At 37.2% G+C, this 72089-nt stretch overlaps 1 protein-coding gene across 1 annotated transcript; it reads left to right on the forward strand.

Annotated features, from left to right (window-relative positions):
- The first annotated feature begins 1162 nt into the window (after positions 1–1162).
- On the forward strand, positions 1163–33914 carry SPESP1 (sperm equatorial segment protein 1). Its single transcript, XM_049613810.1, has 2 exons — positions 1163–1411; positions 32710–33914. The coding sequence occupies exons 1-2, from the start codon at positions 1351–1353 to the stop codon at positions 33726–33728; spliced, it is 1080 nt and encodes a 359-aa protein (XP_049469767.1). The 5' UTR covers positions 1163–1350; the 3' UTR covers positions 33729–33914.
- The last annotated feature ends 38175 nt before the right edge of the window (positions 33915–72089 follow it).

Raw genomic sequence — 72089 nt, forward strand, 5'->3', positions numbered from 1 at the left:
GATTTCTGGAACAGCCTTCTCACTTGGCTCCCTGCCTCTCAGTCTTGCTTCCTTCCTGCCAACCCATTCCTGACATTGCAAGGAGAGCTTTCTGAAATGCAAATCTAATTATACCTTTCCCAGCTCTGAACCTTGCAGTATTTCCCCATTGCCTCAGAATAAAACCCAGGCCCTTTGTTTCCTGAAGCAGAGATATGGGTGCCTATGGATTTTTTAAATTACCATATGGTAAACTTATTCTTGGTGGTGTACAGTTCTAAGAATTTTAAGTTTTGTTTATTTATTCTTGAGAGAGAGACAGAGAGTGTGAGTGGGGGGTGAGCACAGAGAGAGGGAGAGAGAATCCCAAGCAGGCTCTGCGCTGTCAGCACCAAGCCCTATGCGGGGCTCGAACTCACACATGTGAGATCATGACCTGAGCCGAAACCAAGAGTCGGACTCTTAACGGACTGAGCCACCCAGGCGCCCCAACAGTTCTAAGAATTTTAACACACGTATAGAATCTGAGGCCACCACAACTCTCCATCACTCCTATTCTCTCATACATACTTTTATAGTCACGCTCTCCCCATTCCTAACCCCAGACAACCCACCCATCTATTCGCCATAGCTTGTTTCCATAGTTTGTCTTTTAAAAAAAAAACGGGGGGGGGCCGTCTTTTGAACAAAACAAACCCAAGCCCCTTAAAGTGGCTTTAATGACTACCTAGCTCTCCTCTCTCACTTGCAACATGTGCTCCCTCCCAATCGCTGCAATTAGACGGAACGATTTCCGGTTCTCTGAGAGTGGGAGCGCCCAGCTTTCTTCACGTGGGGGGGCCTCCTCCCCGCCCTTTTGGGTTGGGGAGGGGGGGCTCCTCTGTGCCCACGGTGCCTAGTGCTTCCCCCACTACAGCACTTCCACGCGGCTGCGACTGCCACGCTACTTGTCCATGTCTTCCATCACATAGCTCCCTCCAGGCACCGCCACACGCCCAGCTTCCACCGGCCGGCCGAGCTCTGCCACATCCCAGCCCTCGTAGCTCCAGAAGTCGCCCGGGCGTCAAGACATTCGGAGCCGGCGCCTGCCACGGAGCTTGGAAGCCAAAGCGAGCATGCGCACCGGGGCGGGGCAGAACGTTGTGGCCCAGTCTCCTGCGCGCTGCTCCAGGAAGGGGCGGGCCTCGGCCACTCGCGCTCCCCTCCCCCAAGCCCTCGCTGCGCCTGCGCGCTGGGGACAACCGTTGCAGGGCGCCCACGGCCCTGAGGAGGGACTGTCGCGGCTGACACCCTCTCTTTTCGGCCCTGAGGTACCCGGCCTGGTGGCCCAGGACGTTCCCGTCGCATGGCGGAGTGCTGCGGACGGTGCCCATGAAGTCCTTAGTCCTAGTTGTGCTGTTGCTATGGCTTTCATCCGTGCCTGCCTTTCCGAGTGAGTGACCGACCTGCGGCGGCAGCGACCCAGGGGACAGTCCTGGGGGAAGCTCCCTGCTCCGGGGTCCGCCGGAGACCCGGTCCTGCACTCTTCCCACACCTCACTGCCCGGGGTCCTGGCCTCCGTTGTGGAGGTGTATCCCTCTCCTACTCGCGCCTTCCTCCGCCGCGACCTCCGCGCCGCCGGTAGCGATGCAGCGGGTCCCAGGCGTCACCCGGGATGCGCTGGGCTGGCGGGTGTGACCTCCTCGCCCTTGGCGGACACATTCCTTGACATTAACCTCGTTCCCCTTGGCCAGAGTCGCTGCGTGTGAGAGAAAGCAGGGGTCTGCAAACTGCTGCCCGTGGGGCCAAGGGGGCCTGTTTTTGTAAGGTTGGCTGGCCAAGAATGGCTTTTACGTTTTTAAAGGTGAATATGAGATATACTCTCTCCTGACTTGTGGAAAACTATGAAATTCCAGTGGCATTGTTGATAAATAAAGTTTTATTGGAACACAGCCATGCGCATTCCTTTATTAATTGGCCATGGCTGCTTTACCGCATTAACAGCAGAGTTAAGTAGTTGCCACAGAGACGGGATGGCGTGCAAAGCCTAAAATGTTTACTTCGGGCCCTTTACAGAAAAAGTTTGACCCCTGTGGTGAAACACGGAGAGCAGGTGGATTGTGGTGGCTGTCTAGGACACTCTGTGTCCCCCTATGCCCCCCAACAGTGGATCCTCCAGTGCACAGGATTCAAAACCTCCGTTGAGCGGAATTCTAACTTACGACTTGTTCCTGCCCCTCCCCAATAGCTGAAAACTAGTAAGATCAAGATCAGACGTGCTAAGACTACTATGTTGACGAGGACACCTTGAAATATTTAAGTGCATGTCTGATATTCCAGATGTAACTGTGAGGCTCATCCATCTAGTTTAACTGTAGTTCATTGTAACTTTTATTAATGTTGGGGTTGACCTACCCAAGTAAATAAGTAAAGTTTAACAGGTAGGTGTGAAAAAAGTACTAAGGAGCATGCCAGTTATGAAGAACTCTATTTCAGAATTGTTAAAAGGTCTTAGTAAAAAATTAGATTTAAGAAGTGAAAATACAACACAACCTAAATCGTGAATACTGGTGAGAAAAGTTCTGGATAAAGTGCCGTATACCAAAGTCATCCCTTTAAGTACTAGCATTTATGATTGTTAGCTATTTTGAACAAAGATCTTTTGTAAAAATTTTCTTCTTTGCCATAAAGGAACAATATACTGAAGATGATATCTTTTCGTGATGTCTGATGGTCATTATTACTAACATCAGTTATTGTATTTTGGTAGCCATAGATCAGTAAGTCGCAACTGACTGACATGTATGGAGACTTTAATTGAAGTGACGTTAATATTGTCACACACCACACTCTGCAATTGCTGGATCCTTAACTCAGTGCAGTCTCCTGCTTAACTGCATCATTTCATGGCTTGTTCTTTTTTGTATGTGTGCCCTCTTCCCTAAGCTTTCGTAAAGCTCGCAGGAAATGAAAAGAAAAAAGAGTGGTATTGTGTTGAAGATACAGATGACACAAGACATAAGGAAAATATATACAGATCACACAGGATATCTTGGAAAATGTAATTGACTTCCACAGGATTGGATTAAGGGATATGTAGAGCAACGTTTACATGGCTACTTTCTCTGTCTCTCTCATTCTCTTTCTCCTGGTAATTTTAATTCTGCTTATTTATTTTTTGGAGTAAGTACACCAAAAGAAACCAGGCTTATCCTTGTGTTTGGTTTAAATCCAATTTGTATTTTTTATTTTATATGGCCGCTATTCCAACATTTGTGGGTGAGAGTCATATAAAAAATGCTGTCATGCCAAAGAAAAGGCACATAGATTTTATAATGAAAAGTACAGTTTTGCCTTTTTTTTCAAGAATACTAAGACAGTTTTGAGGTCATCTTACACAAATATCATAGGTATTTTATTAAGTAATTACATTTTTTTGAAAACCTCAGTACTTCTTTTAACTGTCCATACCTTTCTAATGTGCCCAACCCAAGTTTAGCTAGTACTACTTTAATCCAAGTTCAGTTTGACACGAGTGAGGCTTGGATTCTTCCACATGCATACACCTCCTGATGGTGCATGCATCACCTTTGTACCATATACTTAAATTTGTGTACACTCAATTAATTTTCTTGTATCTGATTTTTCCATAGTTTTAGTTTTAAATATTACCACATTTAAAAATCATACCCCTTTAATGTGTTGGTGGTGTATAACTTGCTTTACTTCTTAATGAGAGTTCTGGTTGCTTTAAAAGAAAATTGTAACTTCGAAAGTATCTATAGTTATATATTTAAATATTATTAAAATAAATTATACGATTTGCCTTTTATAATTTTAAGTCACCAAATATTCATAAGCCTGAAGCTACAAACACAAGAATGTGAAATATTAGCTTTTGGGCTCTTTTTCTTTCTTTTTTTTTTTTTAAGTTTATTTATTTTGAGAGAGAGGGTGGTCATGTGTGCTCACACATGTGAGCAGGGGAGGGGGAGAGAGAAAAGAAGAAGGAATCCCAAGCAGTCTCCCAGCTATCAGCGGAGAGCCCCACGCGAGCCTTGATCACATGACCTGAGCCAAAATCAAGAGTCAGACTCCTAACCAATTGAGCCATGCAGGCTCTTTTTTATATCTTATAATTAAATTGTTTTTTTTTCCCCTGGTTATCTCTTTGGATCAATCAGCGAAAGTAGAGTTATTGACATAGGATTGTTTCAAGCTAGGATCAGAAAACCTCTTAACTTGCTTCTCTAGATTGGTGTTTAAAGAAGGCTAAATATATAAGTTTTTTGGCATCTATCTTTGTCCCTAGGAAGGCCTTTGTCCTAATAGACCACAGAAGGCAAAGGAAGTAGTAAAGCAGCAAACAGCAATAATAATTGTTGAAATGTATTGGCAAATAAATTCAAAAGAAAAGCAGATTCCTTTTATTTATTTCAAGTACAATCAAAAGATCAAATTCACTTGGTTCTGGTGCTGCAAGTTCACTTTACACTGTTTCAAGGCCCAAGGCTATGGCTCTGGGAGGGTCTCTCAAACCTATACATGCAATGTTGTAACATACCTCATTAATGTTTATGAGGAGCATGTTATCTAATATGGAATGTCCAGAGGGGAGGCGTAACAGTAGTTGCATTAGGCTGTCCTTCGATGTTTTATCAGAAAAAAAGTCCTGTCTGTCTGTTCTTTTGAGCTGTTTTTTGTGTTGTTTTGGTAGGATCTCATGTGTTTTTAAAGACTTCTTGTTTTCTCTTATTAGCTGGTTGTCCCAAGACCACTTTTTATCTTCCCTTCTTTCAGTGGGATCGACCATCCTTCTGAGGAGACATAGGACATAGTATTAGAGACTAAAGTACCTGGGATACATATCAGACTTACATGATGGGGTGATATTGTTATTTACATCATTTTATTGAACAGAACTAGAAGAGATATATTTCAAAGTCATCAGTTTGTTTTGGTTCCAATTAAAATTTAACATTACTCCTGGGATAACTTTCTGATTTTTAACCTTTTACCTGAATTAAATTTGTATCCCTTTTAAAAAATGTAATTTGGGGTGCCTGGCTGGCTCAGTTGGTAGAATATGTGACTCTTCAAAAAAAAATTTTTTTTAACGTTTATTTATTTTAACAGAGAAAGAGCATGAGTGGGGGAGGGGCAGAGAGAGAGGGAGACAGAATCTGAAGCAGGCTCCAGGCTCTGAGCTGTCAGCACAGAGCCCAATGTGGGGCTCAAACTCACAGACTGCGAGATCATGACCTGAGCCGAGTCAGACACTCAACTGACTGAGCCACCCAGGTGCCCCAAGAATATGTGACTCTTGATGTCAGGGTTGTGAGTTCAAGCCCCATGTTGGGTGTAGGGATTACTTAAAAATGTGTGTGTGTACATAAATATATGACACTTTTTTGGTTATGTGTTGCAGAATAAAGTAACACCCCCCAAATTTATTATTTCTCATGAGTCTATGGGTTGACTGGGCTCAGCAGGACAGTTCTGCCTCATAAGGTGGAGTTGAGGTCAGTCATTCAGCTGTATTCAGCTGGAAGCTCAAGTGGGATGAGAACATCCAACATGGCTTCTTATCTTCCAAGGTCTTTCTCTACATGATTTCTTATCTTCAGTAGCCTAGCCCAAATGTCTTTCTACCACAGCAGCTTGCTTCTAAAAGGGAGTTTTACAGGACCCCAGTATGTAAGTTCTTATCAAGCTTAAGCTGTGTCAGACTCACTAATGTCGCTATAGGCCAAGATAGTCACATTGGGCAAGCCCATATTCATTATGGGAAGACACTAACCAAGAACATAAATACCAAGAAGTGCAAAGCCCAAAGTTACAGTTCTTTTTTCTCCCCCAGCCTTATTGAGGTGTAACCGAGAAAACTAATATATTTAAAGTATACCATGTGATGATTTGATATATGTCTGTACTGTGAAAGGATTCCCACTATTGAGTTAATTAGTGCATCACCTTACATAATTACCTTTTTGTGTATATATCAACCATAGTCCCCATGTTATATATGTTATACATTATCACTTCTTGGCCTTTTGGCTAAGATCAAGTGTATATATGTTATACATTAGATCCTCAGGCCTTACTCATTTTATAACTGCAAGTTTGTACCCTTTTACCAGACTCTCTCTCTATTTCCTCCACCCCCAACCCTAAAGTTATATTTCTTTAACTGAAACACTTAATTCATGGGAACATAATTGTTCATTTTACCTGTCAGCAAAAATTTAAATGTGAATTAACAAATTATGGGAAAACTGCTGGATGAATAACAAGATAGAATGTTTCTCTTTGTGACCATTCTTTGAGTGTACCCCCCTAATGAAGCACAGTTATTAGAACTTTGATTTGAGTTGGAAGTACTTCATCTTTGTGATTTAAGTTCATTTTAATTTGAAGGTGTTGGTGTGTTAGCTGGCAGTTCTTATGTGATGAAATATTTCAGATATTAATTCTTATTTGCAGCACTTCTGTAGAATAAGGGAAGTCTATTTGTGAGCCCACTTAATGACATGGGTGGAAAATAGAAAGAAATTGTTCTCCAAAGTTAAGGACATTACCAGAGTCTGGTCCACCTATACATGATTCCTTGCTTGGGTCTATATTAAGCTTTATATACATGAGTTCCTTATCAATAAAACCATTCTGTTTTTCATTCTTGTGGTAATAAAAATCCTAGTTATATTTGAACCTTTAAAAAAATGGGCATCCATGATTCTTAGTTAAATTTTGAGTGTGATCACCAGTTTCCCTATGGAGGTTACAGGCCATTGGCAAAGTAAAAACATGTGAGTCCTTAAAGCACAAGGACCAGAGGTATTCCATTGAACTTTAACTTCTTTGTCTTTGTATGAAAGTTAAAAAGTTTACTGAGTTTCCCCCAATTATAAGGAACATTTTACTACTACCTTACCAGGTATGTATTCTTATACCAAACCACACATTTAAAAATTAACAGTATTTTTGGGCTTTAAAGCCTTCGTTTTTTAGGGGGACCTCGGTGGCTCAGTCAGTTGAGCTTCCAACTCTTGAGTTTGATTCAGGTCATGATCCCCGGGTCGTAGGATAGAGCCCTGCAGCGGGCTCTGTCCCGAGCATGCCACCTGCTCAAGATTCTCTCTTCCTTTCTCTATCCCCCCACCACTTTTCCTCTCCAACACTACTCCTCTCCCCTTCTGCTCCTCTCTCCCATTCGTATGCTCGCTCTCTCTCTCTCTCTCTCTCTCTCTCCCTAAAATTAAAAAAAAAAAAAAGCCTTTGTTTTTTAAAACATAAGTTGTATATTACATGGTCAGATAGCACCCATCTTATATTGAGAGATACAGATTTTTTTTTTAGAATTCCATGTGACTTAAGGTGTTTTTGAGTGTATTTCTTTGTATAACCTACGTATTACATTATGCATATATAACTTATCACGGTCTATTGGTATCAACATTTTACCAGTTTGAATGAAATGTCAAAACCTTACCTCCCTGGGCACCTGGGTGGCTCAGTTAAGCATGCGACTTCAGCTCAGGTCTGATCTCACGGTTTGTGGGTTTGAGCTCACATTGGGCTCTGTGCTGACAACTCAGAGCCTGGAGCCTGCTTCAGATTCTGTGTCTCATTCTCTCTTTGCCCCTCCCCCATTTGTGCTCTGTCTCTCAAAAGTAAATAAATGTTAAAAAAAATTTTTTTAAACAAAACCTTACCTCCCTTTATGTCCTTTACCTCTCCCATTTGCAGTATAATTGCCTAATTGCGTTAAATATTTCCTCTACATACACTGAGAACCAGAGTATTGCAAATTTTGCTTCAGCTGTCAAATGTAATTTGGAAAACTCAAGAGAAAGAAACTGTTGCATTTACTCAGGCTTTTACTCATGCTTTTGCTCTTCCTTTTGTTCTTTCTCCCTTCTCAGTGTTCCAATATTCCTTCTTCTATCAGTTTCTTTCTATTGAACAAACCTCATTTAGCCATTCTTTTAGGGTAGGTCTTTGGACAGCAACTTCTTTCAGTTGTCCTTCATCTGAGAGGTATTGATCATTCTTTCATTCCTGAGGGATATTTTCCCTTGATAGAGAATTCCAAGTTGACAGTTTGGGGTTTGTTTTTTTTTGAACTCTTGACAAATATTGCTGATCTCCATGGTTTCTCATAAGAATTCCAGTTGTCATTCAGATTGTTTTTCCACTATAGATAAGGTGTTATTTCTTTTTTTTTTCTTTGTCTTTAGTTTTCAGAAGTTTGACCATATGTCTTAGCATGGATTTCTTTTGGTTAATTTTGTTTGAAGTTCACTTAGCTTTTTGAATCTATAAGTTCATGTCTTTTGCCAAACTTGGAGTTTTTTCCAGTTATTATTAATATGTCTTTGATTACTTTTTCAGACTCAACCTCTTTCTTCTTGGATGACTTGAATGTTCCAAGACTTAGATGACATGAATGTGAGGCCTTTTCATTACAGTCTCACAAGTCTCTGAGGCTCTGTTCATTTTTTTGTTTCCAGTCCATTTTCTATTTTTCACATTAGGTATTTCCCATTGTTCTGTCTTCCAGTTCACTGATTCTTTCCTCTGTCCCCTCCATTCTGTTGTGAGCCTATCCATGAAGGTTTTTTTCATTTTAGTCTTTGTGTTTTTCAGTTCGAAACTTTCAGTTTGGTTCTTCTTTATATATTCTGTTTCTTTGCTGAGATTTTCTTGTTCTTTGCTGAGACTTTCTATTATTCATTTGTGTCAAGCATGTGCATGATGGCTTGTTGTAGCATTTTTATGATAGCTGCTTTTAAATCCCTGTCAGATGATTCTAACATCTGTGTCATCTTCGTGCTGGCTTCTTTTGCTGCCTTTGCTCATTCAAATGGAGATTTTCTTGGTTCTTGTTGTGACCAGTGTCTTTTGATTAAAACCTGGATATTTTTGGTATTATGTTGTAAGACTCTAGATCTTATTTATATCTTCTGTTACAGATTGACTGAATTAGAGATTTAACTGATTTATAGATTTAAATGAATGTTGCCTTGTTACCACATGGTGAAGATGAAAGTCCCAGCTGCTCCTCAGCCTTCTCTACCAGAAGAAAAGGTATTAATTCATACCTGGTAGCAGCACTTCTATGAGATAAAGGCAGAGAGGTTGGAGCACCTTACTGAAGCCTGCCTGATGAGGGTAAAAGTCTGGGTTCTCCACTCAGCCTTTGCTACTGGCCATAGGGCTATAAAGTTTTCTATGGTGTTTGGCTGGAATAGGATGGTTATTGCCTAAAAGCTTTCTGTCTTGCTAGGCTACCGTTCTACTTGTCCTTTGGCTATAGAGAGCAGTCTTCTCTCGGAAAATTTTTTGTCTGCATCCATTGGTGTTTCTCAGTTGCCTGCTTCTCCAGTCTCTAGTCTGAGGTGTGTGTGGCAAAAAGAAAACCCAGGGAACTCACTGCTGTGTCATTCCTTAGGTCTTGAAGTTCCTAGTTAGTCTGTCTTCTCTCTGCCTTTCAGATTACTTGTTTTGTGTATGGTATCCAGGGTTTTTAACTCTACTTAGTGGGAAGAATAGAGGAAAAGTGCATGCTATCTTTTTGGAAGTGAAAGTCCAGATACATTGTTTTAAAACATTTTATTTGGGACTTAGTGGAAGAGACCATGTGTTTTACAAATAAGCAAGAATACCTAAGTAGAGCATACATGGGAATTATGTGATAACCTGATTTTATTTTTAATTTTGGTCAAAATATGTTGGAAGTATGTTTGCAATGCTTTTCTTTATATTATTTCCTAGTTTGTGTATAAAGAAAGTACTAGATATTAGAAAGGAGAGAGGAGTCTTAATAGACCATCAGACATCTAAATTTAGATCGAATTTTATCTGACTAGTGATTCATAATACTCTACCTAAATAATTGAGATAGAATGTAAATAAATTCAATATTTTGAGAGTTTGTCTAAAATTCTCCTTTAAGTTTTTATTTTTATAGGCAGTTGACCAGTGCACATTACTTTATTAGCAACATTCCTTTTAACTTACAGGCAGTTTGATGCCAAACCTCAATGTTTTTCTTCTAAGTCTTTAGAGAAATACATATTATTAATTTAAATGTTAGCTTATATATCCATAATTAAGAATGTCAGGAAATATAATCAAGTTAATGTCAAAATAAAATACAATTCATGTTAAACATTATCAGTGAATTATAACACTTAAAATCTATACATAAAACATTTTAATGGAAAAATTCTGTTGGTCATTATGATTTTATAATATTATAACTAATTTTTGAGACACCAGATATTTTGTTTGTAGCACATTTTAAGTGAAATTGCATATTCACATTATATTTATGTTTTTCAGTACATTTCTCAAAAAGTTTAGGTACATTAGCTTAAATGCAGAAATCCAAATTGTGCATAGGTTTGGATATGCCTTATTTACTTTTGAGTTTTGTATTCTGTGATAGCAATACAATCACCACACAAATGAAGCACATAAAAAAAATACTTTTTTAAAAAGTAAAGTTTTTTAAAAGACCTACATTTTACCAATATTCTTCCAGAATTTTAAATTGTAGCATTAAGTAAGAAACTCCCCAAAGAAATATTAAAATTACTTACTTTTATTAGAGCCCGGTATTTTTTTTTATCCTTTAAAGTATAAGTTCTCAAATTTGAATTACATGTATATTTTTATTTATTTTGAGAGAGAGAGAGAGAGAACACAGGAGGGGCAGAGAGAGAGGGAGAAGGAGAGAATCCCAAGCAGACTACACACTGTCAGCACAGAGCCTGACATGAGGCTTGAACCCACAAGGTGAGATCATGACCTGAGCTGAAATCAAGAATCAGATTCCCAACCGACTAAGCCACCCAGGTGCCCGTGAATTACATGTATATTTTTTAAAAATTATATTCCCCCTCCTTTTTTTTTTTTTTAACCAAAGGAGGTGGGAGTGGTTTAGTTTTCCTTAAAAAATTTTTTTTAATGTTTATTTATTTTTGAGAGAGAGAGAGCATGAGCAGGGGAGGGGCAGAGAGAGAGGGAGACACACATCTGAAGCAGGCTTCAGGCTCTGAGCTGTCAGCACAGAGCCCAATGTAGGTCTCGAACCCATGAACTGTGAGATCGTGACCTGAGCCGAAGTCAGACACTTATCTGACTGAGCCACCTAGGCGCCCCTAGTTTTCCTTTTTTTTTTTTTTAATTTTTTTAATGTTTATTTACTTTTGAGAGACACAGAGACAGAGCTTGAGTGAGGGAGGGGCAGAGAGAGAGGGAGACACAGAGCCTCTAAGGAGGCTCCAGGCTCTGAGCTGTCAGCACAGAGCCAGATGCAGGGCTCGAACCCATGAACCATGAGATCACGACCTGAGCCAGAGTCGGACGCCCAACCGACTGAGCCACCCAGGCACCCCTAGTTTTCCTTTTTAATTCAGCTTAGAAACTATTGACTCTTTGCCCAAGATTCAGAGTGACATGTTTTTCCTTATTTTTAAAAAAAAAATTTATTTTATTTTATGTTATGTTATGTTATGTTATGTTATGTTATGTTATGTTATGTTATTGTTCTGAAATTAGTTAACATACAGTATAGTCTTGGCTTCAGGAGTAGAACCCTGTGATTCGTCTCTTACATATGCCATGCAGTGCTCATCCCGAAAAGTGCCCTCCTTAATGCCCATTCCCCATTTAATCCACCCCCATTCCCCTATCAACCCTCAGTTCATTCTCTGTATTGAAAAGTCTCTTATGGTTTGCCTCCCTCTCTGTTTTTATCTTATTTTTCCTTCCCTTCCCCTATGTTCATCTGTTAACTTTCTCAAATTCCACATATAAGTGAAATCATATGATACCTGTCTTTCTCTGAGTGACTTATTTCACTTAGCATAATACCTTCCAGTTCCATCCATGTTGTTGCAAATGGCAAGATTTCATTCTTTTTCATAACCAAGTAGTATTCCATTGTATATATACATATACCACATTTTCTTACTGCATTCATCAGTTGATGGACATTTGGGCTCGTTCCATAATTTGGCTATTGTTGATAGGGCTACTATAAATGTTGGGGTGTATGTGCCCCTTCAAATCAGCATTTTTGTATCCTTTGGCTAAATATCTAGTAGTGCAATTGCTGGGTCATAGGGTAGTTCTAGTTTTAATTTTTTGAGGAACCTCTATACTGTTTTCCAGAGTGGCTGTACCAGTTTGCATTCCTACCAACAGTGCAAGAGCATTCCCATTTCTCCACATCCTCACCAACATGTGTTTCCTGTGTTGTTAATTTTAGGCATTCTGAGGTAGTGTCTCATTGTGGTTTTGATGTGTATCTCCCTGATGATGAGTGATGTCGAGCATCTTTTCATGTGTCTGTTTGCCATCTGGATGTCTTCTTTGGAAAAGTGTCTATCATATCCTCCGCCTGTTTCTTCACTGGATTATGTTTTTTGGGTGTTGAGTTTGGTAAGTTCTTTATAGATTTTAGATACTAACTCTTTATCTGATATGTCATTTGCAAATACCTTCTCCCATTCTGTTGGTTGCCTTCAGTTTTGTTGATTCTTTCCTTCACTGTGCAGAAGCTTTTTGTCTTGATGAGGTCCCAATAGTTCAGTTTTGCTTTTATTTCCCTTGCCTCTGGGGACATGTCAAGTAAGTAGTTGCTGTGACCGAGGTCAAGGAGATTGCTGCCTGTTTTCTCCTGTAGGATTTTGATGGTTTCCTGTCTCACATTTAGGTCTCTCATCCATTTTGAATTTATTTTTATGTATGGTGTAAGAAAGTGGTTCAGTTTCATTCTTTTGCATGTTGCTGTCCAGTTTTCACAGCACCATTTGCTAAAGAGACTGTCTTCTCCATTGGATACTTTTTCCTGCTTTGTCAAAGATTAGTTGGCCATATATTTGTGGGTCCATTTCTGAGTTCTCTGTTCTATACTGTTGAGCTATGTGCCTGTTTTTTGTGCCAATACCATACTGTCTTGGTGATTATACCTTTGTAATATAGGTTAAAGTGTGGGATTGTGATGCCTCCAGCTTTGGTTTTCTTTTTCAACATTACTTTGGCTATTCAGGGTCTTTTGTGGTTGCATACAAATGTTAGGATTGTTTTCTTGAGCTCTGTAAAGAATGCTGGTGCTATTTTGATAGGGATTGCATTGGGTAGATTGCTTTGGGTAATATTGACATTATTAACAATGTTCTTCCAATCCATGAGCTTGGAATGTTTCTCAATTTCTTTGTGTCTTCTTCAGTTTCTTTCATAAGCTTTCTAAGTTTCAGCATACAGATCTTTTACCTCTTTGGTTAGGTTTATTCCTAGGTGTTTTATGCTAGGTTTTTGGTGCAATCGTAAATGGGATCAATTCCTTGATATCTCTTTCTGTTGCTTCATTATTGGTGTATAAAAATGCAACTGATTTCTGTACATTGATTTTATATCCTGTGACTTTGCTGAATTTGCGTATTAGCTCTAGCAGTTTTTTTGTCGAGTCTTTTGGTTTTCCATGTAGAGTATCATGTCTTCTGCAAAAGGTGGAAGTTTGATTTATTTGCCAATTTGGGTGCTTTTATTTCATTTTGTTGTCTGATTGCTGAGGCTAGGACTTCTAATACTATATTAAACAACCGTGGTGAGAGTGGACATCCCTGTCATGTTCCTGATCTCAGGGGTAAAGCTCTCAGTTTTTCCCCATTGATGGTGATATTAGCTGTGAGTCTTTCATAAATGGCTTTTATGATGTTAAAGTATTTTCCTTCTATTCCAACTTTCTTGAGGGCTTTTTTTTTTTTTTAAGAAAGGATGCTGTATTTTGTCAAACGCATTTTCTGTATCTGTTGACAGGATCATATGGTTCTTATCCTTTCTTCTATTAATGTGATGTATCATGATTGATTTGTGAATATTGAACCAGCCCTGCAGCCCAGTAATGAATCCCACTTGATCATGGTGAATAACTCTTTTAAAGTACTGTTGGATTAGATTTGCTAGTATCTTGTTGAGAAGTTTTTACATCCATGTTCATCAGGGATATTAGCCAGTAATTCTTCTTTTTAGAGAGGTCTTTGCCTGGTTTTGGAATCAAGGTAATGCTGGCTTCATAGAATGAGTCTGGAAGCTTCCCTTGCATTTCAATGTTTGGGAATAGTTTGAGCAGAATAGGTATTAACTCTGCTTTAAATGTCTGATAGAATTCCCCTGGGAAGCCATCTGGCCCAGGACTCTTATTTGTTAGATTTTTGATAACTGATTCAATTTCTTTGCTGGTTATGTGTCCATTCAAATTTTCTATTTCTTCCCGTTTGAGTTTTGGTAATGTGTGAGTATCTAGGAATTTGTCCATTTCTTCCAGATTGTCCAGTTGGCATATAATTTGTCATAGTATTCTCTAATAATTGTTTGTATTTCTGTGGTGTTGGTTGTGATCTCTCCTCTTTCATTCATGGTTTTATCTATTTGGTTTCTCTTTTCTTTTTGAGAAGTCTGGCTAGGGGGTTATCAGTTTTGTTTATTCTTTCAGAAAATGAGCTCTTAGATTCATTGATCTCTTTTTTTTTTTTTTTCTTTTTTTTTTTTTTTTTTTGCTTTATTTTTTTTTTTTTTCCTTCTTCTGCTGGCTTTGGGCTTTATTTGCTGCTGCTTTTCTAGCTCCTTTAGGCGTACAGTTGGGTTGTGTATTTGGGACCTTTCTTGCTTCTTGAGATAGTCCTGAATTACAATGTATTTCCTCTTAGGATGCCTTTGTTGCATCCTAAAGGGTTTGGACTGTCATGTTTTAATTTTCATTTGCTTCCATGTATTTTTAAATTTCTTCTTTAATTTCCTGATTAACCCATTCATTCTTTAATAAGATGTTCTTAACCTTCAAGTATTTGGGGGCTTTCAATTTTTTTTTCCTGTTGCTGATTTCAAGTTTCCTAGTGTTGTGATCTGAAAATATGCATAGTTATGATCTCAATCTTTTTGTACTTGTTGAGGGCTGTTTTGTGACCCAGTATGTGATTTGTTTTGGAGAATGTTCCATGTGCACTTGAGAATGTGTATTCTGCTGCTTTAGGATGAAAAGTTCTGAATATATCTTTTAAGTCCATCTGGTCCAATGTGTCATTCAGAGCCGTTGTTTTCCTTATTGATTTTCTGCCTAGGTGATCTGTCCATTGACGTAAGTGGAGTGTTAAAGTCACCTACAATTATAGTATTATTATCACTAAGTTTGCTTATGTTTGTGATCAATTGATTTATATATTTGGGTGTTTTAAGTTGGGGGCATAAATATTTATAATTGTTAGCTCTTCTTGATGGATAGACCCCTTAATTATGATATAATGCCCTTCTTCATCTCTTGTTACAGTCTTTGTTTTGAAATCTAGTTTGTCTGATGTAAGTATGGCTGCTCTGGCTTTCTTTGACATCCATTAGCATGAGATGGTTCCCCATCCCCTCACTTTCAGTCTGCAGTTGTTCTCAGGTCTAAAATTAATCTCTTGTAGGCAGCATATTGACATATCTTGTTTTTTTATCCATTCTGATACCCTGTGTCTTTTGATTGGGGCATTTAGTCCATTTACATTCAGAATGATTATTGAAAGATATGGATTTAGTGCCATTGTGTTACCTGTAGGTTTTGTGTTTGTGGTGATGTCTCTGGTCCTTTGTAGTCTTTGCTGCTTTCCACTCACAGAGTCCCCCTTTGGATCTCTTGCATGGCTGGCTTAGTGGTCATGAACTCCTTTAGTTTTTGTTTGGGAAAGCCTTTATCTATCCTTCTATTCGGAATGACAGCCTTGCTGGATAAATGATTCTTGGATGCATGTTTTTCCTATTCAGCACATTGATTATTTCCTACCATTTCCTTGTGGCCTGCCAAGTTTCAGTGGACAGGTCTCCTACTACCCTTATGTGTCTACCCTTGTAGGTTAAGGACTGTTTGTCCCTAGCTGCTTTCAGAATTCTCTTTATCTTTGTATTTTGCCAGTTTCACTATGATATGTTGTGGGGTTTTTGTTTTTGTTTCATTTTTATTTTGAAGGGAGTTCTCTGTACCTCTTGGACTTGAATGCCTATTTCCATCCACATATTAGGAAAGTTCTCAGCTATAATTTGTTCAAATAAACCCTCTTCCCCTTCCTCTAGCTCTTCTTCTGGAACTCCTCTGATACGGATATTGTTTCGTTTCATGGATTCACTTAGTTCTCCAATTCTCCTCTCATGATCTAGTAATTTCCTTTCCCTCTTGTTTTCAGCTTCATCATTTTCCATGATTTTATCTTCTATTTCACCTATTCTTTCCCCTTCTTCTTCCACCCTTGCTGTCACTGTGTCTAGTTTATTTTGTATCTCAGTTACAACATTTCTTAATTCATCAGGACTAGTTCTTAGGTCTTTGATGTCTATAGCAAGGATTCTCTGGTGCCTTCTATGCTTTTTCAAGAGCTGTTAGTCTTATGACTGTTACTCTAAATTCTTTTTCAAATATATTGTTTATGTGTTTTGAGCAATTCTCTGGCTGTGATTTCTTCTTGAATTTTCTTTTGGGGAGAATTCCTCCATTTTGTCATTTTGGCTAAGTTTCTGTCTTTTGTGTTTTTTAAAAGCTTGTTATGTGACCTGCACCTGAGAGTATTACTATATTAAAAAGTGCTCATACCCTGTCCAGGTCCTGGGACTTCAGGAAGTGTTTTTTGTGTATGTTTCATGCATTCTGTTGTTGAGTTTCGGCTGCTCTATCCCACCTCTGCAGAGCTCTTTACTTGCTTATAGTGGTGGAATGTTTGGAACCTTCAACCCGGTGTGCTTTGATTTGTTTGTTGAAGTAACCCTGGAAAAAGAAAAGGAAAAAAAGTGGAGTGGGGGTGGGGGGAAGCCTGATCCCATAAAAAAAGAAAAATTAAAGGGTAAAAAAAGAAGACCAAACAGAATCAAAAAACTGTAAGGCTAAATCCAGAGAAAGAGAAAGGAAAATAAAGAAGAAGAAGATAGAGAAAAGGTGGAAAAAGAATAGAATAAAAATTCCTGATCAAAAAAATTATATTTATATATTTATATTTTATTTATAATGTATATAAAATAAGAATTGACCAAAAATTAAAAAAAAAAAAAAAACGGAAACTAGGGGTTTGATCCAAAAAAAAAAAAAAAAGAATCTAGAATAATAAGATAAACTAAAATTAAAAAACAAAAACAATTGTCTGTTGGCTGTGCTGGTCTGGAGGAGAGGCTGACTTTGTGTTGGGTCAGTCTTGCTCCAGTAGATAAGCAGTTGCCAGGCACCAAGGGGCAGGGTTTGGTGTAAATTGGTACCACTTCCATTGGGAGCCCACTGTCCTGCTCCCTGAAGTCCCTTCATGTTGGTGTCGAGGAGGAAAATGGCGACACCCAATCTCTCCTCCTCTGACCAGGTGTTGCAAATCATGCCGTTCAGGCAGCCCTCACAGAGTATGGAGGGCCGTCAGCTTGCCCTGTGCCACAGTTCTCCTGTGCCTCTAGGAGCTCAACTGGGATTCAAAATCTGATGTCTTAAATGACCCTGCACTGTGCAGACCCTGTTCTGGAGTAGCACCACTCCGCCCTGCTGATAAAAGGCCTTTGGCTGGCACCTGCAGGGTGTTTTGTCCTTGGGGAGGCAGTAAACCCTCTTCTTACAGTACTCTGGGAAGAGGACTGTTCTCTCCCAGTGTGTCCCTGAGATGGCTACACTCCACTATGCATTCCAGGGCTGGCTCCCTCTTCCCCAGGAGCATGGCAATGGCTTCCAGCTCCGTTTGGAGAAAGTCGCTCACTTTTGTACCTCCAAGTTTTAGCTCCAGAGGCTCCATCCTGCCAAGCTGTCTCCCTCCAACTGTGGAGATCTTGATGTCACTCCACATCCATTTCCTAGGTGCTCCGAGTGATCTGACCTCAATACAGCTGTGTTTGAGGGACAAGGAAAATCCCGGTCCCCTTACTTCTCTGCCATCTTAACCCGTCCTGAAATCAAGCTGTTTCCATGGTTTTCCTCTCTTAAAACTTTAGTCTCAAGGAACTGGGTGTATTACTGTATAAGATTTTTAATATTAGCATTTTTATTATTATCATTACATTTTATTGTAATTTTTGTCATACTGTCACTTCTTAGAAGCATAGAATCTTTTTTTCTTTTTTTTTCATTTTTGAGTGTAAGTTTTTTGTGGAAAAAAAATTGTTAGTTAAAACAGTTAATGCATAATACCATTTTAGCTTTACCAATTAGGAAATCTCTCCAGAAACAAATAAAGGTGTAGCCTTTTGGATTTTTATGAACATAGTCATATATATTCGTTCTCTTAAATAGACATTGTAGAAGAAATTATTTGGTTTTTTACACCTCTTAACAATTGGAAGTTTTATGTATACAATTAGATATTTTAATTGATGCTTGATAGTGCATTTGTAAGAACTTGAGACTTCCAAATATTTTAAAAACTCAATTAATTTACAATATATTTGCATAGATAATAGGGCACTAGGTTTTCTTGGGTTTGTTATTCAGTTTCTTTAAAAAAAGAAAAGAAGCCACTTAATTTACATGTTAAAACCATGATTTGCGGTTTAAAATGACTGACTAGAGGTAAAAAAAAAATCACATTTTTTAATTTCTAAAAATTTGTAATATCTCTGGCCACAAAAACCATAGTTTCTCAGGTGAGACAAGGGAACCAGACCACTCCTAACTCTTTGGTAGAAGAAAAAAATCTTATGAATTATACTGTCATATCCATAATCTTAAATTTAAGAAATTTTATGTTAATTTTGTCTCAGTTTAAAGTAATAAAATTTATGGCATGATGAAACTAGGAAATATAGCTTGGTTTATAGAATGTGTTCAATTAGTTACATTACAATGAAAATAGCATTTATTGATAAGATTAAATTTTATAAACTATTCTTTAAAAATGATATTTTTGTTTTATCTTTGTGTTAATGTCCAGTAACTATAATGCAAAACAGAGTTATAAGCATGACATTTTAAATTCATAATATACATACAATGAGGTACACAAATCACAGGCCTGAACTAAGTGATAAAATATTACTAGCCTAGACTAGTTTACAAGTATTATATTTTAATACTTGCAATTATTTAAAATCTTGCATAGGAATTTAAGTGACTGGAATTTTCTAAATTACTTACACTTACAAAACTGGGTTTCTCCAGAAAGAACTTATGTAGAGAGAAAGATTATTCATGTAACTACATGAATCATTAGGTTAACCAAATAAGATTCTTGAATATGACAGCTCAAACTGTTTACATTTTTCATCCATCTCATAAAGTGTACTAAAAAAGAACAAGCTTTTTTTAAACTCTAGTACTGTAATGCTGTACTAAGAAGAAATTGTCAGTTAAAACATTAAAATTAAGCAATTAGAACAGAGAATATATCAGACAGTGGTGTATTTAACAACAAAACAGTTTTTAAAATTATACAAAACCCCAAACAAGATAATTTGACCATTCATTAGTTGGAGTGGAATGTAGTCCGATTATACAAAAGCAATTGTAATGTTTAACCTTGTTATTCATTAGTATTTTTATGGTAAGTTTTAATATTAATAAATTGTTATTGACAGAACCAATAATTATGTCAGTTTTAATCAAGATTTCCAGCTAAAAGTAATAGTTGTATGGCTTATTATATTATAAAAAGGAATGCAATTATAATTTAGATAGGGGGTTTAAAATTCAGGTTGGTGTGCCTTAATGTTAAAACTCAGCTGGAAAAGATCAGTAAAAATGAATGTCTGTTCATATATATTTTTTAGTTCTGTTGACTAAAATGGCTTGATAACAATATCACTTCTTAATGTTAGTCTTGATATGTACCTCTAACCCTCAGATTTTTATCTCTAATATTGTTTTCCATGAAAAGAAACTAGGATTCCTTGAAAGGATAGCTGATTTTCATCTTTAGGAAAATAAAGTCTAGACTTGAGGGGTAAGGATGAGAGTGGGGTAGAAGATGGGAGGGAGGCAGGCAGCAGTAACTACCAGAGAACAAACAAGGATACTTTAAAAATTCAGAGGTTCCCTCAAAAGGATACAAGAGACAGCTTACAGTGGCTCCAGCTGACTAAGTTGTGACTATTTGAGCATAAAAAAAACAAAATGATAGTTTAAAACTGTTAAAAAAAATCTAAGAGTCATAATGAAACTCAAAAGTGTGAGAACTACTTTTTACTACCTAATATTTTACTCAGGTGAAGTTTATTCAAATATTTAAAAATACTGTTTACATTTCATTTTATTTATGTGCCCAAGACAGGCAGAAGTGTTTCCCTACACAAAACTAATACAAATCAATGCTTTACAAGATCTTACTTTCTTCCTGTAAAATATTTGTGGACAGACTCATGATTCTTTTGCTACTACCCACCCCCATAGGCTACCCACCAACAGGATTCACATATTAGAAGATATACTGCCATATTGTTTCGGAAGTTAATGAAATGTATTAAGATGGTCCATGCACATGAAGGTGCTCTCTCAACTGATCCTGATAGCTATACCACAACAGGATAAAGAAAACTTGATGCCAAAGTCAAGTGACCTTTTAAATGTGCTTAAAATACATAGAATTATGGGGCACCTGGGTGGCTCAGTCAGTTAGGCATTCAACTCTGGATTTCAGCTCAGGTCTTGATCTCACAGTTTGTGAGTTCAAGCCCCACATTGGTCTCTGTGCTGACGGCGTGAAGCCTCCATGGAATTCTCTATCTCCCTCTCTCTTTACCCCTTCCTAGCTCACATGCACACTCTCTCTTTCAAAAATAAATCAACATTTAAAAAGTAATAAAAAATAGAGAATTGTGCTTTTTCTTTACATTTGTTTGCTTTTTGATGGGTTTAGTAGTTGTTGCTGGTGGCTACTTTAACTTCTCTCCTTGCCCTTCATGGTTCTTAAAAAGAATGGAGTGGATGAAAACATCCCCAAAGACAACGTTAGAAGCCAAGAACTGACACACTAGGCCTAATAATCTTGCTCTGAAAATTTCATTTGTACCATTTAGTCATAGAAGATGAAATGAACAATAAATTGTGTTGCTTACACTTCAGATGAAAAATACTCAATTTTTTAGATTCTTGGCTTTGTGTCTTCATTAAATAAGGACTTAACAATGTATAAAAGGCATTTCAATAAAAATTTAAATGTTGATCAAATATAATAATATATTACGATCCTATTTATATAAATATGTATAATCTTGAATTCTGTTAAAAAATCTATCAGATGGAGGGGTGCCTGGGTGGCTCAGTTGTTAAGCATCCGACTTTGGCTCAGGTCATAATCTCACTGTTCCCGAGTTCGAGCCCCATATCAGGCTCTGTGCTGACAACTCAGAGCCTGGAGGTGTTTCAGATTCTGTGTTTCCATCTCTCTCTGCCCTTCCCCTGTTCATGCTCTGTCTCTCTCTTTCTCTCTCTCAAAAATAAATAAACATTAAAAAATTAAAAAAAAAATCTATTAGATGGCAGTACTCCCCAAATTGATCTACAGATTTGACACAATCCATTTCACAATCTGGCTTGCTTTTTTTGCAGAAATGAACAAGCTGATACTAAAATTCATATGGAATTGGAAGGGACCCAGAGTAGCCATAACAATCCCGAAAAAGAACAAAGTTCAAGGATTCACACTTCCTGATTTCAAAATTTACTATTACAACTGCAGTAATAAAGACAGTGTAGTACTGGCATAAGAATAGACATATAGGTGACAAATTTAATTCAGAGTCCAGAAAGGACCTTTTACATTAATAATGGTCAGTTGCTTTTCAACAAGGATACCAAGACAATTCAGTGGGGAAAAGAATAGCCTTTTCAGCAAATGGTGCTGGGATAACAGCCAAAGGAATGAAGTTGGACTCTTGCCTCAGGCTATATACAAAAGTTAATTCAAGCTAGATCATAGATCTAAATGTAAAAACTAAAACTATAGAACTCTTAGATGAAAATGTAGGTGTAGGTCTTTGTGCCCTTGGATTTGGCAATGGTTTTTTAAGATGTGATATCAAAAGCACAAGTAGCCACAACAAAATAAATAAATTGAACTACATCAAAATTAAAAACTTTTGTGCTGCAAACGATAACCTTAAGAAAATGAAAATACAACTAACAGAGTAGGAGAAAATACTTTCAACTCATATATATGCTAAAGGACTTGTCTCCAGAATATATAACGAATTCTTGCAACTCAATAATAAAAAGACAACCCAATTAAAAAATGGGTAAAATATCATCAGAATACAGATTTATCCAAAGAAGATATATAGGTGGCCAACAGGCATGTGAAAAGATGTCCAATATCATTAGCCGTTAGAAAAATATAAGTCAAAACTCAATGGGATATGACTTAACACTCACAAGGATGGCTGTAATCAAAAGAACAGAGGATGATCTGGAGAAATTGAACCCCTTATATATTGTTGGTGGGAATGCAGCTGCTTTGGCAGTTCTTCGAAGCTTAAACATAGTATCACTATATGACCTAGTAATTCCATTCCTAGACATATGTACAAGAGAAATGAAAACATACATCCACACAAAAGCTTGTATGTGAACATAGCAGCATTACCCATTGTCACTAAAAAGTAGAAAGAAGCCAAATGAGCAGCAACTGATGAATTCATAAATTGTGGTATATGCATACAATGGAATATTATTTGGCCATAAAAAGGAATGAAATACTGATGTGTGCTCCCAAATGGATGAGTCTAGAAAACATTATGCTAAGTGAAAGAAGCCAGTCATAAAAGAATGCATATTATATAATTTCACTTATATTAAACACCAAGAATAGGCAAATCCATAGAGATAGAAAGTAAATTTGTGGTTGCCTAGGGCTGAGGGAAATGGGGAATGGGCATATTTGGGGGATGATGAAAATGTTTTAATGGTTATGGTTGCACAACTGTGACTATACTAAACACCACTGAATTGTATACTTCAAAATATGTAAAAGATAAGTTATGAAGGAATTTTATTCCTAGTAACCCTTAGGGATTTTTAATCCCTAAGATTGTAATTTACTTAAAATTATGTTAATTCAATGTTACCTTAGAGATTGATAAAATGAATTAAAAGGGGATTAATAGAACTTGAACAAATCTAGTTAAATTTATGTGATCTAAATTTATTCTAGGCCATTTAGTAAGGGCCAGTTTAAGGAAGTGCAGGGAGTTTCTGAAAATTGTAGCTATTTAACTACAATATTTATGATACTGTTGATAAACTTCAGACTTAGAAATTTAGAAAAATATAATTAAAGCTGTATCTTTTATTGTTGTAAAAAAGTGCCTCCTTTGCCTAAAATAAGAGGACTTTTTTTAATGTCCAGATTTTCTCCCTAATAATAATTGGACTGTTAGCTAAAAACCAAAACCAAACTAACAAAAACAAACCAAAAGACAGTCTTTAGACCAGCAGATTTATTTTAAACATAACATGATGTTTAGTTTTCCTCTATAGCATTCTTCTATAGAACTGTTTTAACCTGTTATTATTTCTTTAAGATAAATCACTGGAGGTACAATTAATTTATATACTTACCAGCATTTGGTTCATTTATTCAAGCATTCATTTGACAAATGCTTTTTGACTGTCTGCTATGGCTGTAGGCTCTGGGTATAACAGGATATAGAGAACAAAGTAGACATGGTCACAGCTTTCAAAGAGTTTTCAATATGTAGTAGTTAACAGACATTAAATTTAGATAGTTAAGATGATCTTAAATTCTATAAAGAAAAGATCAGTGTGCTAGAGAGAGACTGATGAAGGATCTGGGATTCATAAAGGAGGTATTGAAGTTACTTTTGTTACTAAGGAAGTAACTATACATACACATGCCAATCCTAGGTTTTATTGTTTTTAAAAAATTTTATCTCCCTGACTGGCAAAATAAAGATTGTTTTCAACGTGCATTTCTTTTATGAACAGTGAACTATAGCAACTTTTCATGCTAATGGGCTTTTTATTCGTTATACTCTCTTCTTCCTTAAGTGGCCATTCTAGGAGAAGGAATATGTGTTTTGAATATATTATTTGTTGATTGAAGTTTTATATTTCATTGCTTATTTTAAATCATGATTTTATTATTTTCCTCAAAATAAACTCAAAAGTAACTTATTTTTGCTTCTGTGTGAAGTGAATGGATCCTTTTTGCATCATTGACTGTCAGTTCCTATGTATACTTTGTAGTACCAAAACCTATCTAATTTGGATCAGTTTTAGACATTTTTCCAAAGAAGACATACAGATGGGCAACAGACACATGAAAAGATGCTCATCATCACTTATCACAGGGAAATGCAAATCAAAACTACAATGAGATATCACCTCACACCTGTCAGAATGGATAAAATCAACACAAGAAACACAGGTGTTGGTGAGGATGTGGAGAAAGGAAAACCCTCTTGCACGATTGTGGGAATGCAAACTGATGCAGCCGCTGTGGAAAACTGTGGAGGTTCTTCAAAAAGTTAAAAATATAATCCAGCAATTGCACTATTAGGTATTTACCCAAAGAATACAAAAATATGAATTCAAAGGGATACATGCACCTCAATGCTTATAGCAGCATTATCTACAATAGCCAAACTATGGAAATAGTCCAACTGTCCATCAATTGATGAATGTATAAAGAAGATGTATAAAGAAGAAGATGTATAAAGAAGAATGTATATACATATATATGTATATATATACACACAATGGAATATTGTTCAGCCATAAAAAGGAATGAAATCTTGCCATTTGCAATGATGTGGATGGAGCTAAACAGTATCACGCTAAGAGAAATAAGTCAGAGAAAGACAGATACTGTATGATTTTGTTCATATGTGGAATTTAGGAAACAAAACAAACAAGCAAGTGGAAAAAAGAGAGAATGGGAAACCAAGAAACAGAGTCTTAACCATATAGAAACAAAATGATGGTTACCAGAGGGGAGGTGGATGGGGGAGAGGGGATGGGTGAAATAGGTGATGGGGATTAAAGAGTACACTCGTTATGATGAGCGCCAGGTATTGATTCTATGGAAGTGTTGAATCACTATATTGTACACCTGAAACGAATATTATACTGTATGTAACTAACTGGAATTAATTTATTTATTTATTGAAAGAGGGAGAGGACATATTCAAGGAGGGGAGGGGCAGAGGTAGGGGAGAGAGAGAGAGAGAGAGAGAGAGACCCAAGCACCAAGCAGGCTCCATGCCCAGCTCAGGGGCCTGATGCTGAGCTTGATCCCATGACCATGAGATCGTGACCTGAGTTGAAATCAAGAGTCTGACTCCCAACCAACTGAGCCATCCAGGCACCCTGTTAACTAGCTGAAATTTAAATAAAAATAGAACAAAATAAAAATTCAAAAAAAGTAAAAAATTTTGGGATCAGTTCAAATGTTTCCAAGTACATCTTAATATATGAATGGGGTGTATTTTTGTCCAGTTGACAGTAGAGCAAAATTCTGTATATTTTACTTATGTATTGACTGTATTTTCATATTTACATGTATTTTAAAAGAAAGTTGTATTCCTCCAGGATAATTTTATTATCATACTTCTACTTTGCCAGCATCCTTGTGTCATGTTTTTATGACAACATTGTGTAGTTATTATGTGTACCTGCTTTGAAAGAAGGCAGCCTGTTTGAATGCCATTCTTCCCACCTACAAATTGAATATAATCTTAGGCAAATTACTTGTCCTTTCTCAGTATCCTCCTTTTCCTCTTTATAAAAACATTGCTCACATTCAGAGCCCTCAGTGTAGTGCCAGGCACGTAGTAATCCCTCAGTCAGTCAGAGCTATGATGGTCTTTTCAATCACTGTCTTGAAATTTTGCTCTTCAGATTTGGTGCCACTTTTGTTCCCTGCAGTTGTTTTACCATTTTGTTTAGTTTCCTATTATTCCTGTCATGTGACTCATTCTCCCTTGTACTATTTCAAGAAAAGAAGTACAGATAGTCTCAAGCACAGCTGTGACATCCATATCTATGATTCATGTTAAACTGTAAACCTGCTTTGCAGGGAGCCATCCTGCTTACTAGAGGCACTGGAAAGCAGCATTATGATTTCTCAAGGTGGAAGAGGTTCTTACTTGTCCTCATTTGGAGACATTGCCCTGTTTAGCTGGAACATTACCTGGAGACATTGCTCTGTTTGGCTGGAACATTGACTGGTAAAGAGAGAGGGGGATATTATAAAGCGTGCCAGGGTAAACTACAAGTATCCAAAGTACAAAAACTCAACTTCTAGCAGAGTAGTCTGGTCTTTGTAAGAATGTGAATTTTGTTCCTCTTTCTCATAACTTCTGAAGAAAGAGGAAAAGCAGGTTTTCATAGTGGCCAGGACCATTTGTAGGGATATTGGAGTCTTGACTATCTTTTACTACCTTGCTTGCAAATATCTGTATAAAGATCAAATTGATTTGCAAGAGCAGTCCTGATTAGTAGAACTATGAAGTCACTATGAAGTATGTAGATTTTTTAGTGGGACAAAAGTAGGAGGTGGGAAGTGTGTGGGAGTGGATGGATTTAACAACAGAACAATATGGAGACAAAAGGTACATGAAGAAGCGAAGAAAAGCAAGGTAGAAAGTAGGGTGCTGTATCGTTCAGCAGCCATGAACAGGCTTTTTAATGTTGCCTAAGTAATAGTGTAAAGGGATAATGAGTACTTCAGTTTTTTTTAGGAATCCACTAGCAGTAAGGATGTCCTTTTCCAGTCCTTTGACAATCTCCTTCACCTAATAGTGACTTGGGTGTCCTGTTTACTACTTTGAGAAGGGACAAGCTAAATGATTAAAAATGGAGTGTTTAGCAGCCTACCATCTAATGGCAATGTCTTTTTAAAAGCACTTAGGCCTTTGTTGGCTGCAGATTTTAGATTTGTATGTGAATAGTGGCCCAGAATTGAAAATTTTCCAAAACATATATAAAAAAAATTCATTATGGAGAAATTTAAATATATACACAAGTAGAAATAATGGTATAATAAATCTCCATATATCTATAACCAGACTCAACTACTAACCCATAATTAATCTTGTTTTATTGATATTCCTTTCCCTCTCATCTTCCTGGTCCCTCTCTCTAACTTCTCAGATTTGAATTTTTTAGAAGCAAATTCCAAACATCATGTAATTTCATTAGTAAATATTTCAATATGAAGACTAAATATAAGTACTTAAACACAATAACAATGTTAGTTTCACACCTAAAAAGATAATAATTCCTGAGTATTATCAGATATCTGGCCAATGTTCAAACTTTCCTGATTTTCTCTCTTCAATTTTGTTTGGATGAATTGGGATTCAAATAAGATTCATACATGTAATTCATTGATATGTCTTTTAATTCCATTTTAATGTATATTCTTCTTTCATCTCTGTTTTTCTCCTTGCGATGTAATTGTTAGGAAATTGGATCATATGTCCTATAGTTTCCCACAGTCTAGATTTTCCTGATTATATCCCTATGGCATAGTTTATATCTTCCTTTGTTTGTTGTCCCATGGATTTTCAGTATATTGTTAGTTAGACCTAGAAAAATCGTTAGATTCAGGTTTTGACTGTTTTTGCAAGACTGCTTCATCGGTGGTATTGTATTCTTTCATCAGGAAATAGATAATATCTGATTTTGTATCTTTTGGGGGGTATAAACAATCACTGATATTAATAATCATTGCAAAATGTCATATTCTAAGTGGCTTCTTCATTTATTAGCTAGAATAAGTTTATAAATTGAAAGCTCCCCTCACTTTGAGCTATTTTTCCATATACAGTTGGGTCTGTTTCTATCTTTTCTGTTCTGTTCCATTTATCTGAATATTCATGTGCAGTGCTATACTAGATTTATAACAGAGGCTTTATAATATAATTTCATGTCTATTGGGTCTATCTAGCCCCCATTTTTTGGGCTATTCTCACTCAGTTTTCCTTCCTGATGAACTTTAAAATCCATTTTTATAACTCCAGGAAATAGTGATATTTTGTTAGAATCATATTAAATGTATACCTTAACAGAGAGAACATGACATCTGAGCATCTTTATGATGTTGAATCTTTTTGTCTAAGAACATGGTATATCTTTCCACTTGCTAAAGCTTGCATTATGTCTTTCAGAAGATTTTATTATATTCCTATATCAGTTTTCTGTGGCTGCTATATTACAAATTACCATGAACTTGGTGTCTCAAAATAGCAGAAATTTATTCTCTCACAGTTTTAGAGGCCATAAGTCTAAAATCAGTTTCACTGAGCCAAAATCAAGGTGTAAGGCAGAGCTGTGTTCCCTCTGCAAGCTCTAAGAGATTTTTTAAATGTTTATTTATCTTTTTGAGAGAGAGAGAGAGAGAGTGAGTGTTAGCAGGGGAGGGGCAGAGAGAGAGGGAGACACAGAATCCAAAGCAGGCTCCAGGCTCCAAGCTGACAGCAGAGAGCCTGATGCGGGGCTTGAACCCACGAACCATGAGATCATGACCTGAGCTGAAGTCAGATGCTTAACTGACTGAGCCACTCAGGTGCCCCAAGAGATAATATTTTAATTGGCTCTTCTAGCTTCTGGTAGCTGCCAGCGTTCTGTGTTTTATGGCCATTTCACTCTATTCTCTGCTTCCTCCTCTATATTACCCTCTTCTTCTTCTGGGTATCAGATCTCTGTCTCTCTCTTATAAAAACATTTGTGATTGGATGTAGAGTTCACCCAGATAATCTAGGATAATCCCCTGTCAAGATCCCTAACTTAATCATATCTGCAAAGACCTTTTTTTCTTATAAGGTAACATTTACAGGTTCCAGAGATGAGGACCTGACCTCTGCATGCCTATATTCAGCCTAATAGAATTACTCCTATAGTTTTGGGCATGTTTTTTTAAATTTATGATTAGATATTTTCTTTCATTATTTGTTATCAAAATAGCATCTTCTTTCTCATCTTTTAACTGGTTTATATTTGTATATCGATTTTCATAGATTGATTTTATAACTTGCTACTTTACTAAATTCTCTTAGTCCTTGTAGGAGCTTTTCAATGAATTCTTTTGTGTTGTCTGGAAGTATTATTATATCGTTTACACATAAAGATAGTTTAACCTTTTTCTTCCCAATTCTCATGCTTCCAATTATTTTTGTTGTCTAATTACTAATAACCTCCAACACGATGTTAAGTGGTAATGGAAATCTTAGTATCCTGATCTTGTTTCTGTCTTTAGTGGGAAAGGGTCTAAGGTTTTTTATAGATAGGATCCAAGACATATTTTTAATGTTTTTTTTTTAAGGATTTAAATTTATATTTTAAGCTGAGAAATGTCAGGAGTTTTCTTTATAGAACTTTTAAAGTGTTTTCAAGTATCTGTTTGGTTCCAGGTAGATACAGTATCTTAATTTTATAGTTAAGTAAATGTTCAGAGAAATTAAGTAATTATCTAAGGTCATGATGTTAGAAAGTGGTACCCACAGGACAAAAATCAAAAAAAAAATTTTCACTGCAGTAGGCTACCTATTACTTTAATATTTTCCTCCAGGAAAACTATAGATTCAGGACAATGATTTACATACCCATGAGAATACATAAATAAGTTATTTTCCCTTTTAAAATGTGAGTTTTACTGGTTTACTATATTAAGTGATTGGGTGTGTGTGCTTGTGTGTTTCTAGAGAGTAAGATACTATATACGGAGAAGGCTAGTCCTCTTTAATGACCAACTCTGGTCCCATTTCCTCTCCTCAGAATCAATGTAGTATAAACCCTGACAGTTGTAGTATTTTTCTTTTTTGTAATGCAAAGGCAAGACTTAAGCTTTGATTGTAGAGGCATCTATTTCAAAGAGCCATCCATTTCAAAGACTGCTATCTTGAATAAACACATTGCCAGCAGGCCACCCTGGTTCATTTATTTTAGAGATCTTAATTGACTTTGATAACTGACCTTTTGGGCTACTTGTTTTTTCCTTTCCTGTGCTTCAAATTCATGGTCTTAATGTTTTAAATTCGATAAAGAGTGAACCCTAGGGTCCCCACATTTGACCCCAACAAAAAAAGAACCCCTGTCCCATTTGCACTCTCCACCCCTACCACCCTCTCTCCGGTGCTTTCTAGGGTGCTCTCTCCCTCCCTCTCTTTCTTTCTCTTTCTCCACCCCGTCCACCCCGTCCTCCTCCCCCAGTGTGGCCCCAGGTGTGCTATGCAATTTCAAGATCTTGTAAGTAATAAACTTTTTTCCCCCCAAATTTCCTGATGGTTGTTGCTGAAGGGTGTTTTGCAATTATAGTAAGAACCACAAGGGTCAGTCCAGTGGTCACATTGGTTTGGAAAGGGGACTCTTCTGTGGAAACAGCTGCCCCCACCCCACAATGGCCAAGCCCAGGTGAGTACCACCAGGCATTTCTAGCTGGTAGTCTTACTATAGGTAGGCTGAGACTGACACAAAATAGGCAATAGCTCACAAGAGTTAGGTATGTTAACCTTCTAGTTCCTTTTTAAAAATCCACAATTCACGGACAAAAATGTTTGATACTGTGTCAGTGATTTTAAGAAAATTATTACAAGGTTTGGGGCACCTGGATGGCTCAGTTGGCTAAGGGACAGACTCCTGATCTCAGCTCAGGTCTTGATCTCAGGGTTGTGAGTTCAAGCCCTGCATTGGGCTCCACACTGGGTGTGGACCTACTTAAAATATATATATAAATATTACAAGGTCATTATCAAAATCTACCTCCTCTTTTTTCCTCACCCATCATCATCATATGGATCTTGAAGTATGCAAGGCTTTTCTAAGCATAACATGAAACACAGAATCTACTTTTAGAGTCAGATCTCCAGACAAGTCTGGTATCTTTCCACTGTCTCTGCCTCACTAAAATGTTCTTATTAAGAAATTTTTAAAATTGAGAAATAAGCTTTCAATTTTGGTTAAATATCCATCTGGTCTCTCTAAGTTGCAACAGAAGAGTTAAGGAAGAGAGGAAAAACATGTAAATATAAAGCTTTTTTTTTTTTTTTTTTTTTTTTTTTTTTTCTTTTTTGTGCTTCCCGAAGTGCTGAATAGAAGTGCCTTCTGAACAGAAAGTTTGTTATTTCATTTTGCCTGAAGAGGGAGGGTTTAGGTATGAGTTATGCATGACAGTTTGGTAAAAAGTGACTTACTTTCTTCAATTAAGCCATTTATATATATGATAGTGGCAAAATGATTTCAAAATGACATGTATAAAATCCCAGCACTTAAAATTAAAAGCTGTTTTAAGAAAAGGGGAGTTGAGCAGAATTTCAGAATATCTTATTCAATTATCTTTTTTGTTTTCCATGTTGGAAATGAGAAGCTTCATCAACCACTCAGATGCTGCAAAATACCAGTATAAATAGAACTGCCATTTTTGAACTAGAGTGTATTATACTAAGTGAAATAAGTCAGTCAGAGAAAGACAAATACCGTAATTTCACTCATGTGTGGAATTTAAGAAACAAAACAGATGATCATAGGGGAAGGGAAGGAAAAATAAGATAAAAACAGAGAGGGAGGCAAACCATAAGACTCTTAAATACAGAGAGCAAACTGAGGGTTGCTGGAGGAGAGGTGGGTGGGGGGATGGGCTAAATGGGTGATGGGCATTAAGGAGGGCACTTGTTGGGATGAGCACTGGGCGTTATATGTAAGTGATGAATCACTGGGTTCTACTCCTGAAACTAATACTACACTGTATATTAATTACCTTGAATTAAAAAAAAAACCAAAAACTGCCATTTTGTGTTAAGAGTGAAATGTTGATGGTTTAGAGCAGGAATTGGCAAACGTTTTCTGTGAAGGGCCAGATAGTAAGTATTTTCAGTATTTGTATACCATATGGTCTCTATGGCAACTACTCAATTCTATTGTTGCAACCCAAAGCAGCCATAGATAATACATAAACAAATGGACGAGACTGGCTGGATTACAAGAAAACTTTATTTACGAAAACAGTTAGGTGGATATGACCCACAGGCTGTAGTTAGAGCTTTGCTGGGTTGAGGGCAGTTGGATACTGGTAAATGTTCAACAAATGATTTTTTGGAGAGACTAGTAAACCTAGATTTATAGCATTTGCCCATTTATATGATGTAAATACTCCCACCATCGTTGGTTTCAAGCTATGTATTTGACATTACTGAACAGGGACATAGAAAGAGATATAGAGTAGTACACTATTGCAAGCATTTCTGCCATACAGCTATGCAAGATGTAAATAACCTCAAGACCATAGATAATAGTAAAATGACATAAAAATAAGAAGTGATGAATTTTGAATATTTATTGCCTTTATTTCTGATACAATATATCTAATTGCAAATTAAAATAATTTTTAAGAGTGTCTATGTTTAACATTTGGCTTACAAAATTCCTAAAAATTTAATAATTGGCTCTAGTGAGCCAGTATGAGGCAATTCCAACACACCACTTCTAGAGATTATAATCAGGAATTTTGTTTTAATAAACTGCCTACAGAATCATAAGTTATATGGGAGGTAGGAGCGAAAAAATATAGAGAATTGTGTTAATACGCAACTTTTACACTAACCTTGTTCATCTGTTTAACAATCTGAAAAAATAATTTTGTTTATATAAGTGAGAGTTGACTGAGTCAAAAGTGCTTTATTTCTTGGTTCTTTATCTCAACTTTTAAGTGATAATATATGAAGTAAATTTAGGTCAGTAGATTCTGTCAATATGTCAATATGTAATACTAAGTGTTACCATTTGATTTTTTTCCCCTTAAGGTATAACTGTGACGCCTGATGAAGAACAAAACTTAAATCATTATGTAGAAGTTTTACAGAACCTAATACTAAGTGTTCCTACTAGGGAGCCAGGTCGTGAGGAAAAATCAAAGTCTCCAAATAATGCTCATTCTATAGGACCAAAGTTATCAAGATTTAAGGAGATAATTACACATGGAGACACTTCAACTGAAAATGATGTTTTAATGAATCCTGTCAGTGAAGAAACCACAACTTCTCCTACTGGAGGCTTCACAATGCCAGGAAGGAAGGAAAAATCTACTGAAAGTACAGCATTCTGGTCAATTAAACCAAATAATGTTTCGGTTGTTTTACATGCCGATGAACCTTATATTATTAAAGAGCCAGAGCCAGAGCCAGATTCAGAAGTAAGATCCACTGAGGCGCCAAAGCCATTGCCAAATGTTACTAAATCATCCACAAGTCCAGATGTCACCCCTTTAAGTAGGAGCACTGACATGGATACTGTCACAGAACCAGAAGATGTTCCTCAGCTCTCAGGCGAATATACAGTGGGAACACTTGAAACAATAACATTTGGAAGACACCCACAGATTTTGAATAATGAAGACATTTTGAAAAAAATTTCAGATATTAGTTCACAGGTGCGGCAGGCACCTCTTGTTGAAAGCCTCAAGCCAGAATACAGAGAGGACATTCGAGCCTCTAGAGAGCACCTAAAACGAAGCCTTGCTTTAGCAGAAGCAGCAGAACATAAATTACAAAAAATGTATAGATCCCAGTTCTTACCACTTGGCCGAAGCAGTAGTGAAATTGATGACATTGAAACTGTAATTAACATGCTGTACAATTCTAGGTCTAAATTATCTGAATATTTGGATATTAAATATGTTCCACCAGAGATGAGAGAAAAGGCTACTACAGTCTTCAATACATTGAAAAAAATATTATGTGTAAGTCAACTAGAAACTCAAAACCTTATTAGGAAGTTATTAAACAATAATATAAAAATGTTGCACCTACTTGATATTCCATGACAAAAATTGATTGAAACAAACTATGCATTCACTTCACAGAAGAAATAAGCACATTAGTGATTCACAAGTTGTATAACAAAATATTTTCTACTGTTCAATGTGCCAACATCTCTACATGTCATATGTTCTAAAATATTCTCATGTGCACTAAAGCCTAATAATTTAAAATAAAATTTTGGTTCAGGAGTTCGTAGTTTTTTTTCCTCATTAATTAACTTAAAAAATTATGAAGATCTAATCTTTAAAATGTTTAAGCTTTGATTTTACTTGAATAGATTAAATTCACTTGTTTTATTGAAAGTCAAGAGACTGTGTGCAATCTGTATGTAGCCTGTTTTAAATAATTGAATATAAATGTAAGATTTTAGTACATATGGTCTTTATTACTCTTTCAGAGAAACTGAGAGTTTTCAGTCTGAATAGCAAAGTTGGAACTTGAATCAGAACTTTTATTTGCATATATGTCTGCCTCCTTTCAAAGGTGGATGGTATATGAAGATACAACCCTTTTTCTTTGTTATTAAGTACTTCTGGAATATCAGTGAGTGACTGTAATTTGGGTTTATAACGTAGTCATTCTCACTTCCTCCTTTTGTTTGTTTCTATACATTTATATTGAAGCTTTGCAAATCTTTTGTTCGGAGTATGACTAATGAAATTAAGGTTAATTGTGTAGTATCATGATCATGGGGCAAGTAATTCTCTTTCATGATTTGATCGGTATTATATTTAAATTCATTTATTCATTCACCGAGCCAGTAGTTTTAGCTTACTGGAGGCTTATTGACCTCCTACACATAGGTGCAGGACAAAATGCTAGGCTTTGGGGATATAGTAAGACCTAGTTCCTTCTCTCTTTGAGAAAGACAGATGTTAAATAAATGACTTCAATAATTTTTAAATTTCAGTTGTGACCAATCAGTAAGAATCTGTGAGGAATTTGACCTCACCTAGACCAAAATAATGGGAAAGCTACCCTGAGAAAGTAGCATTTAAGGTGAGATCTGAAGGATTAAGGTGTGTGTAGGGAGAAGGAGGCATTCCAAGCAGAGGCAACAACAGGTGTGATGCTCTGAGTTGGGAATGAGTATGGCAAGTTCAAGAAGTAACGAGTGTAGAAAGGTAGGCAGAACATCTCAAGATGGAGCTGGTCAGGTACACAGGGTTGGAGTAGATCCTGTGAGGCTTTAAAGCGTGTACTGACGATGTCAGCTCTTATCCTATGATCAGTGAGGAGCATTTGTGGACTTTAAGCAAAGGATGAGGTATGATCAAATTTGTGTTAAAAAAAAAAACAAAACACTCTGGCTGTAGTTTTGAAGGTAGACAGAAGTAGAGGTGCACCATGCAAAGGCCAAGTTTAGCTTGGACTAGTTCGAAAGAAGTGTTAGTTTAGAGGTAGGAATCAACAGTATTTGGTGATTGCATGGATATGGAGACTGAGAGAGTAGCAGGGATCAAAAAGAATTCCTACCCAAAAGACCACACGGGTTTTGTTTCACAACAACACTCTTCACTGGATTTTTTTGTTTATTTATTTTGTGCGTGTGTGTGTGTTGCTTATTTTAAAAAATAATTTTACTTTAGAAGATTTCAAACATGTGAAAAGTCAGCAGATTAACGTAATAAACCTATGTGACTGTCATCCGGTTTCAACAATGATCTGCTAACGACCAGTCCTGTTTCACCCAAACCCCCACCGTTTCTCCTCTTTCCTACTTAATGTTGAATTAAATCCCAGATACTTTTCATTTCATTTGTAAATATGACAGTATGAAGCTCTTTAAGTTTAAAAAAAAAAAACTACCACAATTTCATCACACATACAAATTTAATGATTCTTTAGCATCATCAAATACCCAGTCAATGTTCAAATTTTCAACTAATAATTTTTAAATTTAGAATTTGTATGAATCAAGATCAAATAAAGTTCACACACTGAGATTGGTTGATATGACTCGTAAGTCTTTTAATCTTTCCCCCTTGAAACTTATTTGTCAAAGCAATTGGTCATTTGACCTATAGTTTTACACCTGTGGATTTTGCTGATTGTATCCCCATGATGCCATTTATATGTTTTCCTGTCTTCTCTATCTTCTGTAAATTGATAGTTGAGTCTGTCAGACTTTATCAGACCCAGGTTTGTCTCTTTTTTTGTCAAGATAGTGTAGTATCCTTCCATCTGGTTGTGTTTGCTTTTGTATTTATAGAGCAGCCTTTGATAATCATTATCTAGATAGATTATTGATCAGTGTTGCAAAATGGACGTATCATCCCTTCCTTATTAGCTGGAATATGTCTGTAATGAGAAACTTCCTCTCTATTATTTGATTCCCTAGGGGTCTGGGATATATTGGAAAGACATAAAATCTTTCTTTAACAGTTTTCAAAATAATTTAGTTCATAGAATCCTCTAATGGTGACCTGTTTTTTAAAATTAGAACTTTATTGGGGCTCCTGCGTGGCTCAGTCGTTTGAAAGCGTCCCACTTTGGCTCAGGTCATGGTCTCACGGGTTCGTGGGTTTGAGCCCCATGTCTGGCTCTGTGCTGACAGCTCAGAGCCTGGAGCCTGCTTCCGATTCCGTGTTTCCCTCTCTCTCTGTCCCCTCCCCCACTTGCACTCTGTCTCTCTCTCTCTCTCAAAAATAAATAGACATTAAAAATTTTTTTAATTAGATCTTTATTCTTTTGGAACAATTGTAGTCTTACAGAGAAATTGATGGGAAAATACAGAGTTCCTAAATACCTCCCTCTAGTCTACCATAGTTTCCTGTATTATTTACATCTTAGTGTGGTACATTTTTTACAAGTGATGAACAAATATTGATACATTATTATTAACTGAAGGTCCATAGTTTACATTAAGGTTCACTCTTTGTGTTGTACATTCTATGGGTTTTGACAAATGTATAGTAACATGTATCCACCATTACAGTATCATACACAGTAGTTTGCCCTAAAAATTCCCTGTGCATCACCTATTCATCCCTCTCTCTTCCTCCCCCATCCCTCCAAACTCTGGTAAAACTGATATTTTTACTCTCTCTACAGGTTTGTCTTTTCTGGAATGTCATGTAGTTAGAATCTTATAGAATATAGCCTTTTAAGATTGGCTTCACTTAACGATATGCATTTAAAATCCCTCCATGTCTTTATGTGGCTTAACAGCTTTCTTTTAGTGCTAATATTCCATTGTATGGATGTACCACAGTTTATACATTCACCTATTGAAAGACATCTTGGTTACTGTCAAGTTTTGGCAATTATGAATACTGCTATAAACATCTGTGTGCAGGTTTTTAAGTAGACATGAATTTCAATTATGCCAGTTTTTTTTTTTCATATCTTTGAACATGCAAAGTTAGCAAACTTTTATATTTTGGCCAATCTGATAGATGAAAAGTGTTACCTAGTTGTTGCTTTAATGTATATTTCTTTAATTATGAGTGAGGTTGGGCATTTTTTAAAAATTTTTATTTCTGCAAATGGCTTGCTTATGTTTATTTCTCTACTGGTTTGCTTTTCCTTAGTGATACATACAATCTTTTTGTGTAACAAGGGAATTGGAATTTTGTGTCATATTTTTACAGCTATTTTGTCTAGTTTACTATTTGTATTTTGATATTTCCATGTATAAATTGAAAATATTTATAAATTCAAATTTATATATTTTTTTCCTTTGGGTGCCTTTATGTTTTGTTTTTTGTGTCACCTTTCCTTCTCTTAGATTTTACAAAATTCCTCTTTTTTATTCTAGTGTTTTAATAGTTTTACTTTTTAAAAAATGAACTTTATTTTTTAGAGCAGTTTTAGGCAAATTAAGCAGAAAGTGCAGGGATTTCCCATATATACTCACACATGTATAGCCTCTCCCATTATCAACATCCCCCACTGAAGTGGTATATTTGTTACAATTGCTAAATCTACATTGTTGTATCATTATAACTCGAAGTCTGTATTTTAAATTAGGGTTCACCCTTGGTGGTATATTCTGTAAGTTTGGCCAAATGTATAGTGATATTTTTCCACCATTATAGTGTCATAAAGAGTAGTTTCACTGCCCTAAAAATCCTCTCTGCGCTGCCTATTCATCCCTCCCTCCCATCAACCCCTGGCAACCACGGATCTTTTTCCTGTTTCCATAGTTTTGCCTTTTCTAGAACATCACGTAGTTGGACTCATACAGTATATAGCTTTTTCACATTGGCTTCTGTCACTTAACAATACACATTTAAGATTTTGTTGTGTCTTTTCATGGCTTAATAGCTCTCTGAATAATATTCCATCATCTGGATGTACCATAGTCTATTTATCCACTTACCAGTAAAGGACATTTTGGCTGCTTCCAAGTTTTGGCAATTATGAGTAAAGCTGCTATAAATAACCATAAGCAGGTATTTGTATGGACATAAGTTTTCAATTCCTTTGAGCTAATACCAAGGAGCACAATTGTGTTGTGGGGTTGTATGACAAGAGCATTTTTAGGTTTGTAGAAACCATGAAACGGCCTTCCAAAGAGGCTGTACCATTTATCATTCCCACCAGCAATGAATGAGAGTTCCTGTTGCTCCACATCCTCACCAGCATTTGGCGTTGTCAGTGTTTTGGGTTTTCATCATTGTAATAGGTGTGTAGTGCTCTCATTGTTGTGACCTATTATTTTTTAATTAAAATTTTTATTTTTTGATAACTATAAACATGCAGTTGTAAGAAATAATATGAAGAGATCTAGTTAATGAGCTCTTTACTCATTGCATCCAATGGTAATATTTTTTAACACGATGGTAAAATATCACAACCAAGATAAATATGTTGGTATAAGATACATTAACCATTCCATGAGGATCTCTTATGTTACCCTTTTATAGCTACACCAACTCCCCTCCTGCTTTCACACCCCCCTAACCACTGGTAACCACTATTATCTGCCCCATTTCCATAATTTTATCATTTCAAGAATATTACATAAGTAGAATCATACAGTATATTGTATACTTTTGAGATTGACTTTTTTCACTTGGCTTAATTCTCTGGAGATTTATCAGGGTTGTTGCACCTTATCAATCCCTTCCCTTTTACTTGAGTCATGCCGCACACTTTGTTTAACCATTTACCTGTTTAACAGCCTCTGGGTTATTTCCAGGTTTGGGCTATCACAGAACTCGTGTAAACATTCATTTACAGGGTCTTTGGGTGGACATAAGTTTTCATTTCTCCGGGATAAATGCCCAGGAATGAAATTTCTGTGATATGTGGTAGTTACATATTCAGTTTTATAAGAAACTGCCCACCATTTTCCAGAGTGGCTGTGCCATTTCATAATACCGCCAGCAATGTATGAGTTTCTCTGAAACCTCACCAGCATTTGGTGTCCTCACCATTACTTAACATCTATTTATTTTAAGATGTACAATTCAATAGATTTAGTATATTTATAAAATTTTACAACCATCACAACTGTCTAATTCCAGAATATTTCAACACCCCCATGAGAAACCCCCATACCCATTAGCAGTCATCTCTCCATTCCTCTCTCCCCCAGTCCCTGGCAACTGTGTTCTGTCTCTATGGATTTGCCCATTCCAGACACTTCATATGAAGTGTTCACACAATATGTGTTTGTAACTGGCTGCTTTCACTTAACAATGTTTTCAAAGTTTACCCATATTCTAGCTTGTATCAGCACTTCATTACTTACATAATGGAATATTCTATAAACATATTGCATTTTGTTTATGCATGTCTCAGTTGATAGACTTCAGGTTGTTTCTGCTTTTGGGCTATTAGGAATAGTGCTGCTACAGATGAACGTGCTTTTGTGTGCACGTAAGTTTTAAATTCTCTTGAGTGTATACCTAGGAGCAGAATTGCTGGGTCATATGGTAACTTTATGTGTAACTTTGGGAGGCTGCCAAACAGTTTTTGAAAGGGGCTGAACCACTTTTTACATTCCCCCCCCCCGCAATGTATGAGGATTTCAGTTTCTCCACATCCTCCCCAACACTTACCAATGTCTTTTTTTTTATTATAGCCATCCTTCTCTGATGGCCAATGCAGTTACATACCTTTTCATGTGTCTGTTGGCTATTTGTACATCGTCTTTGGAGAAAAGTCTATCTGGATCCTTTGCTATTTTTTAAGTTTAATTTATTTTTTTTAATTTACATCCAAGTTAGCATCTAGTGCAACAATGATTTCAGGAGTAGATTCCTTAATGCCCCTTACCCATTTAGCCCATTCTGCCTCCCACAACCCCTTCAGTAACCCTCTGTTTGTTCTCCATATTGAAGAGTCTCTTATGTTTTGTCCCCCTCCCTGTTTATTATTTTTGCTTCTCGTATGTTCATCTGTTTTGTATCTTAAAGTCCTCATATGAGTGAAGTCATGGTATTTGTCTTTCTCTGAATGACTAATTTCTCTTAGCATAATACCCTCTAGTTCCATCTTCGTAGGTGTGAATGGCAAGATTTCATTCTTTTTGATTGCTGAGTAATACTCCATTGTGTGTGTGTGTGTGTGTGTGTGTGTGTGTGTATACCACATCTTCTTTATCCATTCATCCATTGATGGACATTTAGGCTCTTTCCATACTTTGGCTATTGTGGATAGTGCTGCTATAAACATTGGAGTGCATGTGCCACTTCAAAACAGTATACCTATACCCCTTGGATAAATACCTAGTAGTGCAATTGCTGGGTCTTAGGGTAGTTCTATTTTTAGTTTTTTGAGGAACTCCATACTGTTTTCCATAGTGGCTGCACCAGCTTGCATTCCCACCAACAGTGCAAAAGAGATCCTCTTTCTCCGCATCCTTGCCAACATCTGTTGTTGCCTGAGTTGTTAATGTTAGCTATTCTGACAGGTGTGAGGTGGTATCTCATTGTGGTTTTGATTTGTATTTCCCTGATGATAAGTGATGTTGAGCATTTTTGATGTGTTGATTGGCCATCTGAATGTCTTCTTTGGAGAAACGTCTGTTAATGTCTTTTGCATATTTCTTTGCTGGATTGTTTTTTGGGTGTTGAGTTTGATAAGTTCTCTATAGATTTTGGATACTAAACCTTTATCTGATATATCATGTGCAAATATCTTCTCCCATTCCATTGGTTGCCTTTTAGTTTTGCTGATTGTTTCCTTCACTGTGCAGAAGATTTTTATTTTGATGAGGTCCCAATAGTTTATTTTTGCTTTTGTTTCCCTTGCCTCCAGAGATGTGTTGAGTAAGAAGTTGCTGTGGCCAACCAAGGTCAGACCCGCTCAGACATTCTCGAGGAGGGTCTCACCGATCAAAGGCCAGGTGCTGGCCACACCGAGGAATGTTCACAGGACCTTGCTGCTGCCAATACCCAGAGACTGCAGCTGGGTGTCAGCCCCTGGGTGACAGCAGAAGTTCACATGATCGTGTAGCAGCAGCATTTCAGGGATTATGGAAAATCACAACACACATCTGGCACCAGGCTTCACCCTTAACAACCTTATTCCAGCACCAGCAAATGTGGTTGTTCTCTGGGGTCTGCTGAGACCTTTGCCTGTGGGATGGCCGCACAGCCTCTACCGAATGTCCTTCCAACAGTGGAACTGCTTCTCCCCATGTGGCCCAAGGACCCCCTCACCGCCCCCCCCCCACCTCGCCCAGACCTCACTCTGCTCCTGGGGATTTGCCCTTCCCACCAGAGCACTGCCAGGTATCAAGCTGCAGAGTTTCAGACTCTGCGCTCCCCCTGTTTATAGAGTCTTAATGGGTATTAAACCCTCTTGTTTCTCCTTTCTCCCTTTTTAGTTCAGTCCCTGTGGCTGTTTCCATTTTCCCATTTTCTCTCAGCTGTTTTGGGGGGGATGTGCTTTTCCTGTACTCTCCCCCCCCCCATCTCCGTCCTCTCTCCCCAAGCAAAAATAGCTCCCTGCCCTCCATGGCTTTTCTCGACCCCAATTCACCTCTCCACACTGTGTACCTGCTGAGTTCTGTAGTTCAGGTTATGCAGATTGTTGTGTTAATCCTCAAATCAGTTTTCTAGGTGTGCAGGATGGTTTAATGTTGGTCTGGCTGTATTTCATGGATGCGAGATGCAAAAAAAGCTTCCATGCTTCCTTTTGCCATTTTTTTTAATTGTCTTTTTTATTATCGAGTTGTAATTCTTTATATATATTCTGGATACTGACCCCTTATTAGATATATAATTTGAAAATATTTTATCATTTTGTCAGTTGTCTTTTCACTTTCTTAATGGTACTGTTTTCAGCACAAAAGTTTGTTTGTTTGTTTTTAATTTACATCCATGTTAGCGCACAGGGCAATAATGTTTTCAGGAGTAGATTCCAGTGATTCATCCCCTATGTATAACTCCCAGTGCTAATCCCAACAGGTGTCTTCCTTAATGTCCATCACCTATTTACCCCCCCCCACAGCCCCTCCAGCAACCCCCAGTTTGTTCTCTGTATTTAAGAGTCTCCTATGTTTTGTCCCTCTCCCTGTTTTTATATCCTTTTTGCTTCCCTTCCCTTATGTTCATCTGTTTTGTACCTTATATCCCACATATGAGTGAAGTCATATGATATTTGTCTTTCTCTGACTGACTTATTTCGCTTAGCGTAATACCATCTAGTTCCACCCACATTGTTGCAAATAGCAAGATTTCATTCTTTTTGATTGCCAAGCAATACTCCATTGTATATATATATACCTCATCTTCTTTATCCATTCATTTGTCAATGGATGTTTGGGCTCAACGACATGCAGAAAAATTAACCTAGACCACTTTCTGACACCAAACACAGAAATAAACTCAAAATGGATGAAAGACCTAAACATAAGACAGGAAGCCATCAAAATCATAGAGGAGAAAGCAAGCACAAAAGTTTTTAATTTTAACATAGTCCAATTTACATTTCCTTTTGCTACTTGTGCTTTCATGTTATGTCTAAGAAACAATTTCCAAATGCAAGTTCTCTTATTCAGTATGACTGGTGTCCTCATAAGAAGATTAAAAAGCCATATGAAGACTGAGACAGAGAACACAGTGTGATGACAGAGACATAGATTGGAAGGACAAGGATCAGTGACCATCACCAAAAGCAAGGAAGAGGAAAGGCAAGATTCTGCCCAGAGTCTCAGAGGGAGAATGGCCTTGCTGACACCTTGATTCTGGAATGCTAGCCTCCAAAACCATGAGAGAGTAAATTTCTGTTGTTTAAAGCCATCTAGTTTATGGTACTTTGTTATGACTGTCCTAGGAAACTAAAATAGTCTTACTGTTTAATTCTTTCATATATATTGCTTAATTCCATAGGCTAGTGTTTATTAAGGATTTTTGCACCTATATTAATGAGCAATATTGGTCTGTAGTTTTCCTATTTTGTACTTCCTTTTCAGTTTTGGTATCAGAGTAATATTAGCTTCATTTAAGGAATTAGGAAGTGTTCCTCTCTCTTCAATTTTCTGGAAATGATTATGTAAATTGGTTTTAATGCTTCTTTCAACATTTTCTAGAATCCTCCAATGAACCTTCATATTTTCCTTGTCTCAAATATCTTCATTTTCCTATCATGCCTGAAGGATATTTTTTCTGGATTATAGCCTGTTGGGTTTATAGTTTTTTCTTTTCATCACTTTAAAAGGGTTGTACTAATCCCTTCTGCCTCCATGGGTTTTGGTGAGAAACCCATTGTCATTTGCATTGTTTTTCTTATTGGTAAAATGTCATTTCTCTCTCACTGCTTTCGAGGATTTTTCTGGGTTTTTTTTTCACATTAATTTTCAGATATCAATTAATTAATTTCTGAGAATGAGCAGGGGAGAAGAGCAAGGGGGGGAGAGAGAGAGAGAGAGAGAGAGAGAGAGAGAGAGAATCTTAAGCAGTCTACCTGCTCAGTGCAGAGCGAGATGTCGGGCTTGATCCCACAACCCTGGGATCATGAAATTAAGAGTTGGATGCTCAACCAACTGAGCCACCCAGGTGCCCCAATTTTCAGATATTTAACTATAATGTGTCTTGGTGTAGATTACTTTGGATTTATCCTATTTGGAATTTGTTCAGCTTCTTCAATTTATAGGTTTATGCTTTTTGCCAAATTTGGAAAAGTTTTATCTATGATTTCTTTGAGTACTTTTTCAACCCCAACATCTTCTTTCCTTCTGGGACTCCAGTGATGTGACTACTAGATATTTTATTATAGTACCATGTATCCCTGGAGCACTGATAATTTATTTTTTTTAGTCTATTTTTTCTTTATTGTTCAGATTGAGTAATTTCTGTTATTCTGTCTTCAAATTTAGTTATTTATTTCCTCTGTTCCCTCTGTTCTTTGTTGAGCCCATCCACTGAGCTTTTTGTTTCAGTTATTTTATTTTTCATTTCTAAAATTTCCACTTGGTACTTCTTTATATCTTCTAATTCTTTCTATATCTTATAATTCTCTATATCTTTGGGGGAGATTTTATACCCTTTTTCATTTATATCAAGCGTATTTGTAATGTTCATTGCAGCATTTTTATGGTGGCTGCTTTAACATCTTTGTCATACAATGCTAATATTACTGTTATCTTGGTGTTGACATCTATTGATTGTTGTATCGGCTTGGTAGTGGTGAAAGTCCTGACTCTCTGCTAGGCCTCCTCTGACACCATTCAAGTGGTGAGAAGGAGGGATGACTCATTTACTGCTGGATAACGGTGGAACTTCAGCCTATCCACATACTCTTCGCTAACATGAAGTGGGAGATTAAGTACACCTATTGGGGATGAAAGTCCTGGTTTCCTACCCAGCCTTCTCTGATACACCCTGGTGAGGAAAGGGTCCATATTTAGCTTTTGCTGGTGGGAATGGGGATTGGGTTGGCAGTCACAGTTTTTCTGTAATATTTGGCTGGAATAGGGTGATTACTGTCTAAAAGTTTTGTGTGTTGCTGGGTTGCCCCTTTCTAATCCTTTGGCTAGAGAGAATGGCTTTTGTTGGGTTTGTTATTTCAGTGCCTGCTCGTGTTTCTGGGTTGTCAGCTTCTTTAGCTCTAGGTCTGAGATATATGAGGGAAAAAAGTCTGGAGAATACACCACCATGTTATTTTTTCAATTCAGAGGTGTCTTGCTAGTGTACCTTCTTTTTTCCACCTTTTTTTTCTTTTTTTCCACATAAGTCTTCTTATGTTTATTTTATATATAATGTCCAGGGGTTTTAGTTGTGTTTAAGAGTTGGTACTTTATCCTAAAGACAGTGAACATATTGGAAATATTTTAGGCATTTTTAACAAGTCATTCCAGTTGGCTGCAGTGTAGATAAAGGATAAGAGGAAGCAAGACTGGAAGTAGAGGCCAGTTAGGAGACTGCTAGAGAAATCATAAAGGCAATTATGTCCCGCACTTGGATGGTAACAAAGGAAATGGAAGTAAGTAGTTGAATTTGAGAGATATTCGGGAACTAAGAATCAATAGAACTTGGTGATTGTTTGATATCCAAGATAAATAAGGGAGGCAGGAATAACTTCTATGTTTCTGACTTGCACCACCAGGTGGGTGTTAGTGTATCTTGTTCTTTAGTAGCATTTGTCACAATTACAATTTTATAGTTATTTGTATATAGTTGTTGTTTAATGTTTGTCTCCCCTCATTAGACTAAGCCTGAGAGAAGAGGGGCCATGAGAGTTTTGTTCATTGCTGTAATTCCAGCACCTAGCACAATGTTTGGCCGGTAATTATATGCTCAATAAATATTAATACATTACAGTATATTTAAAAGAGTGAGCATTATTGTGGGCAAGATGATTTTGGAAATGTTATTTTTGAATATATTAAGTTTAAGGTGCCTATGAGACTGTCCCATTTAAACATTGGTCTAGAGCTTAAGAGGTAACAGTAAATAGGGATTTGATAACTCTCTGCATATAAATGAGAATCTAAGCCATTGAAATAGAGAGATTCTTCATGGAGTATATAGAGAAATAAGGAAAGCCTAGAGCTAAGGCTTAAGGAACTCTGCCTTAAAGTGACAAAAAAGGAAAAGGAGCTCCTAAAGCAACTGGGTAAGAATAGTCAGAAAAGTAGGGGGCATACAGGAAAAGTGTAGTCAAATATAAGGCAAAGGAAAAGTGTTTAAAGAAAGAGGGAAGAGTTAACTCTGTTGCAAGTGAGAAGTCAAACAAGATAAAGATTGGAAATCATCCACTGAAGTAGTTACAGAATTGTTTTGATAGAGACATTGGAAGAATAAGTTGAGATAAGAACATGGAAACAGAAAATACAGACAACTCTTGAAATATGTAACTGACTAGAATAAGAGAAAAAGATGATAGCTGGAGGGGAAAGTAAAGCCCAAGGAAGATATTAGTTTCTTTGTTATTTTCAAATAGACTAGGCTAGACCATGTCTAGAAGCTGACGAGAGGAGCCAATAGAAAAGACGTTGAAGACCAGGTGGGACAGTGGAATAGTCAGTGGAGCAAATAAGATCCAGAACATTGGTAGAGGACTTTTACTTTATTTTTACTTTTATTTTTTTTAAGTTTTTATTTAAATTCTAGTTAATTAACATACAGTGTAATATTAGTTTCAGGTGTACAATATACTGATTCAGAACTTCTGTACAACACCTGGTGCTCATCACAACAAGTGCTCCCCTTAATCCCCATCACCTATTTCACCCACCCCCCAAACACCTCCCCTCTGGTAACCATCAGTTTTTTCTCTGTAGTTAAGGGTCTGTTTCTTGGTTTGCCTCTCTCTCTCTCCTCTCTCTTTTTCCTTTGCTCATTTGTTTTGTTTCTTAAATTCCACATACAAGTGAAATCATGTGGTATTTGTCTTTCTCTGACTGACTTCTTTCACTTAGCTCCATCCATAATACACCGTAGCTCCATCCATGTCATTGCAAATGGCAAGATTTCATTCCTTTTTATGGCTGAATAATATATATAGTACACGCACACATGCACACATGCACACACCACATCTTCTTTATCCATTCATCGGTCAGTGGACACTTGGGCTGTTTCCATAGTTTGGCTATTGTAGAGAATACTGCTATAAACATCAGGGGGCATGTATCCCCTTTCCTCTACAGTCAGGGACAAGACAGGGATGTGCACTCTCACCACTGTTATTTAACATAGTGGGGGAAGTCCTAGCCACAGCAATCAGACAACAAAAAGAAAGAAAAGGCATCCAGATCAGCCAGGAAGAAGCCAAACTTTCACTATTAGCAAAAGACATGATGCTATATAGAGAAAACCCAAAAGACTCCGCCAAAAAACTGCTAGAACTGATAAACGAATTCAGTAAAGTCGCAGGATACAAAATCAACATTCAGAAATATGTTGCATTTCTATACACCAATAATGAAGCAGCAGAAAAAGAAATTGAGGAATCAATCCCATTTGCAATTGCACCAAAATGATAAGATACCTTAGGAATAAACCTAACCAGAGAGGTGAAAGATCTGTACTCTGAAAACTATAAAAGACCTATGAAAGAAACTGAAGAAGACACAAAGAAATGGAAGAACATTCCATGCTCATGGATTGGAAGAACAAATATTGTTAAAATGCCCATACTACCCAAAGCAATCTACACATTCAATGTAATCCCTATTAAAATACCAACAGCATTTTTACTTTAGATGGAAAGATGAACATTTGCTTTATTGCAGTGGTGGGGTGGGGTGGAGAAAGAATGGATTCAGATAAGACAGGCTTATAGATTTGGTAGCAAAAATTGAGGGAATTCCAAATTATAGCTGCTGCTGTTTCTTTTTCTTCTTGTTGTTCTTGTTCTCCTTCTTTTTGTTCTCCTCTTCCTCCCCCCTTTGTCCTCCCCCTCCTCCTTTTCCCTCCCTTCCTCCCCCTCCTCCTCCCCCACCCCTCCTGTCCTCCTCCTTCTCCTTCTTCTCCTCCTTCTCCTTATTCCTCTTCTTCTCCTTCCCCTCCTCCTCCTCCTTCCTCCTCCTCCTTCTCCTCCTCCCTCTTCTTCTCCTTCCCTTTCTTCCCCTCCTTCTCCTCCTTCTTCTCTTTATTTTCTCTTCCTTCCTTTTTTCAAATGATGCATAAATTGAGGATATCTGCTGAGATTGAGTGAGTTAGAAGGTTTAAAAAGGATAGTATAGGTGAAGTGTCTAGTACATAGGAGGTGTTAATGAATAGTAGTTTTGTGTTACTTATAGCTTTAAAGAATATGATTATATAGGACCAATGTAGTACAATGTGATTTGAGAAAATTCAAACATCTCCCCTATAGTCTGACAAAGTGCTTGAAACTCTACTTTGAGAAAACATTTAAATTGGATTAAAGCATAGTCAGAAACTGCTTTATCTGTTTTGTATGTTCTTGTTTTGGTGGAATATATTATTTTAAATTGAAACCAACTTCTACTTGATTTAAAACTGTTATTAATTCCTACTAAAATCCATTTTAAGTTTTTTTTTTTTTTTTTTAGATTAATCTCAATCCAACATGGGGCTTGAACTCATGACCTGAGATCAAGAATCGCATGCTCTACTGACTGAACCAGCCAGGAGTCCCTCTACTAAAATCTCTTTTGGTGTTCCCTGCAGACTGAGACTTGAACCTAGGACCAGCTTTGACTTTAAGCAGGAATAATATAACTCAACACTTTTGGATTTAGCATCAACTCACCTTGACTATTACACTGGCCTTGATCTTGTGAACCAGTTCTAAGATCCCTATTTCTTCTTTATTCCTGAGACTTCATCGCCACCTCACACCCCAGGTTTAATAACCAGAACCTTGTACCTGAATCCCAACTTTAGTAATCTATCATTCCTTTCGTACTGCTCTAGACTAATTCCTGTTCAGGGGCTAGAATTTTGCCAGATCCCAGCCCACTGGGTTGGCACTAATAGGCTTACCTGATGCTTGCTGCCTTCATGAGTGTTCTTTTCCTCTACGTCACTGGTTGTCAGACTGTGCTCCTCAAACCAGCAGCATGAACATTGCCTAGGAACTTGTTGGAAATGCACATTATTGGGCCACACACACAGAGTTTCTAATTCGGTGGTTCTGGGAATGGAGTTTAGAAATCTATGTTGTAATGAGCCCTCCAAATGATTCTGATGCATGCTAAAGTTTGAAAACCACTATACCATAAACACCTGCTCCTTTCTAGGGCACCCAGTCGCACTGTGTTAACCACTGAGCGCACATCAATGTTCTATATTCTCATCCATGTGTTCTGCCCGATAGACTACATATTCCGTGTAGGTAGTTGTATCTGACCTTCACTGCCTACCACATCTTTGTGAATTCAGTCGAGTATTTGTTCCTGCCAGACTGCTCAACCCTGTTTGCCTTCATGTGCAATTAGGAAAGCTTTAATACGTAGTCAGAGGTTTGATAGACAAAAATCTACATTATGTCTTAATTCTCAAAGAATAAGTCACAAATTAGCATATATAAGTTTCATTAAATTAACACAACATATATTTATTGTTTTTTATTTTTTTATTTTTTTAATATGAAATTTATTGTCAAATTGGTTTCCATACAACACCCAGTGCTCATCCCAACAGGTGCCCTCCTCAGTGTATTGTTTTTTAAAGAACAGCATTTAGTAGACAACTATTGGGCTGTACTTTGCATTTTGCTTTGTAATAGACACTATGAAGAAAAATGATCATTTCTGATTCAAATATGATATAAAAACAATGAAGGGTATTCTGTAGAAAAAATACACTAGTGACTTTGCTAATATTGCCTATAAGAATTTGCTAGCATTTCTTTTACAAAATGGAAGTTTGTTTTCTATAAATTATTTTATGCTTATTTTTTGTCATATTTCTTATTTAAGAAATAAGGTATTTATTTATAATAAGGTGTTTATTATAAGGCTTTATTAAGGTGTAACTGAAAAATAAAATGGTAATATATTTGAAGTATACAATGTGATAATTTGATATATTATACATTGTGAAAGGATTCCCACAAGTTAATTAACACATCCATCACCTCACATAGTTACTGTGTTTTGTTTTGGTGAGAACACTCAAGATCTACTTTCTTAACAAATTTCAATTATACAATACAGTATTACCAAATAGAGTCAGCATGCTATACATTAGATCCTCAGACCTTATTCATCTTATAATGGAAAGTTTGTACCTTTTTAACAAGCTCTCCCCATTTCCTCCGTCCCCTATCTTCTGGCAATCACCATTGTACTCTCTTTTTCTATGATTTTGTCTTTTCCTTTTAGCTAACACACGGAAAAGATACCAGGTGGTATTTATGTGATTCCCTGTCGAGTTTATTCAATTAGCATAATGCCCTCAAGATTCATTCATGTTGTCATAAATGCCAGGGTTCCCTTCTTTTTGGGGGGTGGGGCATGAGCGGGGAGGGGGCAAAGGGAGGGAGGGAGGGGGGGGAGAGAGAGAGAAAGAGAGAATCTTAAGCAGGCTTCATGCTCAGCGTGGAGCCCAATACAGGGCTTGATCCCACAATCCTGGGATCATGACCTGAGCCAAAATCAAGAGTCAGATGCTCACTGACTGAGCCACCCAGGTGCCCCAGTTTCCTTTTTTAAGGCTGAATAATATTCCAACACACACACACACACACACACACACACACACACTCTTTATTTATTTATCCACTAACAGACACTTAGGTTGTTTCATATTTTGGCTATAGTGAACAATGCAATGAATGTGGAAGTACAGAAAACCCTTCAAGATCATGATTTCATTTCCTTTGGATATATAACCAGGAGTGGGATTGTTGAATCATACGGTAGTTCTATTTTTAATTTCTTGAGGAACCTCCTTACTTAAAGTTTTTTTTAATGTTTATTATCTATTTTTGAGACAGAGACAGAGCATAAGCATGAGCAGGGGAGGGGAAGAGAGAGAGAGAGACATAGAATCTGAAGCTGTGCTGACAGCTCAGAGCTGGATACGAGGCTTGAACTCATGAACCATGAGATCATGACCTGAGCTGCAGTCAAATGCTTAACTGACTGAGCCACCCAGGTACCCCATACTTTTTTTTTTAATAATGGCTGTATCAGTTTATATTTACCAATAGTGTGTAGGGGTTCCCATTTCTCCATATTCTTACCAGTATTTTTTCTCTTTTCTTCTTGTTAATAGATATCCAACAGGTGTGAAGTGATATTTCACTGTGGTTTTGATTTGCATTTCCCTGATGATTAGTGGTGTTGAGCATCTTTTCATATACCTATTGGCCATTTGTATGTCTTCTTTGGAAAAACGTCTGTTCAGATCTGTTGCCCTTTTGTTTTTCAATGTTTATTTATTTTTGAGAGTCAGAGACAGAACACAAGTGGGGGAGGGGCAGAGAGAGAGGGAGACACAGGATCTGAAGCAGGCTCCAGACTCTGAACTGTCAGCACAGAGCCCGATGTGGGGCTTGAACTGATGAACTGCGAGATCATGACCTGAGCTGAAGTTGGCTCCTTAATCGACTGAGCCTCCCAGGGCGACTCCAGTTGCCCATTTTTAAATCAGGTTATTTGTTTTTGCTATTGAGTTATATGACTTCCTCATATACTTTGGATATTAACCACTTATCAGATACGTGGTTTGTAAATATTTTCTCTCACTTTATGGATTGCCTTTAATTTTTTTGATGGTTTCCTTTGCAGTGCGGAAGGTTTTTAGTTTGATGTAGTCCCAATTGTTTATTTTGCTTTTGTTGCCTTTACTTTTTATTTGTCAAATCAAAAATCATTGCCAAGATGTTAAGGAACTTACTTCTTTGTTTTCTCCCAGGAGTTTTACAGTTTCAGGTCTTACATTCAGATCTTTAATCATTTTGAGTTGATTTTTATGTATGGTGAAAAATAAGGCTCAAATTCCAATCTTTTGCATGTGAATGCTCAGTTTTCCCAACACCATTTATTGAAGACACTGTTTTTTGGCATCTGTATTGAAAATTAATTGACTGTATATGAATGGATTATTCCTGGGTTCCCTCTTCTGTTCCACTGACGTATGTGTATGTTTTTATGCCAGTACAATACTGTTTTTTGATGACTATAGCTTTGCAATGTAGTCTGAAATCAGGAAGTGTGATGCCTCCAGCTTTGCTCCTCTTGGTCAAGATTGCTTTGGTCATTCAAGTCTTTGTGGTTCCATATGAATTTTAGAATTGTTTTTCCTATTTCTTGGAATTTTGATAGGGACTGCATTAAATCTGTATATTTCTCTGGGGGTATGGACATTTTAACAATATTAGTTTTTCTAATCTACCAGCATGGAATTATTTTTTATTTGTGTCTTCTTTAATTTCTTCCATCAGTTTTTTGTAGTTTTCAGATTACAGATGTCTCACCTCCTTGGTTTACATTTATCCTTAGTATTGTATTCTTTTTGTTGCTATGGTAAATGGGATTGTTTTAATTTCTCTTTCTAATGGTTATTAATGTATAGAAATACAACAGGTTTTTGTATATTAATTTTGTATCCTGCAACTTTACTGAATTCATTTATTAGTTCTAACAGTTTTTTAGGGTAGAATCTTTAGGGTTTTCTATATAGAAGATCGTATCATCTGCAAACAGATATACTTTCACTTCTTCTCTGATTTGGATGCCATTTAGCTTAGTTTAGTTTAGTTTAGTTCAGTTTAGCTTTTCTTGCCTGATTGCTCTGGCTAGGACTTCTAACACTATACTGAATAAAAGTGGTGAGAGTGGGCAGCCCTGTATCGTTCTTGATCTTAGGTACAAAACTTTTCACTATTTAGTATGATGTTACCTGTGGGCTTGTCATATATGACCTTTATTATGTTGAGGTATAGCTTTTCAAATAATCTGATGTTAATTTTGTTGATCTTTTCTATTGTCTTTCTAGTCTTTGTTTCATTTATTTCCACTTTAATATCCGTTATTTCTTTCCTACTATCTTTGGGATTTGTTTGTTCTTTTTCTCATTCCTTGAGGCAAAAAGTTACATTATTTATATGGAATCATTCTTATTTCTTAAAGTAGGCATTTATTGTTACGAACTTCACTCTTAAAACTGCTTATAAAAGTAAATGTTCCAAAATTCACATCAGTATGACAAAATAATTTAAATTTTATTAATCAGATATTTTAATATAAAGACAGAAATGTTATTCAAATGACTTTCTCTAAGCAAAGTATTAAAAGAAACTTGTTTTTTTTAAGTTTGTTTATTTCGAGTGAGAGAGATAGCACACAAGCAGGGGAGGGGCAGAGAGAGAGAGAATCCCAAGCAGTCTCCATGCTCAATGCAGAGCTTGATGTGGGGCTTGATCTCACAACCCTGGAATCATGACCTGAGCTAAAATCAAGAAGCAGATGCTGAACTGACTGAGCCACCTAGGCACCCCTGTTGAGCATCTCTTTTTGGGCATATTGGCCATTTATATATCGTCTTTGGAGATAGGACTGTTCAAGTCCTTTGCCTATTTTTTGATTGAGCTGTTTTTTGTTTGTTTATTTGTTTTGCTTTGAGTTGTAAGAGTTCTTTATATATTCTGAATGCTATACCATTCCTTAGCAGATGTATGGTTTGCAAATATTTTCTTCTATGAGTTATCTTTTTGCTTTTTTAAAAAAAATTTCTAACATTTATTAATTTTTGAGAGACAGAGACAGAGTATGAATTGGGGAGGGGTAGAGAGAGAGGGAGACACAGAATCTGAAGCAGGCTCCAGGCTCTGAGCTGACAGCACAGAGCCTGATGTGGGGCTCGAACTCACAAGCCGTGAGATCATGACCTGAGCCAGAGTCAGATGCTTAACGGACTGAGCCACCCAGGTGCCCTTCTTTTTGCTTTCTTGATAGTGGCCTTCAATGCACAAAAGATTTTAATTTTGATGTACTCCAATGTGTCTATTTTTTTTTCTTTTGTTGCTTGTGCTTTTGCTGTCCTTTTAAAAAATCCATTGCCTAACTTGTTGGGATGAGCACTGGGTTTTGTATGTAAGCCAATTTGACAATAAAATTATATTCATAAAAAAATAAAAAATAAAAAATAAAAATAAATAAAAATCCATTGCCTAATCCAAAGCCATCAAGATTTACTCTATGTTTTCTTTTAAGAGTTTATAGTGTTAGCTCTTTTTCTTCGTTCATTTGAAAATTCTTTCTTTAGTCCTTGCTTTTCAAGATACGTATGATCGTGTATATTTTATTAAGTGTTTTATAGTATTAACTCTTATATTTAGGTCATTGATCCATTTTGAGTTAATTTTTGTATATAGTATGGAATAGGAGTCCAATTTTATTCTTTTGCATGTGAATATCCAGCACCATTTTTGAAGAGGCTATTTTTTTCCCATTGAATTGGCTTGCACAAATTCAGTGTTGAAAAACAACTGACAATAGATAAATGAGTTTATTTTTGGACTCTCAATTCTATTCCATTGGTCTATATGTTTATTTCTGTGCTATTACCACACTGGTTTGGTTACTGTACTTTGTAGTAAGTTTTGAAATTGGGAAGTATGAGTCCCCTAAATTTGTTTTTCTTTTTCATGATTGTTGTGCCTATTCAAGGTTCCTTGTAATTCCATATGAATTTAAGAATTGGCTTTTCCATTCCTGCAAAAACAAAAACAAAAACAGAAAAACAGAAACTGCTGTTTGAATGATGATAGGGATTGCATTTAACCTGTAGGTCTCTTTGGATAGTGTCACTATATTAAAATAGCAATATATCATGAACGTAGGAATTTCTTAAAAATTTAGCTCTTCTTTAATGCCTGTCAGCAATATTTTATATTTTTCTGTGTATGAAACTTTCACCTCCTTGGTTAAATTTATTCCGAGGTATTTTATCCTTTTGATGCTATTGTAAATAGAATTATTTTCAGCTTTGCTGGTCTATAGAAGCACAACTGATTTTGTGTGTGTGTGTTGATCTTGTACTTTCCAACTTTCCTGAATTTGTGTATTAGTTCTAGTAGCTTTTCTTGTGAATCATTTGGGATTTCTATATATAGAAACATGTGTTCGCAAATAGAGATGGAAGGTTTACTTCTTCCTTTCCTTGTGAATGCATTTATTTTTATTTTCTTGCCTAATTGCTCTGGCTAGAACATCCAATACAATATTGAGTAGCAACAGTGAAAGTGAGCATCTTTATATAGTCCCTGATGTTAGAAAGAAAGCTTTCAGTCTTTCACCACTGAGTGTGATGCTAATTGTGGGTTTTTTATGAATGCCCTTTATCATGTTGAGAAAGTTCCCTTCTATTTCTAGTTTTCTCAGTGTTTTCTTTTTTTATCATAAAATGGTATTGAATTTTTGTCAAATGCTTTTGCCGTGTCAATTGAGATGATTGCATTGTTTTTTTTCCTTTATTCTATTAATGTGATATATTACACTGATTGATTTTATTTTTCTTTTTTTATTGTTTGTGAGTTTACTTTTTTTTACTTTTTTGATTTTTTTAATTTTAATTTTTTTTTAATAATTTACATCCAGATTAGTTAGCATATAGTGCAACAATTATTTCAGGAGTAGATTTCTTAGTGCCCCTTACCCATTTAGCCCATCCCCCCTCCCACAACCCCTCCAGTAACCCTCAGTTTGTTCTCCATATTTATGAGTCTCTTTTGTTTTGTCCCCCTCCCTGTTTTTATATTATTTTTGTTTCCCTTCCCTTATGTTCATCTGTTTTGTCTCTTAAAGTCCTCATAGGAGTGAAGTCATATGATTTTTGTCTTTGTCTGACTGACTAATTTCACTTAGCATAATACCCTCCAGTTCCATCCACCTAGTTGCAAATGACAAGATTTCATTCTTTTTGATTGCTGAGTAATACTCCATTGTATATATATACCACATCTTCTTTATCCATTCATCCATCGATGGACATTTGGGCTCTTTCCATACTTTGGCTATTGTGGATAGTGCTGCTATAAACATGGGGGTGCACGTATCCCTTTGAAACAGCACACCTGTATTCCTTGGATAAATACCTAGTAGTGCAATTGCTGGGTCTTAGGGTAGTTCTATTTTTAGTTTTTTGAGGTACCTCCATACTGTTTTCCAGAGTGGCTGCACCAGCTTGCATTCCCACCAACAGTGCAAAAGAGATCCTCTTTCTCCGCATCCTCGCCAACATCTGTTGTTGCCTGAGTTGTTAATGTCAGCCATTCTGACAGGTGTGAGGTGGTATCTCACTGTGGTATTTCCCTGATGATGAGTGAAGTTGAGCATTTTTTCATGTGTTGGTTGGCCATCTGGATGTCTTCTTTGGAGATGTGTCTACTCATGTCATTTGCCCATTTCTTCACTGGATTATTTGTTTTTTGGGTGTTGAGTTTGATAAGTTCTTTGTCGATTTTGGAAACTAACCCTTTATCTGATGTGTCATTTGCAAATATCTTCTCCCATTCTGTTGATTGCCCTTTAGTTTTGCTGATTTTTCCCTTGCTGTGCAGAAGCTTTTTGTTTTCATGAGGTCCCAATAGTTCATTTTTGCTTTTGTTTCCCTTGCCTCCAGAGACATGTTGAGTAAGAAGTTGCTACGGCCAAGATCAAAGAGGTTTTTGCCTGCTTTCTCCTCGAGGATTTTGATGGCTTCCTGTTTTACATTTAGGTCTTTCATCCATTTTGAGTTTATTTTTGTGTATGGTGTAAGAAAGTGGTCCAGGTTCATTTTTCTGCATGTCGCTGTCCAGTTTTCCCAGCACCACTTGCTGAAGAGACTGTCTTTATTCCATTGGATATTCTCTCCTGCTTTGTCAAAGATTAGTTGGCCATATGTTTGTGGGTCCATTTCTGGGTTCTCTATTCTTTTCCATTGATCTGAGTGTCTGTTCTTGTGCCATTACCATACTGTCTTGATGATCACAGCCTTGTAGTAGAGCTTGAAGTCTGGAATTGTGATGCCTCCTACTTTGGTTTTCTTTTTCAAGATTGCTTTGGCTATTCGGGGTCTTTTCTGGTTCCATACATATTTTAGGATTATTTGTTCTAGCTCTGTGAAGAATGCTGGTGTTACTTTGATAAGGATTGCATTGAATATGTAGATTGCTTTGGGTAGTATTGACATTTTAACAATATTTGTTCTTCCTATCCAGGAACATGGAATATTTTTCCATTTTTTTGTGTCTTCTTCAATTTCTTTCATCAGCTTTCTATAGTTTCAGTGTATAGATTTTTCACCTCTTTGATTAGATTTATTCCTAGGTATTTTATGGGTTTTGGTGCAATTGTAAATGGGATCGATTCCTTGATTTCTCTTTCTGTTGCTTCATTCTTGGTGTATAGGAATGCAACCGATTTCTGTGTATTGATTTTATATCCTGCAACTTTGCTGAATTCATGAATCAGTTCTAGAAGTTTTTTTCATGGAATCTTTTGGGTTTTCCATATAGAGTATCATGTCATCTGCGAAGAGTGAAGGTTTGACCTCCTCCTGGCCGATTTGGATGCCTTTTATTTCTTTGTGTTGTCTGATTGCAGAGGCTAAGACTTCCAATACTATGTTGAATAACATGGTGAGAGTGGACATCCCTGTCTTGTCCCCCTTAGGGGGAAAGCTCTCAGTTTTTCCCCATTGAGGATGATATTAGCGTTGGGTCATTCATATATGGCTTTTATGATCTCAAGATATGCTCTTTCTATCCCTACTTTCTTGAGGGTTTTTATCAAGAAAGGATGCTGTATTTTGTCAAATGCTTTCTCTGCATCTATTGAGAGGATCATATGGTTCTTGTCCTTTCTTTTATTAATGTGATGAATCACGTTAATTGTTTTGCGGATATTGAACCAGCCCTGCATCCTAGGTATAAATCCCACTTAGTCATGGTGAGTAATTTTTTTAATGTATTATTGGATCCGGTTGGCTAATATCTTGTTGAGGATTTTTGCATCCATGTCCATCAGGGAAATTGGTCTATAGTTCTCCTTTTTAGTGGGGTCTCTGTCTGGTTTTGGAATCAGGGTAATGCTGACTTCATAGAAAAAGTTTGGAAGCTTTCCTTCCATTTCTAGTTTTTGGAACAGCTTCAAGAGAATAGGTGTTAATTCTTCCTTAAATGTTTGGTAGAATTCCCCTGGAAAGCCATCTGGCCCTGGGCTCTTGTTTTTTGGCAGATTTTTGATTACTAATTTGGTTTCCTTACTGGTTATGTGTCTGTTCAAATTTTCTATTTCTTCCTGTCTCAGTTTTGGTAGTGTATATGTTTCTAGGAATTTGTCCATTTCTTCCAGGTTGCCCATTTTATTGGCATATAATTGCTCATAATATTCTCTCATTATTGTTTTTATTTCTTCTGTATTGGTTGTGATCTCTCCTCTTTCATTCTTGATTTTATTTATTTGTGTCCTTTACTTTTTCTTTTTGGTCAAACTGGCTAGTGGTTTATCAATTTTGTTAATTCTTTCAAAGAACCAGCTTCTGGTTTCATTGATCTGTTCTACTGTGGGTTTGTTTGTTTGTTTGTTTGTTTGTTTTGGTTTTGATGGCATTAATTTCTGCTCTAATCTTTATTATTTCCTGTCTTCTGCTGATCTTGGGTTTTATTTGCTGTTCTTTTCCAGCTCTTTAAGATGTAAGGTTAGGTTGTGTATCTGAGATCTTTCTTCCTTCTTTAGGAGGGCCAGGATTGCTATATACTTTCCTCTTATGACTGCCTTTGCTGCATCCCAGAGGTTTTGGGTTGTGGTGTTATCATTTTCATTGGCTTCCATATACTTTTTAATTTCCCCTTTAACTTCTTAGTTAGCCCATTCATTCTTTGGTAGGATGTTCTTCAGTCTCCAAATATTTGTTACCTTTCCAAATTTTTTCTTGTGGTTGACTTCAAGTTTCATAGTGTTGTGGTCTGAAAAGATGCACAGCATGATCTCGATCTTTTTGTACTTGCTGAGGGCTGATTTGTGTCCTAGTATATGGTCTATTCTGGAGAACGTTCCATGTGCACTGGAGAAGAATGTATATTCTGCTGCTTTAGGATGAAATGTTCTGAATATATCTGTTAAGTCCATCTGGTCCAGTGTGTCATTCAAGCCATTGTTTCCTTGTTGATTTTTTGATTAGATGATCTGTCCATTGCTGTGAGTGGGGTGTTGAAGTCTCCTACTATTATGGTATTAGTATTGATGAGTTTCTTGATGATTGTGATTAATTGATTTATATATTTGGGTGCTTTCACATTTGGCGCATAAATGTTTACAATTGTTAGGTCTTCTTGGTGGATAGACCCCTTGATTATGATATAATGCCCTTCTGCATCTCTTGATATGGTCTTTATTTTAAAGTCTAGATTGTCTGATATAAGTATGGCTACTCCGGCTTTCTTTTGTTGACCATTAGCATAGTAGATGGTTCTCCATCCCCTTACTTTCAATCTGAAGGTGTCTTTAGGTCTAAAGTGGGTCTCTTGTAAACAGCATATAGATGGGTCTTGTTTTCTTATCCATTCTGTTACCCTATGTCTTTTGATTGGAGTATTGAGTCCATTGACATTTAGAGTGAGTACTGAAAGATATGAATTTATTGCCATTATGATGCTTGTAGAGTTGGAGTGTCTGGTGGTGTTCTCTGGTCCTTTTAATCTTTGTTGCTTTTGGTATTTATTTGCCTATTTATTTATTTATTTATTTATTTTCATCTTTTCTCCCCTCAGAGAGTCCCCCTTAAAATTTCTTGCACGGCTGGTTTAGTGGTCACAAACTCCTTTACTTTTTGTTTGTCTGGGAAACTTTTTATCTTTCCTATTTTGAATGACAGCCTTGCTGGATAAAGAATTCTTGGCTGCATGTTTTTCTGATTCAGCACATTGACTATATCCTGCCACTCCTTTCTGGCCTGCCAAGTTTCTGTGGATAAGTCTGCTGCAAACCTGATCTGTTTTCCCTTGTAGATTAGGGATTTTTTTCCCCTTGCTGCTTTCATGATTCCCTCCTTGCCTGAGTATTTTGTGAATTTGACTATGATGTGCCTTGTTGAGGGTTGGGTTTTGTTGAACCTAATGGGGGTCCTCTGTGCTTCCTGGATTTTGATGTCTGTGTCTTTCCCCAGGTTAGGAAAGTTTTCTGCTATGATTTGCTCACATAACCCTTCTACCCCTATTTCTCTCTCTTCCTCTTCTGGGACCCCCATGATACTGATGTTGTTCCTTTTTAATGAGTCACTGATTTCTCTAATTCTTAAATCGTGCCCTTTTGCCTTAATCTCCCTCTTTTTTTTCTACTTCATTATTCTCCATAAGTTTGTCCTCTATATCACTGATTCTCTGTTCTACCTTATCCATCCTTGCCGCCCTGGCATCCATTCACGATTGCAGCTCAGTTACAATATTTTTTATTTCATCCTGACTAGTTTTTACTTCTTTTATCTCTACAGAAAGGGATTGTAGTCTATTTTCAACTGCAGCTAGTATTCTTATTATCGTGATTCTAAATCCTGATTCAGACATCTTGCTTGTATCTGTGTTGGTTAAATCCCTGGCTGTCGTTTCTTCATGCTCTTTGTTTTGGGGTGAATTCCTTGGTTTCACCATTTTGAAGGGAGAAAAGGAATTAATGGGGTAGAAAAAATTAAAATTAAAAAAATTAAAATTAAAAAAAGTAAAACTAAAAAACTAAAACACACACACAAAATTGAATAAATGATGCTAGATCCTAGGTGTGTTTTGGTCTGGGTGTTGAAAGTGGTTTGATAGATTAGAGAAAAAAGGGGGTAGGGGGAAGAAATCATTTGAGAATTTGAAAAAAATGAATACACTGAAGTAGACTAATATGAAATGATGGAAGTAAAATAGAATTTCAAAAAAAAATTACACAAAACTAAAGAATATAGTAGAAAAAATTAAAGAAAAATATTTTTAATAAAAATAAAAATGATTTTTTTCTCTTTCTGTATTCAAGAAAAAGAAAAGAAATGAAAAAGAGAAAAAAGAAAAAGGAATCGTTTGAAAATTTGAAAAGTGAATACACTGTAGTAGACTAAAATGAGACGATGGAAGTAAAATAGAATTTGAAAAAAACTTACATAAAAGTAAAAAATATAGTAAAAAATTAAAGAAAATTATTTTTAATAAAAACTGAAAATAAAAATGAAGTTTTTCTTTCTGTATTCAAGAAAAAGAAATGCAAAAGAGAAAAAAGAAAAAGAAAAAAAGGAAATCATTTGAAAATTTGAAAAAGTGAATACAGTACTGAAGTAGACAAAAATAAAATGATGGAAGTAAAATAGAATTTGAAATGATTTACCCAAAAGTAAAAAAATAGTAAAATTTAAAAAAAAATTTATTTGTTTCTTTATTCCAAATTTAAACTTTTTTCAGTAATACAAGTTGCAAATACTGTCCCATTCTTGGATACTGTGTCCCATTCTTTCTTTTATCTTTCAACCCCTATAGGGTGCTATCGTTATGAGATGTTGTTGTTGTTGTGATGACTTTTTTTGTTGTTGTTGTAAGAACACTTAAGATGAGATCTGGCCTCTCAACAAAATGTTAAGTTGTTAACTATAGGCACAATGTTGTACAGAAGATCTCTAAAACTTATTCATCTTACATAACTGAAACTTTTTACTCATTGAACAGTAATTCCTTGTCTCCCCTACCCCAGATCCTGGAAGCCGCCATTCTCTTCTCTATTTCTATAAGTTTGACTATTTATACACCTCATACAAATGGAATCATGCAGTATTTGTCTTTCTATAACAAGAAGGTTTATTTTACTTCGCATATTATCCTCCAGACCCATCCATGTTGCAGCATATGGCAGGATTTCCTTCATTTTTAAGGCTGAATAATATTCCATGGTATGTATATACCATATTTTCTTTATCCATTCATCCATTGATGGACCTTTAGGTTGCTTTCATATCTTAGCTATTGTGGACAATGCTACAGTGAACACAAGAGGGCAGATATCCTTCAACATCCTGATTTCAATTCTTTTGTTTTATTTTTTTTTTTTTGTTTTAATGTTTATTTATTTATTTATTTATTTATTTATTTTAATATATGAAATTTATTGTCAAATTGGTTTCCATACAACACCCAGTGCTCATCCCAAAAGATGCCCTTTTCAATACCCATCACCCACCCTCCCCTCCCTCCCACCCCCCATCAACCCTCAGTTTGTCTCAGTTTTTAAGAGTCTCTTATGCTTTGGCTCTCTCCCACTCTAACCTCTTTTTTTTTTTTCCTTCCCCTCCCCCATGGCTTTCTGTTAAGTTTCTCAGGATCCACATAAGAGTGAAAACATATGGTATCTGTCTTTCTCTGTATGGCTTATTTCACTTAGCATAACACTCTCCAGTTCCATCCACATTGCTACAAAAGGCCATATTTCATTCTTTCTCATTGCCACATAGTACTCCATTGTGTATATAAAGCACAATTTCTTTATCCATTCATCAGTTGATGGACATTTAGGCTCTTTCCATAATTTGGCTATTGTTGAGAGTGCTGCTATAAGCATTGGGGTACAAGTGTCCCTATATATCAGTACTCCTGTATCCCTTGGGTAAATTCCTAGCAGTGCTATTGCTGGGTCATAGGGTAGGTCTATTTTTAATTTTTTGAGGAACCTCCACACTGTTTTCCAGAGCAGCTGCACCAGTTTGCATTCCCACCAACAGTGCAAGAGGGTTCCCGTTTCTCCACATCCTCGCCAGCATCTATAGTCTCCTGATTTGTTCATTTTGGCCACTCTGACTGGCGCGAGGTGATATCTGAGTGTGGTTTTGATTTGTATTTCCCTGATAAGGAGCAATGTTGAGCATCTTTTCATGTGCATGTTGGCCATCTGGATGTCTTCTTTAGAGAAGTGTCTATTCATGTTTTCTGCCCATTTCTTCACTGGATTATTTGTTTTTCAGGTGTGGAGTTTGGTGAGCTCTTTATAGATTTTGGATACTAGCCCTTTGTCTGATATGTCATTTGCAGATATCTTTTCCCATTCCATTGGTTGCCTTTTAGTTTTGTTGATTGTTTCCTTTGCAGTGCAGAAGCTTTTTATCTTCATGAGGTCCCAATAGTTCATTTTTGCTTTTAATTCCCTTGCCTTTGGGGATGTGTCAAGTAAGAAATTGCTACAGCTGAGGTCAGAGAGGTCTTTTCCTGCTTTCTCCTTCAGAGTTTTGATGGTTTCTTGTCTCACATTCAGGTCCTTTATCCGTTTTGAGTTTATTTTTGTGAATGGTGTGAGAAAGTGGTCTAGTTTCAACCTTCTGCATGTTGCTGTCCAGTTCTCCCAGCACCATTTGTTAGAGTGTCTTTTTTTCCATTGGATATTCTTTCCTGCTTTGTCAAAGATTAGTTGGCCATACTTTTGTGGGTCTAGTTCTGGGGTTTCTATTCTATTCCATTGGTCTATGTGTCTGTTTTTGTGCCAATACCATGCTGTCTTGATGATTACAGCTTTGTAGTAGAGGCTAAAGTCTGGGATTGTGATGCCTCCTGCTTAGGTCTTCTTCTTCAAAATTACTTTGGCTATTCGGGGCCTTTTGTGGTTCCAAATGAATTTTAGGATTGCTTGTTCTAGTTTCGAGAAGAATGCTGGTGCAATTTTGATTGGGATTGCATTGAATGTGTAGATAGCTTTGGGTAGTATTGACATTTTGACAATATTTATTCTTCCAATCCATGAGCACGGAATGTTTTTCCATTTCTTTATATCTTCTTCAATTTCCTTCATAACCTTTCTATAGTTTTCAGCATACAGATCTTTTACATCTTTGGTTAGATTTATCCCTAGGTATTTTATGCTTCTTGGTGCAATTGTGAATGGGATCAGTTTCTTTATTTGTCTTTCTATTGCTTCATTATTAGTGTATAAGAATGCAACTGATTTCTGTACATTGATTTTGTATCCTGTGACTTTGCTGAATTCATGTATCAGTTCTAGCAGACTTTTGGTGGAGTCTGTTGGATTTTCCATGTATAATATGTCATCTGCAAAAAGTGAAAGTTCAACTTTATCTTTGCCAATTTTGATGCCTTTGATTTCCTTTTGTTGTCTGATTGCTGATGCTAGAACTTCCAACACTATGTTAAACAACAGCGGTGAGAGTGGACATCCTGTTGTGTTCCTGATCTCAGAGAAAAAACTCTCAGTTTTTCCCCATTGAGGATGATGTTAGCTGTGGGCTTTTCATAAATGGCTTTTATGATGTTTAAGTATGTTCCTTCTATCCTGACTTTCTCGAGGGTTTTATTAAGAAAGGATGCTGAATTTTGTCAAATGCTTTTTCTGCATTGATTGACAGGATCATATGGTTCTTATCTTTTTTTTATTAATATGATGTATCACGTTGATTGATTTGCAAATGTTGAATCAGCCCTGCATCCCAGGAATGAATCCCACTTGATCATGGTGTATAATTCTTTTTATATGCTGATGAATTCGATTTGCTAGTATCTTATTGAGAATTTTTGCATCCATATTCATCAGGGATATTGGCCTGTAGTTCTCTTTTTTTTTGCTGGGTCTCTGTCTGGTTTAGGAATCAAAGTAATTCTAGCTTCATAGAATGAGTCTGGAAGTTTTCCTTCCCTTTCTATTTTTTGGAATAGCTTGAGAAGGATAGGTATTATCTCTGCTTTAAACATCTGGTAGAACTCCCCTGGGAAGCCATCTGGTCCTGGACTCTTATTTGTTTGGGAGATTTTTGATAACTGATTCAATTTCTTCGCTGGTTATGGGTCCGTTCAAGCTTTCTATTTCCTCCTGATTGAGTTTTAGAAGTGTGTGGGTGTTTAGGAATTTGTCCATTTCTTCCAGGTTGTCCAGTTTGTTGGCATATAATTTTTCATAGTATTCCCTGATAATTGCTTGTATTTCTGAGGGATTGGTTGTAATAATTCTATTTTCATTCATGATTTTATCTATTTGGGTCATCTCCCTTTTCTTTTTGAGAAGCCTGGCTAGAGGTTTATCAATTTTGTTTATTTTTTCAAAAAACGAACTCTTGGTTTCATTGATCTGCTCTACAGTTTTTTTAGAGTCTATATTGTTTATTTCTGCTCTGATCTTTATTATTTCTCTTCTTCTGCTGGGTTTGGGGTGTCTTTGCTGTTCTGCTTCTATTTCCTTTAAGTGTGCTGTTAGATTTTGTAGTTGGGATTTTTCTTGTTTCTTGAGATAGGCCTGGATTGCAATGTATTTTCCTCTCAGGACTGCCTTCGCTGCATCCCAAAGCGTTTGGATTGTTGTATTTTCATTTTCGTTTGTTTCCATATATTTTTTAATTTCTTCTCCAATTGCCTGGTTGACCCATACATTCTGCAGTAGGGTGTTCTTTAACCTCCACGTTTTTGGAGGTTTTCCAGACTTTTTCCTGTGGTTGATTTCAAGCTTCATAGCATTGTCGTCTGAAAGTATTGATGGTATGATCTCAATTCTTGTATACTTATGAAGGGCTGTTTTGTGACCCAGTATGTGATCTATCTTGGAGAATGTTCCATGTGCACTCGAGAAGAAAGTATATTCTGTTGCTTTGGGATGCAGAGTTCTAGATATATCTGTCAAGTCCACCCGGTCCAATGTATCATTCAGGGCCCTTGTTTATTTATTGACCGTGTGTCTAGATGATCTATCCATTGTTGTAAGTGGAGTATTAAAGTCCCCTGCAATTACCACATTCTTATCAATAAGGTTGCTTATGTTTGTGAGTAATTGTTTTATATATTTGGGGGTTCCCGTATTCGGCGCATAGACATTTATAATTGTTGGCTCTTCCTGATGGATAGACCCTGTAATTATTATATAATGCCCTTCTTCATGTCTTGTTACAGCCTTTAATTTAAAGTCTAGTTTGTCTGATATAAGTATGGCTACTCCAGCTTTCTTTTGACTTCCAGTAGCATGATAGATAGTTCTTCATCCCCTCACTTTCAATCTGAAGGTGTCCTCAGGTCTAAAATGAGTCTCTTGTAGACAGCAAATAGATGGGTCTTGTTTTTTATCCATTCTGATACCCTATGTCTTTTGGTAGGCACATTTAGTCCATTTACGTTCAGTGTTATTATAGAAAGATATGGGTTTAGAGTCATTGTGATGTCTGTAGGTTTCATGCTTGTAGCCATGTCCCTGGTACTTTGTCTCACAGGATCCCCCCTTAGGATCTCTTGTAGGGCTGCTTTAATGGTGAAGAATTCCTTCAGTTTTTATTTGTTTGGGAAGACCGTTATCTCTCCTTCTATTCTAAATGACAGATTTTCTGGATAAAGGATTCTCGGCTGCATATTTTTCTGTTCATCACATTGAAGATTTCTTGCCATTTCTTTCTGGCCTGTCAAGTTTCAGTAGAGAGATCTGTCACGAGTCTTATCGGTCTCCCTTTATATGTTAGAGCATGTTTATCCCTAGCTGCTTTCAGAATTTTCTCTTTATCCGTGTATTTTGCCAGTTTCACTATGATATGTCATGCAGAAGATCGATTCAAGTTACGTCTGAAGGGAGTTCTCTATGCCTCTTGGATTTCAATGCCTTTTTCCTTCCCCAGATCAGGGAAGTTCTCAGCTATTATTTCTTCAAGTACACCTTCAGCACCTTTCCCTCTTTCTTCCTCCTCTGGAATACCAATTATGCGTAGATTATTTCTCTTTAGTGCATCACTTAGTTCTCTAATTTTCCCCTCATACTCCTGGATTTTTTTCTCTCTTTTTTTCTCAGCTCTTCTTTTTCCATAATTTTATCTTCTAGTTTACCTGTTCTTTCCTCTGCCTCTTCAATCTGAGCTGTGGTCACCTCCATTTTATTTTGCAGCTCATTAATAGCATTTTTAGCTCCTCCTGGCTGTTCCTTAGTCCCTTGATCTCTGTAGCAATAGATTCTCTGCTGTCCTCTATACTGTTTTCAAGCCCAGCGATTAATTTTATGACTATTACTCTAAGTTCACTTTCTGTTATATTGTTTAAATCGTTTTTGATCAGTTTGGTAGCTGTCGCTATTTCCTGGAGATTCTTTTGAGGGGAATTCTTCCGTGTCATCATTTTGGATAGTTCCTGGAATGGTGTGGAACTGCAGGGTACTTCCACTGTGCTGTCTTGAATAACTTGGGTTGGTGGGCGGGGCCGCAGTCAGACCTGATGTCTGCCCCCAGCCCACCATTGGGGCCACAGTCAGACTGGTGTGTACCTTCTCTTCCCCTCTCCTAGGGGCGGGATTCACTGTGGGGTGGCGTGGCCCATCTGGGCTACTTGCACACTGCCAGGCTTGTGGTGCTGGGGATCTGGTGTATTAGCTGGGGTGGATCGGCAAGGTGCACAGGGGCGGGAGGGGCAGGCTCAGTTCACTTTTCCTTCAGTGATCCACTTCGGGAGGGGCCCTACGGCACCGGGAGGGAGTCAGACCCACCGCCAGAGGGATGGATCCGCAGAAGCACAGTGTTGGGTGTTTGCGCTGTGCAAGCAAGTTCCCTGGCAGGAACTGGTTCCCTTTGGGATTTTGGCTGGGGGATGGGCGAGGGAGATGGCGCTGGCGAGCACCTTTGTTCCCCGCCAAGCTGAGCTCTGTCGTCCGGGGCTCAACAACTCTCCCTCCCTTTGTCCTCCAACCCGCCCGTTCTCCTAGCAAAGCTGTTAACTTAATAACCTTCCAGATGTTAAGTCCCACTTGCTGTTCGAACATACTCTGTCCGGCCCCTCCACTTTTGCAAGCCAGACTCAGGGGCTCTGCTTTGACGGCGGGCTGCCCCTCCGCCCGGCTCCCTCCTGCCGGTCCGTGTAGCGCGCACTGCCTTGCCGCCCTTCCTACCCTCTTCTGTGGGCCTCTTGACTACGCTTGGCTCCAGAGAATCCATTCTGCTCTAAAAAATTTTTTAATAAAAATATTTTTAATAAAAATTGAAAATAAAACTGAATTTTTTCTTTCTGTATTCAAGAAAAAAGAAGTGAAAAAGAGAAAAAAAACAGAAAAAAGAAAATTTAATAGATGGATCTGCTAACAGATTGAAATACGACTGAAATTACTTCACTTTCCCCTAGAAGTCAGACTATGAAGTACTTTATAGTCCATAAACTAAGCAGGCAGAGGCAGTGAGACTTGTGTTCTTGAAGAGCAAGATTGGCCCAGTTGGGCAGGGCTTAAGTGTAACGGCTCCGTTCTCCACTAGATGGCCCTGCTTAGCTTACTGGGATGGGCATGCGCATGAGCGGTGAGAATGGTGTCACCCAGCTACCCAGTCTCTAGTATCGGAACTCTGTTCTCCCTGATCAGCAATCGTGCACCCGTCCTATCTTCAGCTTTCATCCACTCCCTGCTTTTTCACTATCCGTGACCAAGCCCCAGGCAGCACCTCCCTCATGAGTTTTGTCTCTGATACGGCTGGTTTTCCCGACCCCTTACTTCTGAAGGACTGCGGCTTTGACCCATCCCGCCCCTCTGTGGGAGGGTCTCACCAAGCAATGGCCGAATGCCAGCTGTCCCCAGGAACGATTGCTGGACTCTGCTGCTGCCAGTGCCCCGAGACTGCGGCCAGGTGCCAGCCCACCCCAGAAAAAGTTCGCGAGATAGTGTAGCAGTAGCATTTCAGGGATTATGGAAAATCACAACACACATCTGGCACCAGGCTTCACCCTTAATGACCTTGTTCCAGCACCAGCGAATGTGGCCGTTCTCTGGGGTCTGCTGGGACCAGAGGGCCTCAACAGTCTCTACCAAATGTCCTTCCAGCAGTGGAACCTCTTCTCCCCGTGTGGCCCAAGAACCTCCTGGACCCCACTCTGCTCCTGGGAATTCGCCCTTCCCACCAGAGCACCGCCAGGTATGGAGTTGCGGAGTTGCAGACTTTGCGCTCCCTTTGTTTACAGTCTTAATGGAATTTAAACCCTCTCCTTTCTCCTTTCTCCCTTTTTAGTTTAGTCCCTGTGGCTGTTTCCAATTTTCCACTTTCTCTCCAACTGCTTTTGGGGAGGGGTGCTTTTCCCATATTCTCCACCACCCCATCTCCATCCTGTTTCTGTCCTCTCTCCGTCCGCAAAAGCAGCTCCCTGCCCACCGCAGCTTCTTGCTCCCCAAGTTCACTTCTCTGCACCATGTACCTGCTGAATTCTGTGGTTCAGATTGTGCAGATTGTTGTGTTAATCCTCACATCAGTTTTCTAGGTGTGCAGGATGGTTTAGTGTTGGTCTGGCTGTATTTCATGGACACGAGACACACAAAAAACTCCCATGCTATTCTGCCATCTTGGCTCCCCCCTTGATTTTCTTTTTTTTTTTAAATGTTTATTTATTTATTTTGACAGAGAGAAAGAGAGGGAGAGAGAGAATCCCAAGCAGGCTCTGTGCTTTCAGTGCAGAACCCAATGCGGGGCTGATCTCACAAACCATGAGAACATGATCTGAACCAAAATCAAGAGCCTATCGCTTAACTGACTGAGCCACCCAGGTGCCCTGAGATTTTCTATTTCTTCTTGAGCCAGTTTTGGTATCTGTGTTTTAGAAACTGGTCCATGTCATCTAGGTCTAATTTGTTGGCATATAACAGTTCATAGTATTCTTTCATAATCCTTTTTATTTCTGCAAAGTAGGTAGTAATGTTCTCATTTTCATTTCTGATTTTAGTTATTTTAAGAAACTTCTCATTCTCTTTTTTTGTTATTCTAGCTAAAGATTGTCAATTTTATTGATCTTTTCAAAAAACCAATTTAGTTTTGATTGATTCTCTCTTTTGTTTTCCTATTCTCTATTTTATTTATCTCCACTCTGATATTTATTATTTCCTTCCTTCTGCTAGGTTTCAGGTTAATGTGCTCTTCTTTTTCTAGCTCCTTAAGGAGTGAAGTGGGTTATTTATTTAAGATCTATTTAAGATATATTTTATTTATTTATTTATTTATTTATATTTATATATATAATATATATAGTATATTATATATATAACATATTATATATATAATATATATATTTTTATATATTTTTATATATTTATATATTTATTTAAGATATATTTAAGATATATTTATATTTAAGATATATTTATATTTAATATAAATATATTATAGATATATTTATATTTAATATAAATATATTATAGATATATTTATATTTAAGATATATTTAAGATATATTTATATTTATATTTATATATTTATTAAGATATATATATATATTTAGTTTTAGTTTTATTTATTTATTTTGAAAGAGAGAGTGAGAGAGAGCACATGCATGCATGAACAGGGGAGGGGCAGAAAGAAAGGGAGAGAGAATCCCAATTAGGTTCCACACTCAGTGTGGAGCTCAACATGGGAGCTGATTCCCACAAACCATGAGATCACGACCTGAATCAAAATCAAGACCCAGATGCTTAACTGACTGAGCCACCCAGGCATCCCAAGATAATTCCCGTTTTCTTTTTAATGTAGGCATTTACTGCTATAAATTTCCCTCTGAGCACTCTGAAATTCACTGCTATAAATTTCCCTTTTACTGCACCCAATAGTTTCGATATCTTGTGTTTCATTTTCACTCACCTCTAAGTATTTTCTAATTTCCTTTGTGATTTTTGATTTGACCCATGGTTGTTTTAGAGAGTAGTGTTTAATTTCCACATATTTCTTACTTTTCTAGTTTTTGTTCTGTTATTGATTTCTACTTTTTTCCATTGTGTCTAGAGAGAATATTTTGAACCATTTCAATTTTTAAAAATTTATTGAGACTTTCTTGTAGCCTAACATATGATTTATGTTTTATGTACCCTTGAGAAGACTGTATTTTCTTGTTGTTGGGTACAATGTCCAATATGTCTGCTAGGTCTAGTTTGCTTGCAGTGTTGTTCAATTGTCTAAATATTTAAAATACAAAAACATTTATAAATCAAGTTTTGAAAAGTTAAATTTGTCCTCCTACCTCAAAAAATATATATAGAAGGTTAAGATTTAGAATTTTCTAAGACTCCTTGGAATCCACTCTGGAGTATGGTGGCCCTGTCTATGGGTAAGGGCCTGGAAGAAGAGTAGGTCTAAGGACAGTACTGGCCACTGTTGAGGTCAGGCCTCATTTAGATAATCTAGCAGACTATTAATGCTACCCCCCACACCCCCTCCAGGGCTTAAGCCATCATATTAAGTCCTGAATCTTGGGTGAGTGCGCCGAAGTCAATAAACTCAGTTGCTTCTAGGGATATGTTAGGGCCAATGGGGTTCTCTGGTCATGTGCCCATTGTCATACTTCCTTCACCATAAAATGGGTACCTTAGTCCAAGGCAATGTAACACGGGATCCCATGAGCAGGCATTCTGTAAGCCCTCAGATGGCAGTTTTGGCATAAGTGCTGTGGGCAGAAAAGAAAATCCCCATATATAAAGAAGAGGAAGGATAAATAACTTCCCCCTCCATGATGAAGGGGTTCGATGTAGTTAGCTGCTTGTTCTTTTCAAGAGATGGTACCACATTGACTGCTCAGGTTCAGTCTATGTCGTTGTACAGTCAGGCAGTCAGCAGTAGCAGTAACTAGATCAGCCTTAGTGAAAAGGAGGTTATGCTGTTGGGCCAACATATGGCCTTACTCCTTCCACTATGGCTGTTCCATTCATGGGATCATTTTGCAAGCACCGAGGTAGCCAAAGACAGAGACTAGCTTACCTGCACTTGATGAATCATCATTTTCACTGGGTTTCGCAGTGCTCCTCTGAAGAGATACTCTCAGGTAGGCATTGATTGAGAGTCAAAGTTCTACACACTCATGCCCACCCATATGGAACATCTACCTGTCTCTTTCGCAGAGCCGCTAATCTCCATTCTTTCTCCTTTCAGGCCATTTGTCACTATGCAGACACCCCCATATATCTTTAAGTCATTTCTCCCTCCCCAAACTCTTGTGTTCTCAAAGCTGTACTCACTGAGAGGATTCCCCACCACCTACACTTTCTTTGGGTACACTCCTAACAGGGGATGTGCTGCAGCAGGCAGTCCTTCCTGCTTTATACCAACATACCAAGCTAACCCATCTGTGAATCAGATCCGAGTTATTTCTCCTTCCTTTATCTGATTGTAGGGAACCCCTCCCCAAGGTTCAAGGTGAGGTGTTGCTGCGGGCATCTTGAATGTTTGGGTCTCCTGTTCATGTATTGTTGCTGTGGGAATCTTGGATGTTTGGGTCTCCTGTTCATGTGAATTATCTGTGCCTTCCACGCCCACGTGAGCCCAATCCTGATTATGCCATTTCCACGAGACAATGGATTACCGCTATATCTATCCATCTTTTGAGGTGGTAGATATGATGATAAACACCTTATGACGGGTGTTTCACGGTCACTTGATATGCTATGGTTATGTGCTCAGTCTCCACTAAGATTCACCTCAGGACCTCTTTTCCAAGCAGAAAGAGTTTTTTTGTTTATTTTGGTTTGTTTTGTTTTTCTGCAGAAGGCCTGGCTTTGCTCCAAACCCTATAGGTCAGAATCATAGGTTTCCTATCAGGGCTTGCCAGAGACTCCTCATTGTGTATTTATCTAC

Source organism: Panthera uncia, assembly GCF_023721935.1.
Source record: "Panthera uncia isolate 11264 chromosome B3 unlocalized genomic scaffold, Puncia_PCG_1.0 HiC_scaffold_1, whole genome shotgun sequence".
Taxonomy (NCBI): domain Eukaryota; kingdom Metazoa; phylum Chordata; class Mammalia; order Carnivora; family Felidae; genus Panthera; species Panthera uncia.

Excerpts from the sequence above, each read along its gene's own strand:
- SPESP1 (XM_049613810.1), top strand. The coding sequence starts at position 1,351 with ATGAAGTCCTTAGTCCTAGTTGTGCTGTTGCTATGGCTTTCATCCGTG. Across the intron at positions 1,412-32,709 it reads ATCCGTGCCTGCCTTTCCGA|GTATAACTGTGACGCCTGAT; the intron begins GTGAGTGACCGA and ends TTTCCCCTTAAG.